At 44.1% G+C, this 71,667-nt stretch overlaps 3 protein-coding genes across 4 annotated transcripts in view; 1 reads left to right on the top strand and 2 right to left on the bottom strand.

The window, feature by feature from the left end:
* Positions 1–4, top strand: part of GPR182 (G protein-coupled receptor 182) — an 8,971-nt gene extending 8,967 nt beyond the window's left edge. Inside the window, exon 2 of the mRNA XM_060253015.1 lies at positions 1–4. This exon is cut by the window's left edge and continues 1,214 nt beyond it. The gene's annotated coding sequence lies outside the window, so the exon portion shown is untranslated.
* A 16,037-nt stretch (positions 5–16,041) lies between these two features.
* LOC132581739 (zinc finger and BTB domain-containing protein 39-like) lies at positions 16,042–18,233 on the bottom strand. The gene is given in 2 exon segments (XM_060253136.1): positions 16,042–17,173; positions 17,176–18,233. Coding segments are annotated over 2 exon segments (2,076 nt in total). The 5' UTR covers positions 18,128–18,233; the 3' UTR covers positions 16,042–16,049.
* Positions 18,234–31,619: 13,386 nt separating this feature from the next.
* Positions 31,620–56,146, bottom strand: TAC3 (tachykinin precursor 3). 2 transcript variants are annotated; one of them, XM_060252439.1, is made up of 6 exons: positions 55,994–56,146; positions 43,656–43,764; positions 41,782–41,811; positions 38,079–38,132; positions 35,399–35,473; positions 31,620–32,041 (listed from the first exon to the last, which is right to left on the bottom strand). In XM_060252439.1, exons 1-5 carry the CDS (start codon positions 56,105–56,107, stop codon positions 35,400–35,402), a joined length of 381 nt encoding a protein of 126 aa, XP_060108422.1. In that variant the 5' UTR covers positions 56,108–56,146; the 3' UTR covers positions 31,620–32,041; position 35,399. The 2 variants fall into 2 exon arrangements, with proteins under 2 accessions (XP_060108422.1, XP_060108421.1); XM_060252438.1 differs by having other exon boundaries at positions 43,656–43,761; positions 55,988–56,146.
* Positions 56,147–71,667: the final 15,521 nt, after the last annotated feature.

Raw genomic sequence — 71,667 nt, forward strand, 5'->3', positions numbered from 1 at the left:
TTCAGATGCTGATTTCCTTATTATCACCAAATCCTTCCTGGGGAGAGCAGGGTCATACTGGGTGACATGTGGAGGAGAATACATGTTGCTTTGTAAAATCTATTTAACATAGCAAACACAGAGAAAGTTGTTTATTATTATTATTATTATTAACCCCAGATAATAAACTGTTCTCCACTGCCCTTACATTTTACAGTTGTTATTCAGAGAAGACACATTTCTGCAAATTGCTCTCATATGTACAAACTTTTGACTGGAAACTGCACTTTGAAAGCCTGAAGCTGTTCCCTCATTAAATAGAGCAGTTCATAGGCATGCACACATTTTAGCCATACTACAATAATCCTCTGAGGTAGGCCAGACGGTAGGGTTGCCAAGTCCAATTCAAGAAATATCTGAGGACTTTGGGGGCGGACCCAGGAGACTTTGGGGGTGGAGTCAGGAGACATTGGGGGTGGAGCCAGGAACAAGGGTGCGACAAGCATAATTGAACTCCAAGGAAGTTTTGGCCTTCACATTTAAAGGGACAGCACACCTTTTTAAATGCCTTTCTTTCATAGGAAATAATGAAGGATAGGGGCACCATTGTTCTCCATAGGGAATAACAGTGTCCAGTAGACATTTCCCTCCCCCCCAATGCTTTTTAAAGCAGGGGGAGGGCCTCCAAACCAGGGAATCCCCTGCCCCCCTCCCTCTCTCTCACACACAAATACTTACTCTCTCACACACAAAAGTTCCTGCAGAACTTTACTTACTCTGAAAACTGAAAGCAAAACAAAGGGAGGGGCCGTTCTCCAACGAAACTTACTGACCCTTTCCCATGAAGCCCTTCCTGTTTCCTGCTCAGCCTTAAAGGTACACATTTTAAAAACGGACCTGTTTGCAGGTTTCTGAACCAGCAGGCGCTCTAAAACTACATGGTGACTGTGGGGGCGGGGCTTCCCCCGCTGGCTAGCTGGCTGGGGGCGGGGGGAAGCCTGTAAAAACGGGGGATCCTCCGCTGGGACCTGGGGATTGGGAAGCCTACCAGACAGAGAGTGAAGGACTCAAGGTCATGCAGCAAGCTTCACAATAGAAGAGGCATTTAACCCTGGCTCTTCCAAATCCTAGTCCAGCATTCTAACCACTGCATCATGCCAGCTCTTTTAGTTCATTCAGGCCAAACCTAGATATGGCAGGGGATAGTCATGTAAGCATGAAAGTGAAGGGAGTAGGATCTCCAGTATAGCAGCTGGACAGGGAGAAAAATGCTGAAAGAAGCAGAGCCATTGATCTGTGAAGGCAGTCTTTATACAGACTAGCAGCAGTTCTCATTTCAGACAGAGGTGTTTCACATTACCTCCTACCACTACTGGAGATCCCAGGGACTGAACCTGGGACCTTATAGCCACAGAAGGGTCAATTTGATCGTCTTCTGGCTGGGTGTCTCATTGGTCACCCTTTCCTGGGCATAGAAAGATCATTTAACTTTACTTGCTTTGGAAGCTTTATGCTGGAACTTACCGGTTTGCTTGCCAAGATGAGGATATATTTTAGGAAACTACAAGTTTATTCTCTTTTATTCCTAACTTAATACCCCATTCTGAACCCAGAGAAAGAGTCTCACAGGGCCAAAGTGCATAGGGATCTATGATCCCCTGTCAGACATGAGGCTGTGACTTGAAAAGTCTCTCATGTTGGGCATAAAGCTGTGCCTTTAAAAGCTACCTTCCTCATTTCCCTACAAAATAATGCCCTTTCCAGGCAGCTTTTAGCCTCAGCAAGGGAAAAGGTAGCTGTGTACCTGGGCTAAAAGCAGTGAGGGAAGAACATTTTTCTATCAGGGAAACAGTATGGGGGTAGAATTAACTTCCCCTTTTGGATAGACTTGCCAGTCCCCAGGTCCCAGCAGGGGATCCCCCAGTTTTGCAGGCTCCTCCCCACCAGCAGCCAGTTGGTTGTCAGGGGAAAGCCCTACCCCAAGAGTCAACATGAGCCTTTAAACTTTGGCAGGCTTGGAAGACGCCTACAACTATTTGTGTTTTGGAACGTGTGTGTGCCTTTAAATCACAGCAGCAGGAAAGCAAGGCCAGGATGAGGAGGCAGAGCCACAAGTGTGTGAAGCTGTGAGAAAGGCAGAGAGCCGATTCCCTCTGTTTTGCATTCGCTTCAGAAGTCAAAATGGATAGGAAAGAGTTAGCTAAAATCTGATTATGGGATGGGGGGAAACTCCACCCCCTAGGCTGCTCTCCGTTCCTGTTCCTGTCTGAAGAAGCTGGTTGAAATACAGCAGATGGTTACATTCAGCAGCTCCCAGTGAGATCACAAAAGTGTGGTCTTCAAACTCTGTTTATCAGGGCTTTTTGGTAGAAAAAGCCCAGCAGGAACTCATTTGCATATTAGGTCACACCCGCTGACATAACCAATTTTTCACATGAGACTTTTTGTAGAAAAAGCCCAGCATGAACTTATTTGCACATTACGCCGCACCCTCTTACACCAAGGCAGCCGGAACTGAGTTCCTGTGCGTTCCTGTTCAAAAAAAAGCCCTGCTGTTTATTTGGCTTCCTTGTGTGTTTCCCTTTAAAAAGCCTTGCTTGGAAATGCTTCCAAAGCCTGACAAGGGGACTTGGGAGGGTTTTACAAATTTCACTTTCATTTAGTGGAAGTGCAGCTGCCAGGGTAGGCAAAAAAAGAGAATGAGGAAATTACAGCTGTATTCAGGGGAACTGCACTGCTGTGTTTTTTTTTTATTTAGGGAATGGTGAAATCTCCTGGCTCCAGCCCCCAAGCCCTCAGATATTTCCTGAGTCGGACCTGGCAACCCTACTTTCAGCAGAGCATAATCCCAATCCTTTACCCCTATCCTCAGCTAAACTACCTGTCAACCACAGCCTCGATCCCTGTTGTCCTTCCACAGATGCTTTTAAGGCTAAATGACATGTTGAGTGATCTGATTGCAGATCCCCAATATCACATCTATTTTGACCCTTAGAGCCCCAATATCACGTCTGCTTGGGCTTTTAAAAATAACACAGTTCTGTGGCATCTTAAAGATTAATGGATCCCTGAGGCTTAAATTGATGCCACTATCAATCAGATTTGGGGGGTGTACAGCCTAATCTAGCTATGCTAGGGTTGCCAGCCTCCAGGTGGGGCCTGGAGTTCTCCCGCTTTTACAACTGATCTCCAGCTGGCAGAGATCAGCTCCCCTGGAGAAAATGGCTGCTCTGAAAGGTGGACTCTATGACATTGTACCATGCTGCAGCCCCTCCCTTCCCCAAACCCTACTATCTCCCAGCTCCACCGCCAAAGTCTCCAGGTATTTTCCAACACAGACCTGGCAACCCTAGTTATACCTGTGGGATTGTCTTTTTGATTGACCCAACTTCTGTGAATACATTTCACTATTTTTTGCCCTGCAAAACATTAGAATGTTCTAGGTCTCAAATGCAGTTAAAGTCACAAAGAATTCAAGAACAGTGAGAAGTGCCATAAAAGGCCCACAGCAAGGATCACACAAGAGTTCTCTGATACCTCCATCTCATGTTTTCCTCCCTTTCCCCTATAAACACTAAAAAGGGGGGCTATGGATGCAGTGAGTTAAAGAGCTTCAACATGGGCTGCAGAAGCCTGTAGTTGAAAGGAAAGGAAAGGCCTGCCTTAACATCCCTAACCCATCAAGAAAAGAAAGACAGTGTCAAGGAAAAATGAGTAGAGCCTAAATAAGCAGTTTTTGAGGATATAAGGAGTGGTGAAGTAGACTAATATAGTCAGAAAGGCTGTTCCATGCCTTGGGAATAGAATAACAGAAAAAGGGTTCTCATGCTTTAATCAAGAGAACTTGCACGTACCTTTAAATCCTACGCACACTTACTTGGCATAATACCTCTTTGAAGCCAGTAGGTTATATTTTTAGGGGGTGGGAATGTGATTGGATTCACACTGCAGACTCCCTGAAGCTGTCTGCTCCTCTATCCTGCTTGCCATAACTGCAGGTGGTTGTTTTTCTCTGTCTGACAAAAAGAAAAGACTTCAGCATTTGGAAAGGGGAGGTGCTGCTGCTACTGTGACCATGATTCATCAGTAGAAGAACAGAGTAATTGGGGATGGAATAGGCAGAAGATTCTTACACCTGACTCATCTCTTACTGCATCTGGGAGGTCTGTTTCCATCACTGGCCAGTTGGAAGAACTCACAGGCAGGGCTTGAAGGCCCAAGCTGCCTCTGTTATTTGTCCCTGGCATCTGGCATTCCTGCCTTTGAACATGAAAGGTATATTTCATTTATTTTCTTAATCTATACCCTGCTTTTCAGTGGGAATATTAAAAATGCCTCCAGAAGCAGTTCACTATAGTGCTGGAGGGCTGGAGGGCAGGAGCTAAATGTACATGAAAATAAGACTCGGGTTTCCAAGCCACCATGTGCCTTTAAATCTTGGCAGGCTTAGAAGCTTGGAAACTGCTTGTGTTTTGGAAGGTGTGCCTTTAAATCTCAGTAGGAGGAGAGACGGATGGGGGTGGGGCGAGCAGGCAGAGTCACATGGCTCTTCCTAATTAGTGTGTGAAACTGTGAGAAAGTAAGAAAGCATAGTCCCTCTGTTTGTTTTGCATTCGTTTCAGAAGTTGTTTGCATAGTAAAATAGTAAAAAGTAAACTTTAACTTGATTATGGGATGGAGGAAAGTTCCACCCCCTAGACTTCTTTGTTCCTTACCTTCATTTTCCTGTGTTAGTCTGAAGAAATTAGTTGAAATACAGAAGACTGTTACATTCAACAACTCCTGTGAGTAAACTGCCCCACTGAGATCACAAAAGTGTGGGCTTACAAACTGTGTTTATTTTGGCTGCTTTGTGAGTGTGTGTGTGTCCCTTAATGAAGCCATGGCAAGGAACTTGTGGAGGTATGACAAATTTCACTTTCATTTAGTGGAAGTGCAGCTGCTGGGGAAGCCTTTGAAGGTTAAAAAAAGAGGATGAGGAAATGAAGACTATTCAGGGGAACTGCACTGCTGTATTTTTATTTATTTATTTATTTTAGGGAAGGTGAAACTCTCCTTGCTCCACCCCCGAAGTCTCCAGGCTCCATTCCAAAGTCCCCAGGTATTTCCTGACTTGGACCTGGCAACCCCAGGGCTGTGCATGCTGATCTCTGCTGGAAGTCTTGCTGGGAAGAAAGGCCTAATGTAGGTAGGTAGGTAGGTAGGTAATTTTATTTATATCCCGCCCTCCCCGCCGGAGCAGGCTCAGGGCGGCTAACAACATCATTCAGTTATACAAAAAACAAAGTTACATTTAACATTAAAATTCTGATAAATTTAAAATTAATTAATTAATTAATAATAAAAGTGCTAATGCTGCTTGTTCTTTTTTATGATGGCGGTAATCATTAGCAACCACTTTCTTCATCAGCGAAAGCCAGTCGAAAGAGGAAAGTTTTGCAGGCCCTGCAGAATTGATCAAGGTCCCGCAGGGCCCGCATTTCCTCTGGAAGTTGGTTCCATAGGTTCGGGGCTACAGAGGAGAAGGCCCGATTGCGGGTGCATTGCAGCTTCACCTCTCTTGGTCCGGGGGTGGTCAACAAGTTTTTTCCAGCTGACCTCAGTGCTCTCTGGGGTTCATATGGGGAAAGAATGTGAGATAGAAAGGGAGGAAGCACTGCCATGGAAGTGGGCCTAGTTAGGGGATGGGGCCTGTGATGGCTCTCCTGGGGCTAGAAATCAATCCTCTGTGTTTTCATTATAGAATTCCCCTCCCACCTCACTGTACCAAGGTTCCCAGTGAGAATTTTAAAAGGTTTGAGGCGATAGAATCTGAGCCTAGTTATAAATGCACCCAAGCTTAGATCAAGAACTGAGGGGTAACAATACGCACAGCACAACATTGTTTTCTAAAAGTGAAGGAAAAAACAACCTACAGAAACTGAGGTAAATACTATTAACAGTCAGTCAGGAGTTGTAGGACGTTAGGCTTCGAACTGTACAGGCCTCAAGAAGACACTCTCTCAGGCGGGTTTATAACATATCAACACAGCACTCTGCTACAACTACATTACACACTATGAGACTCAGCAAAATCTTGCTGGCCTTCTGTAAAACTTCTGTACGCTCAGCCCTCCAGATACCAAAAATCAATCAATGATCTCATCTTCCCTCAGATTTTCATTTCACACTCTTGTCAAACTAACCCTTCTCCCTCAGTCCTCAAAACATAACTTCTGACTCTCAACCTCCATGGGCCAGACTTAGCCTTTTCCAGGCCACAGCTCCTACTAGCTAATCAGAGTGCTGTTCTGCTCGATTCCATTGTTATTTGGGTACAGAGCTTCTTTTGTAGAAAAAGCCCAGCAGGAAGTCATTTGAATAATAGGCCACACCTCCTGACATCCCCATTGTTTCACACAGGGTTTTTTGTAGAAAAAGCCCAGCAGGGACTCGTTTGCATATTAGGCCACACCCCCTGATGCCAAGTAGAGTTGCCAAGTCCAATTCAAGAAATATCTGGGGACTTTGGGGGTGGAGCCAGGAGACTTTGGTGGTGGAGCGGGGAGACATTGGGGCGGAGCCAAGAGCAAGGGTGTGACAAGCATAATTGAACTCCAAAGGGAGTTCAAGCCATCACATTTAAAGGGACTGGACATCTTTTTAAATGCCTTCCTTCCATAGGAAATAATGAAGGATAGGGGCACCTTCTTTTGAGGCTCATAGAATTGGACCCCCTGGTCCAATCTTTTTGAAACTTGGGAGGTATTTTGGGGAGAGGCACTAGATGCTATACTGAAAATTTGGTGCCTCTATCTCAAAAAAACAGCCCCCCCCCTGAGCCCCCGATGCCCGCTGATCAATTCCCCATCATTCCCAATAGGAATCGTTCATGGAGGTGCATGATGGCTGTGGGGGCGGGGCTTCCCCCGCCGGCCAGCTGGCTGGGGGAGGGGGGAAGCCTGTAAAACCAGGGGATCCCCCTCTGGGACCTGGGGATTGGGAAGCCTAATGCCAAGCCACCCGGACCTGCATCCCTGTGCATTCTTGCTCAAAAAAAGCTCTGCTTGGGTACATTTGTCATACTAAGGGCATCCTTCCTAAGCCTCCTCCCCACCCCCCAAAAAACAGAGCTGGCGTATGGTAGCAGAAGCTTCCCTTTACTGCTGCAGTCCCTTAAGGCAACTGACCTTTGCAACAGGGAGAAAGGAAGAATGCTCCCCTGCTGCTGTCCATTCTTCAGCTGATACCTGGAGCCAGAGCTATTATTAAACTATCATGGGTATACAACTTCCTTGAAAGTCTCCAGTGATTTCTGCTCTTCTCCCTGGTAGTACAAGACTCCGTTTCCAATCGGAATTGGGTGTAGTGTTCAGTTTCTCTTCCTGAATCAAGCAGCCTTTGCTAAATGTGTCCCCCCTTGAGAGGTTATCTTTGCACTTCACTGAGCCCTGCAGCAGAACATCTGGAGCAAGCCTCTTCAGCAATGATCCTGATTACAAGAAGGAACCTGCATGCTGCTCTTATGTACACACAGTAGATGCTTGCTGCATTTGCTACAAAGGAAAGGCAGATATTGTGGGGCAGGGTCAGAAGGCACAATCTCACTCAACCTTGATACCTATGCTCTTCTGCAGAGGGCTAATATTGATCAGATTTAATCCTGGTACTGCCTAATGAAACTAACCATGAGCAAGTAGAAGTCTGAAAATCTTGAGGACCTGTTCAAGGAATCCGGGATTCCCTCCAAAGCTTAGAAAGCTCTTTGCTATGGGTCACCATATAGAGACTCTTTTGTGGTACTGCCTATATGTCCAGATAGTAATGTGAAGCCATCTCAAGGCCTATCAACCCTTCCATGGAAACATTACATGATTTGGGCCATGTGATTTCAAGATCTTTTGGCATGAGTTCCAATGAAGTGGGGGAAGAGGATAGTGTGCTGGGTAAAGGACATGTTCCTGGAGGTCAAAGTACTGACAGGAGGAAGTGCTGAGTTGTTCCCAGCACTTCCCTTGTGGCACCATTTTTACTTCTAGGAATTGAGATAGAACATAGATCCAGGCCAAGTTTCATCTCAGAATAATATAAACAGGAGGCTGAAGGAGAGATTAGTACAACTGATGTGGAATTAATAAATCATTGTAGGAAACCAACAGCACACATCCTAGTGCTGAATGAAGACACATACAAATAAGTCTAAATTTAAACAACTACTTTTGGATCACATCTGAGGAAGGAAGCTTCAAACCAAGAAGGCAGATGTTCCTGACGCATAGAATTAACTCCAGTATTCATTTTTTCCACCAATGAATCTACAAACATTTATGGAGAGAAAAATCAGAGGTTTTTACAAGTTATCATATATACCTACCTTTTGCCAAGATACGACAAAGCTTTAACTAGGTAGATGATGATGATGATGATGATGATGATGATGATGATGATGATGATGATGATGATGATGATGATGAAGATAGAGATAGATAGATAGATAGATAGATAGATAGATAGATAGATAGATAGATAGATAGATAGATAGATAGATAGATAGATAGATAGATAGATAGATGAGAGAGAGAGAGAGATGAGAAAGAGAGAGAGAGAGATGGATGATAAAGACAAGTTGGTTCCTGAGACAAAAACCCCAAATCACACCATCCATGGAAGTAAGCTCATTATATGGAGTCCACAAATGGGGGGAGGGGGAAGGTTAATAGTCAGCCATTATTAGGATCCACTTTCCTGTATCTTGAGGCAAACAGAATTGAAGGGTGAGGTCAGTCTCTTATATTGCTTTTGTATAATGTGCATTGCTTATGTATTTTTGAAATTTCAGTTCAAGCAGTGTTCCCTCTAAGATGCAGAATCTTGTGAGCAAAAATTCTACTTTGTGAGCTACTGGCATTAAAGTTGTGAGCTACTGCATAAATTATTGTGCTCTGGGTCCATTTTTCCCGAGCTAAGACAAAAATGTGTGAGCTGGAGGCTAAAAATCTGTGAGCTAGCTCATGCTAACTCAGTTTAGAGGGAACACTAGTCCAAAGTAAGAGATTTCCCTCAAGCCCTCTGTCTTACACAAAACATTCCAGAAGATGAAGTCACAATTTCTATCACTTCACATCAAACCCTGAAGAAAGACTGAACCATCTCAGTGCTTCCCTTCTCCTCAGTGGTAGAGCATATGCCTTGCATGAAGACAATGCCTGGACAGAGTCACTGCCAGTCAGAGCAGACCTTCATAGATCTATGATTTGACTCAGTATAAATCAGCATTATGAGATCTGGTTTTCTGCAGAAATGCACCTAATTGAGCTCTCTTGCAAGGATCCAAAAGCAAGTTAAAACCTTCTGCTTCCAAAAATGGAAGAGCATAATTCAGCGGCAGATCTCATGCTCTGCATGAAGAATTTCTAGGTTCAAACAATTATCACCACTTAGAGGACCCCAGATAGCACAGCTCAGAAAGACCTCTGCTGGTGGAGACCCCAGAGAGCTGCTAATAGACAACATTGGAGAAGAAAGAACTTGATAAAAGGCAGCTTCAGATGTTCAAATCTTTTCAACCACCATCCTAGCTGCAATAAAGCACTGTTTTTAATGTTGGTTTTTCTTTAATTGTGAATCTTAAATGAGGTATACTGCTTAAAAAGTTGATCATGTTGGTTAAACACATAAGAATAGATAAGACATTAATCTCTATGGTTCCACAAGAAACAAGTTTTCAATTATGGGAAAATAAGATCAAAAGCCATCATGTGCTGTCTTGAAAAAAATGCTCATATTCTAAAGTCACTTTAATCTGTGAATAAGAAAACAGTGGCACATCAAACTTTCATGTTTTTCATTTTATTATTCTAAATAAAAAACACACTTTTGTGCCAAAGGATGGAGTATAAAAGAATCCGATGTACAACAATTTTAGACATCTACTTTTTTTTCTTTGAAGAAGGAGAAAAGTTTTACAAAATATACAAACTTTACAGCAAATAGATAGTAAACACTTAAATAACCAAGAGATCAGTGTACCTAACAATTAATTTAACCAAAGGATTAAACAGCAATCACAATTCTCTGTGTTGTTTCTGTTTCATTTGAAGACATCTGCATCTTTGGAGGAAAGGGATGAGGACATGGTTTTGACTTTATGAAAAATAATAGTAAAGCATTGGAATCGCAAACATTTTTTTAATGTTCAGAATGTTCTGTTGTAGAGGGGAATACCCGTTCCATGCCTTGAAACCCTCCCCTGCTTTGATGGTAACGATGGGGAGAAATTCTTCACAAATGTAGCATTTCAAACAGAGTGAGGCTATTCAGTTACAATCCTTTGCCTTTCTACAGTTCTAAGGGTTCCAAAGCACTTTACATTTAGTACACCTCACAACTTTCCCGTGAGGTAGGTATTTTTAAATATCACACACATATCCCCTACCCCATTCTTAAGAGATCTGGGATGAGTGGCTGGGTGTGTTTGAGGCAGACAGGTGATGCTATTTGGCCAAGGCTACACTCAGCAGCAGAAGCAGAAATGGTATCCTGATTTTGTGGCTCCCTACTCTCTAACTACCCAGGTCAATATTTTACAACTGTGTAGCTGCAGAATGCTTTTTGAAGTTTTAATATGCTGGCTGTGTTTGCCTTGGATATCAGCAGGACAGGTTTGATATGGCACTGGAGAACTAGGAGGAAAACAGTTCTAAAACTATGCTCTGAGGATGAGGAAACAGTTCCTATGGAAATCCAACATAGCTTATCTTCCATCACTCCCAATGAAACTTTTATACTATTGAGATTCTGTACAGCAACCAGCACTCTTGGAAATGCAAAACCCTGAACCAGAAGCCTCAAAGGCAGAAACCTAGCTATTATGGACTGCGTAATATCCAGCCCTCAGAGCCCTCTTTTGGCAAATCACAGAGTTGGATAAGAGCAGCTTTTGCAACTATGGATTTGCCTCGTTAGAAGCCTGGTCTTCCATCAACAAAGTGTGCTGCCTGTCAGACTCTTAAACATGCCACCAGGTCTAGATTCAGAAACAGAACCCATCGCCCCATATAATGACTAATGGCCAAGCCCCAAGGCACCCACTTAGATACAAATATAGAACGCTGCTGGCATGTTACACCATAGGGTAGTCTTGTCTACAATATGCTTGAGTCAGCCCCCACCCCCTCCACATTGTATCTCATATGCTGCCTGCCATCCTCTCACCACCCAAAGGAACAGAACAAAGAGAAAAGCTTGGGGCTGTGCAAGACAGCAACTATTTTATCAGCCTGGGATATGAAAACAAGAGGATGTACGTAAGTGCTCTTCCTCCTTGACAAATGTCAGAACAGTATTTATCTTCACAACACTCCTTAGAGGTAGGTGCTATAAGAAGGGAGGCAAAGTGACCTGCCAAAACTGCCCTTCTGGAATTGGTATCAGATATTAGAAGCCAGGAATTCAGGTGTGGGGGGGTGGTAGGGAGCTGTTCAGCTTTTCTTTCTACCCCTTCATAAGACAGAACTAGAGTGCATTCAGTAGATTACCATTTTCCCTTTAAGGGTAGTGTTTTGATATATGGAAACACAGGAGCCTCTTTGTAGGCAAAGGTGGCTTTGAGGACTCCAGGCCTTTTGTCTTTGTGAGGTAGTTTATGTTATGCCTAGGGGCAGATCACAAGCCAGCCGCTACATATATCAACATTCAACTCCCTTCCCCCAGCTGGATTTATTACACACAACTGCACTTCAGGAGAACTTAGTTTGCACCATGCCACATGCTTAATGATAGCTGAGCCCAGTTTTATGCCCTGTGGCCTTTTTCCTGCTCAGCTGCATCCCTCCAGCAAGCACCTGTTTTTTAAAAAAAAAGCCAACAGTGTTGCATCACAAATAAAGACAGGAAAGCTCCAACCTTCCCGAGGGCACAGCAGGATCCTCTTTTGTGCCATCATTGCCACAGGCGACAGATAACCTGGGACTTTCCCAAAAACATTTTGCACTTCCTGCTGACAACGTCCTCCTCCTAGTACAATTCCCAGCACTAGTCGCATGCTCCTGCTGAAAAGGAAGGGGAAAGCCTTGCTCTAGACCAGGGAGGGAGGGAGGAAGGAAGGAAGGAAAATAGATAGGGAGAGGTGGAAAGAAAGCAACTTTAACTTTAAATGCATTCTCCAAGCCACTGGCTGGCTTGGAGAAGAGATTTAAAGAGAAAAATGCCTTCTCCAAGCCAGTCGATGGGCTGGTGGGGGCTTTGAAAGACACACAATATTTGTGAAAGAGCCACATGTGGCTCCCAAGTCGCAGTTTGGCCACTCCTGCTCTAGACAAATATCTATACTCCTTTCCTTTAAAAAAAAGATAAGGAGGAGCCCTGACCTGTATAGCCCAGGCAAGCCCAATCTCATCAGATCTCAGAAGCTAAGCAGGGTCAACTGCAGTTAGTACCTGGATAGGAGACTTCTTTGAAATACCCAGTTGAGAGGCAGGGGCAGGACCTATTCAGCCACCTTTGAATATCCTCCAGGCCACCAGTAGGGGCCAATCACCCAAGGTCGACATGACTTCCAGGTGCACACACACAGACACACACACAAATATACCAAATAAAAACGGGGGGAACAAGAGAGAGACATGATTTAGACTAGAAGCTAAAAGTGCAATAGCCTTCAATGAACGTTTTTTGCCATCAAGACACAGCTGAGGGGTTGCTAAGGGGTCTCTGAGATGTCTTTTGCCACCAAGTCAGAGGTGGTCTACCACTGCCTGCCTGCACATCACAACCCTGGTATTCCTTGGAGGTCTCCCATCCAAATACTAGACAGAGCCAATCCTACTTGGCTTCCAAAAACTGATGGGATCAGGCTAGCCTGGGCTATCTAGGTCAGGGTTGAATGAACTAGAAGGAGGAAAAATAAAAAGTGACAGACAAAATGGCAAGCACAGCTGTTAAGCAGGGTGGGAGGATAGATTTTGCTGGTGATTTCCACTTTTTGGTTACTAAATAAGCCTTACAGCAGAGGAGCAATCAGCCGCCAAAAATATTTAACCAAAATTTATAATAAAACATTTCAGGGGTCACAAAATTGCTCTGGGATGGAGACAGTTATGTTGCTCACCAGTGTGACACACTGTGAGTTTTCTCCAAAGACACACGCACATAACATATAAAGCTAAATTTGAATCCAGTAGCATCTTAAAGGCCAACAAGCTTTCCAGAGTACAAGCTTTCAAGAGTTCAAAGCTCCCTTCATCAGATATCTGACGAATATCTGGTATCTAACAAAGGGATCTTTGACTCTTCAACACTTATACTTCAGAAGTTTTGTTGATCCTTAACTTGCTACTGGACTTGAACCTTGCCCTTCTACAATCGCCCAACACAGCTACCCACTCAAAAGATATCAAGGCGTCACAGATGGCTCTCCATCTGGCTGTGTGGACCCAGTCTCCATCCTGCTTCTCAAAGCGCAAATCTAACACTAGATTAACCATCGTCCTTCCTTTTTACTTGTGCTTTTAGCAAGCTATCTGCCACCCATCCACCCATTTAAACAGCATATGTATGTTTCATAATTTATACATTTATCATTTGTTTTTAATGGAAGTGTGTGTATGTGAAAAGTTGCAAAGCTGCTTTGGGGGTTGAAAGAGTGTGTCTTGGTGGCATCCTACACACTAGCCAAATGATACCATTCACAGCCATTCTTTGCTGAAAAGTTAGGGCTTTACCAGATCATCATTGATTTCATTTTAAAAAAGGTGAAATGACACTTCATTTGGACTGAGGCAACTGTTCAGGGGCACCCCGCTCCTACTGTGCTGTCTCCTAGATGAAAATCCACTCACCCAATACAATTATTTTATTTAGAACATTTTTATGCTGCTTTCCATTCAAATAGGGACCCCATGGTGGAAGCTCAATATAGCTCATCTTCCATCATTATCTGGTATGGTTATTAGCCTGGTATGGAAAAAGCTGCCTGCTATTTCTTCCTCCTACAGGAATTACCCCTTGGGAGGGGCTTCTAGTTCATATCCAAATGGCTCTCCCTTCTGCTTTTAAATGAAATTAAAGATGCTGAGAGATCTGGCTACAGATCTCTGATATTTTGTCTAGCAGGGATCTTACAAAGCTGTTTCAGAGCTGTCTACTAAATTTGTGAGTGTACATCCAAACCAGTCCCACTGCTCTACAAAAGTTATGTCTGCCTTCAGCCCAGTGTGCACTTCTGGCACATTCCATGTGACAAAATCACAATGGATATACTAGCTGGAGGGAATGATCACATTTCCCCTGGAATAAAATTGTACACTTGGGACACTGAAAATGCAGTACTCACAAAAGTGCTATTTTGAGAAAAGACAATTGAATTCCCCTCCACACAACAAATGAGTATAAAGTGTATTTATTGCTTGAGGGGGGGGGGGAGGGAAATAACACCTGGAAAAGCTGTAAACTTTGCACACCTCCTTCTAGAGACATGTCCTTAAGACAACCATTTCTTTTGAATGCTCCTTCAAGGAACACTGCTGGCACAGTCCACACAGCCACATCAAGCATGAGGGTTTAGACACTTGCCTCACCAGTAGAAGCCCATACTAGCATAAGGTACCACTGAAGGAAGTAAGTTACTCAAGAGTTTAATGCCCAAAGAACATTTCTTTCTGAAAAAAGTCTACTAGAGAGTATGCACTATTGACAAAAACAGCTAACCAGACCCAGTGCCAAAGCTAAAAAGCCTCTTAGGGCACTATTCTGGTTTGCCGAAACCAGGGGTGGCCATACTTGCTTAATTTAAGAGCCACATAAAATAAATGTCAGGATGTTTGAGAGCCGCAAGACATGCACATCAGATGTTTGAGAGCTGCATGACAGGGAGGGAGGCATGCAGACAGGCAAATAGATGGAGAGAGGGAGAGGTGGAAAGAAAGCAACTTTAAACTTAACTGGCTGGCTTGGCTTGGAGAAGCGATTTAAAGAGAGAAATGCCTTCTCCAAGCCAGCTGATGGGGTGGTGGGAACTTTGAGAGCCACACACTATGTATGGAAGAGCCATATGCGGCTCCTGAGCTGCAGTTTGGTCACCCCTGGGCCAAACATTCCTCTTCCATCTTTCCCCTGCCCTCCAGCATTTGTGAGTCCCCTTTCTTGTTTTGTTTCCCTTGCTCTATAGCGGAACCTTACAAAATCATGCACTTATTCCATGAGAATGGGCCAAAGGCTAACTGAGGCTGGGTATGAGGCTGCATTGCCAAACAAATAGAAAAACCTAATAAAGTCCATGCCTGCTATTTTGCCTTTAAGGGCAACTTGGTCAACAGAAATCAGCAAATGAAGCTTTTCATATGCTTATGTCCGCAGACCACATGGCCATTAAAAGCATACAAGTAGGCACTGGTTTAAAAAAGAAGTCAACAATAGTGCAAGGGAAATACAAACTTCTCTAGCAAGAAGCTAAGGCTAAACAGTGCTATTCCTATCCATGTTTACTTTGAAGTTCCATTTTATTTAATAGTGCTTACTCCCAGGTAAAAATTCTTAGCGTTACAATTTAAGTATCCTTAACACATGTATCAGATTAGGAGTAAATGCCATTAAACAAAGTGGGATTTGCTTCTGAGTTAACTCACTTAGGGTTACATGGTCAGTTTTTGTAATGTGTATCTTCCCAGTTCTACCAGCAGCAAAGACACACCTCCCTTTTCATCCCACTTTCTCCCAAGCTATCCCTGTCTATTGATGTGTAGCATCAATGTATTTTAGCAGCATAAATCTTTTAGTGATCTCAAATTAGAGACTGGTGGAGAGGGGCATGAGGGGGGGGGAAATCAACCAATGAAAAAATAGTCTATTTCCTAGGTTACAGACGACAAGCATTAGAGTCGGCAGGTGGTAAACACGACAGGTTTCTCAAGAACCATAAAACATCTAGTGTGCTGTTGTTTTCACAGGACAGTGATTTAAGATCCCCCCCCAACAAGGCAAAGGGAAATAAAGTACAATGCTAATGATGCCTGAACATTAAAATAATGTACTAACGCGAGCTACACCATCACTGCAAGCAGAACTTGCTCCCCCTCGTCTCCAGTTCTGCTGCATCAGCTGTCTGTGTTTTTCTCCGTATCTTTGGAATGGATGATATACATGAAAGTTTGTTCAATTGTGAAGTCTGGGGGGAGGCTGCCTTTGTGCACACCTATGTGTTTGCTCATAAGGTTAAGGGTAGAACTGTAGTGGCCACAAACTGTGCACCGGTACATGAGTGCCCCAGAGTGTGTCTTCAGGTGGCACTTGATGGTGGAACGCCCTCGGAAGAACTTGTGGCACACTTTGCACTGATAGGGCTTCTCCCCTGTATGGATCCGTCGGTGATAGTTGAATTCACTTGTGTGGGCAAACCTTTTCCCGCATACCTTGCAGCTATATTTACTGTTTCCAGGCTGGTTCTGAAGAGCCACATCTTCACTTAAGAACTCCTCTGGCAACTTCCTCTTCTGCAGAGCTTGCTGGTGGAGGCGGTCTCCAAAACTGGGCCGAACGAGGTCCAAGCTGTTGCTGCACTTGTGCTGGCTTACATGGTAGCGGTAAGCAGCTTCCAGCTTAAAAGCCTGACCTCAGTAGTGACACCGGAACATGGCTTCCTCCAGGCTTTGGTGTACTGCCATGTGCTTCTCCAGGAGGTGCCTGTACACAAAACTGTTGGCACAAATAGAGCAAGAAAAAACAGAGATACCCAGGTGGGAAAGCGTGTGCCACATCAGGCTGCAGAGATTTAGATGCCGCTGGTCGCACAAGTCACACACTTGGCCTTTCAAGTTCACATGGTCCAAGATGTGGCCCCGAACCATATGAAAATCTTTGGCCAACACCTTGCCACAGGCAGCACAGGCCAGGTCCCCACTAAACAAGTTCACCTTCCCTATCAATGGGTCACTGGGGTGAACAATGATGTTGTTATCAAACACTCCCTCTCGGCGGTGGAGGTTAAGCTGCCACTGAGTGAAAAACTTAGTCTCACACATATCACAAGAAAAAAGGAAGATCCCAATGTGTGACAGGACGTGGGTGACTCTCGAGTTCCTGTCTTGGAAATGGGTCTCACAGACTTTACAGTTGCCAGTCAGGACATCTACGTGGTCTCTCGCATGCTGGCGGATCAGCTGTATGTTAGGCTCTAAAACCTTCTTGCACACCTGACAGGGCATGGCCTTACTGTCCTGGTGTCGTTCTCAAAAGATAGTTCCTCCTCACTGTCATCACTCAGCTCAGTAACTTCTTCTGTGGCCCCTAGCTCCTCAGCAGGATCTTCAAAAGGTAGCTCGTCTTCCCCCAGGTCTTCCAGCTGTAGCTCATCCAGGTGCCCAAAGCCCTGGTCCTTGGAGTGGTCACTATTGCTAGGGCAGGAGTTACTGCCTGTTACTGCGTCAGAGGCAAAAAAACTGCCTTTGCTGTAATCCCCATTGCTCTGGATCTTATAGGGCTGGCAAGGGCTCACAGTGTTTTGTACTGCCATGCTGACACTGCTGAGACCAGCCTGAGTCACCATGCTTACGGCACCAGTAAACTGTGCAGGTGATTCCTGTTCTTCAGTTTTGGGAGTCTGTGGATGCATTAAATTATGACTGGCTTCATTCACAGGATCGTCTTTGTAGCCGCTTGCTGCTTCACCACGTGTGTTAGAATTCCTCTCTGGTCCAAGGTGCTCCCCACTGTTCCGGATTTCATGGTTTGGCTCAGCCAAAGCACCACTTGGCCGACTTTCACCTGAGATGGAGGGCTGTTTGATGACAGCTGAGTTTTCTAAGTCGGGGAAGGTAGAATGGCAGGCCTTGAGCAAATCATCCATGCCCAATTTTTCAGCAACCTCATAAATGACACCCACATTGATCAGGTCCGTGAACAACTCTGAGGTATAGACAAAGCTCAGAATCTTTTCAAAGTTGGCTGGAGTGATGAAATCCACCACATAGGTGCGGGCAGCATCCAGCCCTGAATTGAGGAAGAGGTTCTGGAAATAGCCGGCTGCACACGCCAGCACTGCTTTGTGAGCAGGAAAGGACCAGCTACCCACCACAATGGTAACATCGCACATAGTTTCTGACAACCTGCATTTGTTAAGTTCCTTAAGCATGTTGTTGGGGTGATCAGTGCTGTGTAGTTTAATCCTCATGCCCATCTCGGCAACTGCTGACAAACTTCGTTTCCTGAGCACTTCACGTTCACGGGTTCTTCAGTTGCACAAGGTACCAAGGAGTGCAAGGATCTGAGTCACACTGGGCAAGGGACTCTAGAGGAGTAAAAATATGAAAGGCTAAAGTGAATTCTTATGCTTTTTAAATGAAAAGCAGAACTTCCATAACTTAGGTAACAAGAACAAAGCAACTATACAATGAATGCTCTTTCTCAGAAAAGGGGAATAACACACACTTCAACCCCAAATTAGAAAAACATAATGAAGCACTAAATCATGCATTAAACCAATACACTTAACAGTCTCACACTATTCCTCCCAGACCATTTCTTCCGTCCTCATATGCACTTGTTGGGATTGGCTCTGTATGTTTGATCAAAGACACTGAGGCAATTCCCACAAGTGAGAAAACATGTAAGGGAATAATAGCCGCAAGATTCCTTGCAGCTATTCCTTCCTTACATGTTTAGTTTACCTTTCAGCTTCTTATCACCCTATCTGAAAACCTCCTTTTAAAAATCCATATTTTCATTCAAAGAAATTTTACTGACCCCACCTAACAATGTGCACTAAGGCACAGAAAGTTTAAAAACTAAGGTGGTAGCATGCCAAGGATTCTCAAGTCCCTACCACTCCTTTCCTTCAAATGCAACCTGTTGCATTTTTGTTCATGAGCCTCTGGGAAACTTTTCACCCAGCTGACCAAGAGTTCTACAAACATAAGAAACACGGTGTTCATATTAAAATTCTGTTGTCTGCTTTCCTAACAGAACAAGACACCAGCAAGGACACTGTTCAAGAACTATGGCAGTCTCGCACCCACCCTGAAAAAGAGCATTAAAGAACAATAAATTCAGCCATCAGATTAAGATAGAAGGACACTGAAAAACTGTATGCTAGCTCATCTCTTCATAACCAAAGGAAACAACAAAGCCACCCCCCATGACTTCATTTTGGGGGCAGGGAAAATACAGAAGCATGCACATATGGCGTGGTGGCACCTAATATGGGGTAACCAGACCCTCCAGGACCCTTCATCAAGTGAAACAGGTCTATCATACATCAGTGGCTATTAGCCACAGCATATTGTTGGAACTCTCTGCCTGGGGCAGTGATGCTCTGTATTCTTGATGCTTGGGGGGGCACAGTGAGTGGGCTTCTAGTGTCCTGGTCCCACTGTCAGACCTTCTGATGGCACCTGTTTGTTTTTTGCCACTGTGTGACACACAATGTTGGACTGGATGGGCCACTGACCTGATCCGACATGGTATCTTATGATGGTAGGCATGTTCTTATGATTGTAGACTAGCCTTTTGCCTGTAGTACTAGTTTTCTCCTTGCAGGGAATTACAGTTTTCGGAGAACCTTTGAAAAATGCAGCACTTCACTGGCAGTTTGAAGTGGTAAAAGGGGTTTTTGATAGGAAGCAAACATCCTATTTCTTCAAGATAGGGGCCAAGGTTTTGAAGTCAGGCCACCCTGTTGGGGATTCTGGAAATGTCTGCTTCAAAATCCACAATTGCTAGAATTCAAATTCTGTTCCCCCCTCCCCCCAAAAAAGATAGTGGTTTTTTTCATTCCATAAACGTACACATTTTGGATGCTGTACACATTTCACTTCCCAAATGCTAAGATCTCTTTCACAGTGTGACTTTTTAATATGTGCATTGCTTTAACAATTTATACTGGTGAACCCAGAATTAGATTTGTGCAAGCTCAAGGCAGGAAATTAAAATGGTGCTTAATGAGCAGAATAGCTGATAACTTGCTCCCCTTTGATTATATTTTGTAAATGGCTGCCTGAGGTCTAACCTGGGCTACTGGAGCAGCTGACCTGGGACATGAAAACCAGAAGTGTGCCAGGTATATACAGGTGTGGACAAAAAAGGTTCTGGAGTGAGGCTGGACTCAAAGGAACATGATTCCTTTTTAGTGGCTACTTGTGCATGACTTTAGGAATTGAGATTTGCAGTTAGATATCAGCAGGGCTTTTTTTGAGCAGGAACACACAGGAATGGAGTTCCAGCTGGCTTGGTGTCAGGGGGTGTGGCCTAATATGCAAATGTGTTCCTGCTAAGCTTTTTATTCAAAAAGCCCTCAAAAACAATGGTGACATCAGGGGGTGCAGCCTAGTATGCAAGTGAGTTCCAGCTGGCTTGGTGTTGGGGATGTGGCCTAATATGCAAATATGTTCCTGCTAGGCTTTTTCTACAAAAAGCCCTCTGTAAAACAATGGTGACATCGGGGGGTTGCGGCCTAATATACAAATGAGTTCCTGCTGGGCTTTTTCTACAAAAAAAGCCCTGGATACCAGAAAGCTGAAAATGGCTCTGGTCCCTGACCAAATGTACCTATGAAGGCAAAATTTGTTTCCTATTGCCCATGGAAAGCAAAAGCCTGAGGGAAAAAAATTCCAAGTAAAGGAAGCAATCTTTTTGCACACCAGATTAAATATGGCTGGCACACTGGTTCCAGTGTTAGGAATAAATCCAGAGCGCTGCGGAGTAGCAACTGTGATGAAGAGGAAAGGAGTCAGCATAGAAAAAATGTGCCTCTACACTTATTAAATAGGATTTTCAAAGTTGTTGTTCATAAAGGAGAGTTCATGGTCCATTTGTGTAGGACAGGTTAAGTTTTCAACTTTGGCACACAATCTTTTGTTGGGTATTGGACTGAACAAAGCTGTTTTCACAAGTGGCATATTGGATTTCATTTTTTCCATACCCTATAACTCAAATGTAAAAACCGTCATTGGCTAAAATGTATATCAAATCCATTGTTGCTGTTATAATTTCTAAAATGTCAATAATTTGTTAAAATTGACTGTGGCAAAATAGTATGAACATATGAAGCTGCCTTGTACTGAATCAGACCCTTGGTCCATCAAAATCAGTATTGTCTACCCAGATTGGCAGCGGCTCTCCAGGGTCTCAAGCTGAGGTTTTTCACACCTTTTTGCCTGGACCGTTTTTTGGAGATGCCGGGGATTGAACCTGGGACCTTCTGCTTACCAAGCAGATGCTCTACCACTGAGCCACCATCCCTCCCCAAAGTACCAGAGACAATACTTCCCCCTTTGGCATGCTTGCTAAAGGAGGCAGGTAACAATGGAGAACAGAAAAGGAAGTGTGTCTCAGATTTGCAGAACAGAGTAAAAGAATGTTCCTGGGTCTCTAAAGGTTAAAGAAGTATCCTGTTTCTTACCCTCTTTTCCTTATATATGCAGACTGATTAAGTGCATGTAATATTAAAAAATAAGTCTTAATGAATTCAAGAGGAATTATCCCAATAAGTGTGAATGGGACTGAAGACCATGTAATATTAGTTTTAGAATCATAGAGTAGAAAGGGACCTCCAGGATCATCTAGTCCAACCCCCTGCACAATGCAGGAAATTCACTAATACCTTCCCCCCCATGCACCCCCAGTGACACCTGTGCCACAACCAAAAGATGGTGGGTCGGGGGAAGCCCTCCAGGATCTCTGGCAAAACTGGCCTGGAGAAAAATTGCTGCCTGACCATATAGAGATTAAAAGGTAAGCATCTTTCCTATTTCTGATGAGGTCAAGCAGGCACAATCATTTTGGCCCACAGTAGAAAGATAGTCAATGGTCATATGATAAGATGATCGTATAATATTCTGGATTGTAGGGATTTAAAAAGGGGTTTACCAACTTTAAGAAGCATGGCAATTTATGTTGGTCTCCACACATAAATACTTACTTTGAACTGAAAAAATACCAGAGAAGTTCCTGATACTCTGTTGCAGCAGAGAGAAAGAGGAGTCTTACGGCATCATGAAGACTAACAAGTTCTATATTCAAGCATAAGGTCTCATGGAGTAGAGCCCACTTCATCAGATATGTTAATGAAGTTACAAATAAATGTAAGAATGAAATGAAAAGTGTGGAGACCATTCACAATGGCAGTAACCAGCTCTCTCGCTAGTTTTTCAGATTAACAGGTAATGGCCAAGAGCCCTGACCTGGATAGCCCCAGGCCAGCCTGATCTCATAATATCTTTGAAGCTAAGTAAGTTGGCCTTCATTAGTACTTCAACAGGAGATCACCAAGTAAGTCCAGGGATGTTATGAAGAGGAAGGTGATGGCAACAACAACAACAAAAACACCTCTGTATGTCTCTTGTCTTGATAGGGCTGCCAAATCCAACTCAAGAAATATCTGGGGACTTTAGGAATGAGCCAGGAGCAAGAGTGTGACAAGCATGATTGAACTCTGAAGGGAGTTCTGGCAATCACATTTCAAAGGACTTCTTTTAAATGCCTTTGCTTCATTTGGAAATAATGAAGGATAGGGGCACCTGCTTTGGGGGCTCACAGAATTGGACCCCCTGGTCAAATCTTTTTGAAACTTGGGGGTGTTTTGAGGAGAGTCATTGGATGCTATGCTGCAAATTTGGTGCCTCCACCTCAAAAAACAGCCACCCCCCCGAGCTGCAGATACTCACAAATCAATTCTCCATTATGCCCTATGAGAACTGGTCTTCATAGGGTATAATGGAGTGCCCAGCAGACATTCCCCACCCCCGATTTTGGATAACCCTGAAGTGGGTGGAGGGCCTCTAAACCACGGGATCCCCTGCCCCCAACTGGGGATTGGCAACCCTATTCTTGAAAAAAAATTCAGGGTTGCCATAAGTTGACTGCAACTTGATGACATTTTCCATCACCTATGGCAAAACAACCCCAACTTTTATATGCTGTGTATCTTTTGCAAAGTCTTACTGCAAAGTGGACTTGAGGTCCCTCACTCCAGGCTTATGCTAGAATAAAAGCTTTTTAGAGGCCATTAATTTGTTGGGTCACCATAAATTAGATGCCACTTAATTGCTACAAGACTCTTGTTTATTTTGCTTTGGATAATTTATAAAGCTGCCCATTCCTAAATTCTGGGGGATTTTAAAGGTCCTCAGTAGCATAACAAGCGTGTTTCCATCCACAGATGCTTTGAAATTATACTGCAATACAGCCCTCATTTTGACTGGGGCCCAATTTTGTAGTATAGCAAGTAGTCTGAGAGTTAATTTTGTGCTGGATGCATTATAAACAAGGTCCACGAGATGGCAGACTTCTTTCATTCAATAACTAATATCTGCTCTGTGTAAATTCTTTTCCTATGAAGTTTTGTGTAAGTACTGCAGAAACTCTTGACTTCCAGGGAGGTCTCTTAGATTTTAAGATGTAATGTACCTTGCAAAAGCAAAGACTTCAGATAGGCATGGCCTAGAGGCATTTTTCCTATTAAATTACCCTTGTTGCTTATCCAAACTGAGATTATTCATTCTTTCTGAAGGTAACTGTGTTTGTGCTCCAGCAGAGTACCTGTAAACAAATGCAGTTTCCTGTAGGGACTGATGCTTCTGATTCATTTCTGATCCAGTGCTTCTTTTGTGAAGTTCATCATTATTTTATCATTTGAACTCACTTTATTATTTCAAAGCCACAAACACATTTGCTTTGTTTGCCAGTTTTATTTCAGCGAGGCTGTGTAAGCACTGTTGTGAAAGGGAGAATGGAAACTTTGGGGGGGGGGGAGTTTGTGGGCTCCACAACTTGGAAAAACTTGGAGGGAAACAGATCTTCACATGATAGGGTTGCCAAGCTCTGGGCTGGGAAATATTCACAGACTTTGGGGGTGCAGCCTGGGGTTTGGGGAAGGGAGGAACCCCATTAGGGTACAATGACATATGGAGGCTACCTTCCAAAGCAGCCATTTTCTCCAGGGGAACTGATCTCTGTAGTCTGGAGCAGCGTTGCCTCTAAGCTGAGTTACTGTGAGCTAGCTTACAGTTTTTTAGCCTCTGGCTCACACATTTTTGTCTTTGTTGAAGAAATATGGCCCCAGAGCAAACTAATTTATGCAGTAGCTCACAACGTTAATTAGGCTACTGAATAGATAAGAAGACTGCCAAAACCATTGCTTTTGAAAAACATTATCCTTACAAGTGTGACCCTACAACAAAACGTTGCAGATTCATTTTACCTCTCCTGAGGACAGCTGCAAACAGGGCCAACCTTAGGGCACACAGCACCCCAGGCAGACCTGCCGCCCCCTGCTGCCTTCCAAATGAGCTACCAATGGGTAAGATGATGATGATGATGATGATGATGATGATGATGATGATGATGATGATGATGATGATGATGATGAAGACAGACAGACAGACAGACAGACAGACAGACAGACAGACAGACAGACAGACAGATAGATAGATAGATAGATAGATAGATAGATAGATAGATAGATAGATAGATAGATAGATAGATAGATAGATAGATAGATAATATCATTGTGCTTTGAAAGTAATAAACGCATTTTAAAAAAAAAAACCATGAGTTTGGCTGCAAAGGAGTCCCAAAGGAACAAATCCTGATGATTCATCATGACTGCTGGTGACCCCAAACATAACTGGAAGTAATTAATTAGCCAGAACATGGGGGATGGCAGCAAAGTGAGACCTTTGCTGAAGGGGACTTATTTCAGTGTTGACACATCATAGGATTTTAATTAGGACATTGTGCTGAATTAATCAACAGTTTCAAATGAGCTTCCAGCAAATTGTGAGATAGTAATAATTCAGCAATTGAGAACAGCTCTTATGTGGGTAGTCCCCCAGTGCTTGCAGCTGGAGCAGACAGCCCAACACTATTCGCTTGTGCCAAACAGCAAAGCAGCCATCTTCCAAAACTGTTGTGTGGGATGCTAGCAAAACAAGAAGTTTCTTTCATGGCCAGTGCCATGAATGGCCCTCCATAGTAGTTGAAGCCAGACTATACCTAAAGCCCCTTCCAGTTGAAGAATGATTAATTTATTTAGAATTTTATGGATCTTTTTTGAACAAAGGGCTTTACGAATCTTACTTCCTGACCTGTGAAGGAAGTAAGCTCTTGCAGTGATATCTATTTGGGCTGAACAGTAGAATAATTTTGCTTGATTTCGGGATGTGAAGAGAAATGTTGACATTCCTCTTCATCTGTCACTTAAGCAGAACTGATAATGCTGTGTCCAGATTGTTTGCTCTTAATAGTGCAATCCTAAAAACATTTCCCTAGGAGTAAGCTATTGAATAGACCTGAGTAGGATTGCAAGTGGTCCTGCTTAGAATGCCACTTTTAAGTGGCTTTGCTGTTGGTCTGTATAGATGGACCAGTGGTGATGTTGACCTTACAGCAGCAGAAAGTAGACTGCAATCTATTGGTAAACTGTTGGCGCACCATGTTTCCAGCAAAATACATACATAAAACTTATTGAGTCCTTGGAATCTTATAAAAATGCTGAATCAGGTGGGGTCATCAAGTAAAGCAGCGTTTCCCATTGGCAGAGTTGCGACCCGGTACTGGGCCATGGAAGCCTCAATACCAGGTCACAAGAAAAGCCAGTTAGCCCTGCCCCCAGCAAAGCATGAGCTCTGCTCTGCTTCCTTCCTTCCTAGTCCCTCTGTTGTGCAGAGAAAAGCTAGGCTTGAAGACTGACACAGGCTGCAAAGCCTGAGCTCCGACTTCCTTCCTTCCCCCATCTCTGCATTATGCAGGTAAAAGCTATGCTAGAAGACTGACACAGGCTGCAAAGCCTGAGCTCCGACTTCCTTCCTTCCCCCATCTCTGCATTATGCAGGTAAAAGCTATGCTAGAAGACTGACACAGGCTGCAAAGCCTGCACTCCGTTTTCCTTTGTTCCATCCCCCAGTGTCTCTGTGTTGTGCAGATAAAAGCTAGGCTTGAAGACTGACACAGACTGCAAAACCTGAGCTCCGTTTTCCTTTGTTCCATCTCCCAATGTCTCTGTGTTGTGCAGATAAAAGCTAGGCTTGAAGATTGACACAGGCTGCAAAGTTTGAGCCCTGTTTTGCTTCCTTCCATCCCCCAATGTCTCTGTGTTGTGCAGAGAGGAGCTGGGCTGCCTCTCCTTCCTTCTCCCCCCTCCCAGTGTTTGAAAGAAAAGCTGGAGTCCACTGTCACTTTAGACCCATGAAGTATTCTTCAAGGTATGAGCTTTCATGTGCCTTGCAGTAAGTTCTTTTGGGGAGATTTCCTCTGGAGGCCTGGGTGGCAAAGAAGGGGGGGGGGGTTCAACCAGGAGGGGCAGGGAGTGGGCATTCCAGTAGCGCTTTTTTTAAACCAAATGGCCCCTGGGCAGAATTGGTGCTGGCTGAGGTCATCTGATGGTGAGTAAGGCTTTTTTTCTCCCCCCCCCCCTTCTTTCTTTCTTTCCCTGCAAGAGATACTCTGTCTGTATTCTTGCTGCTGGAGTGGGGGAAGCAACAGTGGGAAGACTTCTAGTGCCCTGGCCCCACTGGTGGACATTCTGGTGCTTTTTTGGGCATTGTGTGAGAGAATTTTGGAATGGGTGGTCCACTGGCCTGATCCAACATGGCTTCTCTTATGTTCTTTCTTTTCTTTTCTCTTTTCTTTTCTTTTCTTTTCTTTTCTTTTCTTTTCTTTTCTTTTCTTTTCTTTTCTTTTCTTTTCTTTTCCTTTCCTTTCCTTTCCTTCCATTTCATTCTTTCCCTTTCTCTTTCTTTATTTCCTTCCATTTTTACTGGATGAAACTTTTCTGTTCATCATACCATTGTTGCAGACATAGGAGTTCTGCCGATGAAAAGTTGGCACCCCCAGTTGTAGCCAGCTGGCCTTTCTATGAGATTTCTGTGTGAGCAAGTGAGAGTGAGAGGTGTGGGGTGGAAAGAGATTATTGGAGATTACTGTGGTATATCTCAACAACACTGGAAGTGATGGTACTATGAGCTTGGCACCATTTTACTAGTCCTGCTTTTAACAGTTGTCTGACACCAAAATTAAACTCCTCCTGTAGATATTAAAAAGGATAAAAGTTCACTGGCGAAATATCTGCACAACAGGTTGCTACAATTCTCTGCTACCTTTCACAGCAATTTCCAAGTGTTTCAGCCAAGGAAAAATATGAAAAATAGCTGTCAAAAGATTTTCTTGAAACCAAGCAAACTTGGTTGTAGCTTGAGGCAGGGTTCCAGTAGTAGCAGCTGAAGGAAGGGCCTACTAAATGTGTCAGCGTATTTTGAGGTAGAGCAGCTGCCAGGGCCCAGTGTGGGTGGTACACAGTGCTGGCAATGGCAACAGCACTCCCAACTGCATACTCCCAGTGCTATTGAAGAAGGCATGTGTAGGTGGTGCAGGCAATTGAACATGGGCATTAGGAATGCTTGCAAGCTGGAGAAGAACACACAAACAGTTAGGTGCATGCAGGTGTGGGGGTGGAAAGAGAGGACCCTGGCAATGTATGAAAAAGTTTCAGACTGCCCACTTTCCACCCCCATTTTGGCTCAGCATGAGTTTCAGAGAGATTTTTTTGAAAACGAAGTTACTTCAGAAGAGGCAGGTTTGGGGGAGTGCCCTGCAAGTGACATCACAGGAAGAGATTAAGTTTTGGTTCAGTGTGCCCTGGAAGTGACATCACTTGGCTCTTGACCTGGAAGTGACACAAGAGGAAATGACATAATTCCTGTCTCCCAGCTCCACCCCCAAAGTTTCCTGGCTCCACCCCTGAATTTTAGTGGGCCACAAAAGAGAAGTGTAAAAATAAGTGGGCCATGGGGAAAAAAAAGTTTGGGAAACCTGAAGTAAAGTATTCCTTAGGCAAGAATCTGTGGAAGTGGAAAGTGCCATTAAGTTGTAGTTGATTTATGGCAACCCCCATAAGGTTTTCAAGGCAAGAGATGAACAGAGATAATTTGCCTTTACTGCCTATGTGTAGCAACCCTGAACTTTCTTGGTAGTCTCTTATCTAAGTACTAATCAGGGCCAACCCTGAAGATGTTCTGAGAACTGGCACAATCAGGCCATCTGAGTTAATGCAAGAATCTGTAATTAGTATTATTTAACACAGATCAATTATGTGTGGATCCTCAGGAGTCAGTATGGTGTAGTGGTTAGAATTTTAAAAGGGACCTGAGTTCAGGCCTTTTGTTGAGCAGGAGTGCAGTTCCAGCTGGCTTGGTGTCAGGGGTGTGGCCCAGTATGCAAATAAGTTCCTGGTGGATTTTTTCTACAAAAAAGACCTGTGTGAAACAATGGTGACATCAGGGGGCATGGCCTAATATGCAAATGAGTTCCTGTGGGGCTTTTTCTAAAAAAAAACAAAAAAGTCCTGCCTAGGTTCAGATCTCTACTCTACCATGGAAGCTCTGTGGGTGACCTTGGGATTTATCATGTTCTATCTCACAGCATGACTGTTGTGAGGATAAAGTGGAGAAGTGGAGTAAAATGTGATTGAGTTGTTTTGGTTCCCCATTAGGGAAGAAAGTGGGGTATAAATAAGTAACATAAATATGAACTTGTGCATTGTGAATTCAAACATAGTGAACCTTAGGGATCTGGATTTTTTTTTTCAAAATAAAGCATGCAAAACTAAACGGATCCCATTCCTAACCTACAGGATGAAAAGATGACAAGTGAATAATAGAGGGAGGTACATTAGGTGTCAAGCAGTGTCTCTCTACAATGACATGAAAATATCAGCAACTTGAATTTAAAAGGGAGAGAAGATAGAAGTAATGGAAGCTGTGTTGCATAAAGAATGAACCCTTAGAAAGAGCTCAGAGGGTTCCAGCCAGCCAGCTTAGCTGATGGCCCCGCAAATGGTTTGTTTCCTTCTTTCTGTCTCTAAAAGAGAACTAGATTCATTGCTTGGAGATTCTCCAGTCTGAAGTTCCGGTGGTAGGGAGTGCCTGAAATGCTGTACAATGTCTTCATAGTGTTTATTACAAAACCCAAAGTTACCCCAAGTGATTCCTTGAATGTTTCATTTGAAAAGTGAGTAGGAAGGGAAAGGAACTGTACTGCAGATTAACCACACCTGATGTCCTAGGCCAGTGGCTGATGGTACCAGCCTTAATTTGATGGTTATGATTAAGGTGAATTGTTTTCAATCACGTGCTAATAAATATTTAAGACAAGCTCACACCTTTCTGACATTCATGAGTTTTCTACACTTCTGTTCTCAGCCGTACATTTGCCTTGCATTGTGTGTATTTTGCCAGTAACCATACAAGAACAAAAAGGTACACAAACAAGTTAAGCATTTTCTTATCCAATAGCAAGCAGACAAATCAGAAACAGCCAATTATGATCAACTGAGGTGTACTGAAGAACAGTAATCAAACAGGAACATGAAGGCAGAATTAATTTTTAAAATTAGACAGGAAAAGAACTATCAGTGATGCACACTTTGATAAGCCTGTTAATCTTATATACGGGCTAAACCTGTCTTCAAGACATGCCTACTAATGGCAGAGCTGCTGTGATGCCACAGAATGCCTACAAACATTCTAATGAGCACAGAATGTTGGAAATTCAGGCCATTTTACACGTAACATAACAACTATCACATAGAAGCTATTTTAAATTATTTAGCGTAATGGTTGCCATTGCAGGATACATTGGATGTCAGAACAATGGGCTACCTAGCCTAGTATGGCTTACTCTTTGGATAGGGATCTTTCCTAGCCCTGCTGCTTGAAATCTTTTCACCAAGAGATGTTATGAATTGAATTTGAACCTGGGGCTTTATGTATGTACAGTATTTATTCTAACACTGAGGGGAGGCCCCTTCAATGCAATAGCACAGGGCAATTTGCAAACAAATGGAAAACATAAAATGGTTTTAGGATGATTTCAAATGGACGTTCAGTCAACCTGATGTGTTGGAGGGATAGTCCTAGAAGTGTAGTTCCCATGAGTGGAAGTCTGGCTGGCCAGTACTAGAACTAGGATGCTGGGCTAGATGGGCCCTTAGTCAGACCCATCAGGGTTCTTCTTTTGTCTCACTGAAGGAAAAACTTCCCATAAGATTGAGAGAAAGGGCTTAACAGCTCTTAGGAATTTGTTTAGTGCCTGTGATTAGTAAAGTAACAGAGAGGTCCTTTTTCTTGTAATCAAGCACACCCATCTGGCGTTAGGAGAAAAAGATTCCAGGACAACAAGAGTTCCACTTCTAGGCAGCCCTAAGTATTTTAGGGCAACAGGAATGGGTGGTCTAGGAGCAATGGTACTAGGAAGAAAGCAAAGGTGAGGGCTGGGGAGCATCAGTGGAAGGAAGACTTAAGAGAAGTTTGGAGACCAAGATTGTCCTGGGGACACTTCAGTCTAACAAATTATACCGTATTTTCCAAACATTTACTGAACTCCAGATAATACTGGATCTCAGTCCATAGAAATGAAGCTATTCTGTCAGAATATCACACAGGTCTACTTGGAAATAAATCTACAAGCATTAGTCCAAGGAAAATTATTTTAGGAATGCAGCCTGAGAGTCCTGAATTAGAGCTCACAGGGCTGAACCATAATGTTTATGTTCATATTTCTCTGATCCGCAGATAACTCACACAAAAAATGATAACCTCTTCCATCAGGCTAAATGCATAACTGAAATCTGAAGATGTGTTCTTGTACCATGCAGGATGCCACTGCTTTCAACTTTCACACAACTGTGAAGAATCCTACTATAAGCTCTTGGAGGATTGGTTACATCAGGGATGTGTGGCCAAATATGCAAAGGAGTTCCTGCTATAAAAAAAGCCCTGCATAAAACTATAGCCTATTAACTCCTGCCAGTGGTTCCTGGTCTCCAGCTTGGCATAGAAAGGCAAGCATTGTCTATTGTTGGAAAATGCTATCAACTTGCTCTTGACTGATGGTGACCATGTAGATTTCCAAAGCAAGAGATGAACAGAGGTGGTTTTCCATTTCCTGCCTGCCTCTGTAAATTGACCCTGGATTTCCTTGCTGGGCTCCCATCCAAGTACTAACTGGGACTGCTTAGCTGCCAAGATCTGGACTACCCTGAGCCATCAAGGCCAGAGCATAGTATCTTAGAATAATAGAATTACAGAATCATAGAGTTGGAAGGGATACACAGTGTCATTTAGTCCAAGCCCCTGCACCATGCAGGAAATTCACAAACACCTCCCCCTAAATTCACAGGATTAGGTAGTAGGTTTAATGCAACCCATACAGCCCTAAACTAAAAGAAGATGGCACTCTCTTCAGTGAATGGGAAAGGAAACTGTATTCCTAAAGGACAGCCTACATTCTTCTACCTCAAGCACATAGCACCAAACCAATTAAAACTACTATGTTCAATTCATATGTTGTCTTGGAGACATATGTAAGGTTGACTTCTACTGAACAATAAACAAACACTTGTTCTATCTACTACAGGATGGTCTGTTCTGACCAGCTCTTCAGTGTCTTCCCAAGCCCTGTTTCATGAGGTCCTTCTAGCTGGAGATGCCAGGGACTGAACTTGGGACTTGATATCAGTAAAACATGAGCTTTTCCCCAGCACAAACAAGGGAAGATACTGAGGTTTAACACTGCATACCATGCAGTTATACCATTTTACATTGTTTTGTTCTGTTTTATTCTGTTCCTTCCATAATCTACATGAAATTGCAAACAAAGAATGAGAGACACACACAATGGCAGGTCCTAAGTAAAAACCCTGTTATTATTGAAGATTTTTGAGGTGTTCTTAATTTGTGCCACAGAAAGGAAGGCGGAGAAGGTGATTTTGTGTGCAGCATGAGAGAGTTATCTGCAAATCCGTTAAGTATGTACATAGAGGGACAAAGCACCATGGGATGAGAGGAGGTTACTTTTCATAATTTCCAAACAGTAAAACACTAGAGAGTTACAATGAGAAACAGGCAGAAAATACTGGGCAGAATCAAGGAAACAGAACATGGCGAGAAATGGCTGGGGTCAAGGAGATCCCCAGGGATACATCAAAAGGATGTGGTTTGGCTTGGCTGAGTGTGCTGTGCTTTGGTGGATGAAATCAGCTTCAGGTGAGTTGTTTGAGGTCCTGCAGACATTGTGCTTGTCCTCTGTTCTGTAGGGGTACCTGTATGAAAGAAGAACATAAGAGAACATACTGTGGCTAATAGCCACTGATGGACCTCTGCTCCATATTTTTATCCAATCCCCTCTTGAAGCTGGCTATGGAACACTACAGTGAGTTGGACTCACAACACCTGCCTCGCTTGGAATCAGGTCTAAGCAGGGGAGAGAATGACATGGGCTAACACCCAAACAGCAGTGTAGATCTCACCAGGAGTGCAGTGAGAAGGGGGGGAGAGGTCATGGGAAAGGGGCCTCACCCCTCGACCCACCAGGCTGCCAACTCTGGATTTGGAAAATACCTGAAGATTTAGGGGTGGAGCCTGGAGAGAGTGGGGTTTGGGAAGGAATCTCTACAGGGTATAATGCTACAGAGTACCCCCTCCAAAGCAGCCATTTTCTCCAGGGGAATGGATGTGGAGCTGTAATTTCAGCAGATCCCCAAGACTCAACTAGAGAATGGCAACCATAATCTCCTAGAGGAGGGAGGGAGAAAGAGATGCCTTTCCTTTCCAGCTGGGCATCGCCTTTTTCACTGTTGGCTGGCCTAGCCCAGGTGGGATGACAGCCCATTGGTGCACCAGGAAAAGTCCTGATGATGTCACTGAGTTTGACACGCAGTGAGGTTTTGCTCCAATAGGGACAGTGGAGCAGTGTCCTTTTCTTTTTTCATCTGTCAGTCAAACTGGAAATACCCTTTCCCTTTCTATGTTCACTGGTTGACATGCATTGGGAATTCTACATTGAAATCTAATTTTCAGATCCTGAGAGTGATGTTTGGGAAAGCAGGATTTAAGTCTCCCATCTCCTTTATTGTTTGACAACTTTAAAGGTAAAGGTAGTCCCCTGTGCAAGCACCAGTCGTTTCCAACTCTGGGGTGACGTTGCTTTCACAACGTGCTCATTGCAGACTTGTTATGGGGTGGTTTGCCATTGCCTTCCCCAGTCATCTACATAACCATAAAAAGGTGAAGGTAGTCCCTTGTGCAAGCACCAAGTCGTTACCAACCCATGAGGTGACATCACATCACGACGTTTTCTTGGCAGACTTTTTGTTATGGGATAGTTTGCCATTGCCTTCCCCAGTCATCTACACTTTCCCCCCAGCAAGCTGGGTACTCATTTTACCGACCTTGGGAGGATGGAGGCTGAGTCAACCTTGAGCCAGTTACCTGAACCTAGCCATAGGAATCCACTATTTACCTAACTGGGGAAGTTTATATGTAGCAATGAGCTATACATATATTAAGGGGCTACATAAAAGTTTTTTCAATAGGGCTAGGGTTGCCAACTCTGAATTGGGAAATTCCCAAATATTTTTGGGCAGAGCCTATGGAGGGTGGGGGTTTGATGAAGGGAGGGGCTTCAGTGGGGTATACTGCCATCCAGTCCATTCTCCAAAGCGGTCATTGTCTCCAGGGGAACTGATATCTGTCATCTAGTGATCAGTTGTACTTCTGAGATCTCCAGGCCCCACCTGGAGGTTGGCAAGTTGCAAATAATGGCTCCATAGGAGCTGCTTCATGTTGAAAAAATGGCATTGAGGGGAGGGGACTGAAGCATTAAGGAACTGTGTCAACATGAAACTTCTAGCATACATCTAGGCAACAGCCGGGGCCAGATTAAGACATTCTGAAGCCCTAAACTATGCCAAATTTAAGAGACCCCCATAGCATTACCCACAGTGTTAATTTATTAATTTTTAGTATTTTTTTTTATATTTGAGTCTTCATATAATCTGAGGCCCTAAATTGTAGTTTACTAAGCCTGTGCATAAATAAAAGGCTGTGTCCATAAATTATATATTGCATAGTTAGGCCTAGATAGTCTTCCCAGCCCTTTAGTAAATTTCCTACAGGCTCAAGAAAGATACAGCAGGAGGAAAGGAAGGTGTCTCTTTCTCCCACCCTTCCCTAGAACAGATCAGGATGATGTATAAGGTTTGACGCTCTCCCCCCCTTAATCTTTACAAGAACCCTGTGAGACAGATTAATCTGAGAGAGAGACTGGCCCAAAACCAGCCAACAGATCTTCGTGGCAGAGTAGGAAGGGGGGTGAACTCAAATCTTCTCAGTCCTACCCTGACACTCTAGCCACTGTACACAATATTGCCTCTCAGTAATAGTGCTGTTAACTCAAACTTGGAGATTTTGGAGGTGGAACCTGAGCAGAGCAGGATTTGGGACATAATGCCAAAGAGTTCATCTTTCAAAGCAGCCATTTTTTCCAGGTGAACTGATCTCTGTGGCCTGGAGATCAGTTGTAATATCCAGCTACCACCTGGAGGTTGGCAGTAAGCTCCTAGACTAGTTCCTTTCAAACTCACATCAGCTACGGACTTCACCATGGAGAAACACCCACCCACTCAGCACATGAAAACATAAACATCTGTTAAATCAAGTTTTCTGTATTTCCCATCCTCTGCCCTGGAAAAGATACTTTGGAGTGGGTTATTCATCCAGACATCTGGGCATAATCCCATGATAAATTATTGTGCTAACCAATCATGGAATAACTCTGCAATTTATATGTGCACACAGAATTGTTTCTGTCTCTTGCAAGTGTCAAGAGACATGTTGAAACTGGTGCTGTCACTCTCTGTAGATCTAAGCGGAGCCAGCAATCTCCCTAAATAGCTTGGTTCATTGTACAAACACTTGTTATTTAAAGACCTGCTCCTTTTGCTCCTGCTCTGGAGAATACATTACAACTGCCTTTGATCCTTTATTGTGCTCTAGTGCCAGATTGCAGAGGCATGTGCTGCCTGCCTCTGACCTACACTGCCAATACTGAAAGTGGCAAGAGAGCCATGCTACCAAATTGATGGTGAAGGCTCAGAGGATAAAGCACTACTTTGCCTTAACCATGAAAGGGGTGGGGATGTATGCAACACACTGTAAAGATGTGGGTATGCTTGAATCTGAGTACCTCTGCATAAGATTGTGTATGACAAGGATGGCCAAACTGCGGTTCGAGAGTCACATGTGGCTATTTCATACATATTGTGTGGCTCTCAAAGCCCTCACCATCCTGTCAGCCAGCCTGGAGAAGGCATTTGTCTCTTTAAATCACGTTGTCAAGCCAGTCAGCAGTTTGGAGAATGCATTTAAAGTTAAAATTGCTTTCTTTCTACTTCTTCATCCTTCATTCCCCATCTATTTGCTTTCCTTCCTCATTTGATATTCATATCTTGTGGCTCTCAAACATCTGACATTTATTCTATGTAGCTCTTACTTTAAGCAAGTTTGGCCACCCCTGGTGTATGAGTTGGCATATGAATGGGAAACATGTGGGAAAAGTTATATAAAATCCCTCTCCCCTCCTTTTATACAGAGTCAGCTTCTGTTCCCTCCACCTTTACCTTATTCTGTGTTTGATGAGTACTTCAGGTCACCAAAGCCAGGGAGCATTCCCTTGTTCCCTTCTGTGGGATCATCTAAAATCAGAGAAAGACAGTTGTCTTTGAACAATAGCATTTCTTTGACATCCCTTCACTGGATGCAGCTGCCTTATACTGAGTCAAACCAGTGGTCCATCAAGCTTCATATTGTCTGCTCTGACTGGCAGCAGCTCAAGGCTGAGAAGAGATTCCCCCCCCCCCATCACCTGCTACCTTTAACTTGAGATGTCAGGGACTGATCTTGGTACATTCTAAATGAGCTGTACCCACAGCTCCTACATTAGCAATGTAAATATATGACATGGCTTTATATCCAGTCAAACTACTGGCTCATCTAGCTCTGTATTGTTCACTACGACTGGCAGGAGCTCTTCAGAGCCGCAGGTAGAGAAAGATCTCTTAAGTGTTTCAGTGGGAGATGCCAGCAACTGAGGCTAGGACTTCCACTGTGAGCTTTGCCACTGAATCACTATTCCTACCTTGTCCCAAAGGCTCTGCTCTGTTTTCCAACCTTTGCATGAATGTAAAATAGCAGACATTAAGGCTGGGATTACACACACTAAATAAACCACTTTCAATGCACTTTCCAACTGGATTCTATAATCTGCAGCAAGAGTGCAGAATCAGCAAAAATTGCTTCTTCCCCTTCTGAAAGCAGACAATGTTTATGTCAACAACATTTCCATTTTAGACAACATAAGTAAACACTCAGGCTTCCTCTAGGTATCTTGGATTTCTTTTTAGGAAACAAAAAAAATCTATGATATGAATTAGATATGGTGCCATCCTCAGTTCTGCCATGACATCACTGTAAGTGGACATCAACAAGATGAAGGTCTCATGAGGACAGGCTGAACTAGTGTGCTTAGCTTGGAGAGAAAATACTTTAGAAGAAGAAGAGGGGGAGGAGATTGGATTTATACCCTGCCCTTTACTCAGAGTCTCAGAGCAGTTTACAATCTCCTTTCCTTTCCTCTCCCTACAACAGACACCCTGTGAGGTAGGTGGGGCTGAAAGAGCTCTTTCAAGAACTGTTCTTGAGCAGGGCCGGCACATGGGAGTCGGGGAACTAGGCAATTGCCTAGGATGCCAGCTCCCAGCAGGGGTGAGGGTGGGCATCCCCTCCCCGCTCACACCCCACACTCTCTGGCTCAATATTTTCTTGGCTCTGATAGATCGGAGGAGCTCCCCCAAACCCTCAGAGCTGAGAAAGAGCAGCGTTTCCCTTCCCCAGCATCCTCCAAGGGCACTGGGGAAGTGAAGGGCCAAGTGTTCTTTCGGCTCTGAAGATTGAGTGGGGGGGGGGGGCATTTGCATGGAGGCCTCCTCAAGGGGAGCCCGCTGTGCAAATGGGGTCATCTGGCCCCACTCAGCTTTCCTGTGCTGTGGAAAAGTCGAGTGGGGGCAGCGTTTGCACAGAGGGCTCTGGGAGGAGGGGCGTTTGCACAGAGGAGCCCTCCATACAAATGGGCCCCGATTTGGGTCGGCGCTACAGGCCCTCCCCCTCTGGAGGGTGGGGCTTTGCCTGGGGTGGCAAAAACCTCCATACCAGCCCTGCTCTTGAGAGAGAATTTGTGACTGACCCAAGGTCACACCAGCAGTTGCATGTGGAAAAGTGGGAATCAAACCCAGTTCTCCCAGATCAGAGTCCACGCTCTTGACCACTACACCAAACTGGCTTTCTTTAGGGGGGCAGAGGGAGGAGGAACAAGTTGAAGTCAGGTTTTATTTCTTGCATTCCCATCTGTTTGACAGTAAAATGATATGCCAGTGAGTGAGGTCGTCTAGCAAGTAACAGAAATAGGCCTTTGGAAACCTTGCTTCGACATCAACAGGCACTCCTCTCATGCTCTGCTTGCATGCACTGAAACATTTTCCTGCCCCATTTTCAAAACCATGTCCAGGACTTTCCCATGAGTTGTGGCTGTTTGCCCCATTTTACTTTCCACTGTTATAGGGTTTACTTCTATGTGCTTGGTCAGATTAAACCAAGAATATCAGCCCTCAGCCACCTGGAATTTATTTCCAGTGCAATCCTAAACAGTTACACCATTTTCAGTCTACTAAAGTCTTACAATTGTGCTGTATATTACTTATTAAGGTAACTCTTCTAAAACCAAGACCATGCGTTTTGAAAATTAACCAAATAGCCTATATTCTACCAAAACCCAAACTGCTTAATCTGCATACATTATATAAATGAAGCATATTTTCATAACTGCTCTTATTTTGCATAATTCTGCACATTTTTCTTATACTTTTGCGTCATTCATTCTGCTGGTTATGGAGAGGGGCAAAGGAGCTGCAGAAACACTAACACATTGCCCCCAGTAACTAGGAATCTTACTCTGTAACTCCTTGGGCTTCTGAGTTTCACTTAGCATTACCCACACACTTATATATTTCACAGCCATGAGGACTAACAACTAGGTTGTTGGGGGGTTTAGGAAATGAATGTTAAGAGTCTCAGGAAACTGCATTCTGCACCTAATGCTGTGCACTGAGATCTGCTGCACTTAACAGATGCAGCGAAGGATAGAGAAGCCAGACTGTAATACCCAGTTCTATGACCTCATTAGAATGTCATTCTATGTTTCTCAGGGGAAAAAGATTCTTGGCTCACAGCTAGGCAGCTACCTACCAAACTTTGTGGTCCTTTTGCCCATGAGTCCGACAAAGAAGTCATGCATGTCCCCTATAGAGATGAGAGAAGCGTTAGCCAAATACAATCAGACAAATGCAATGAACAAAATGCAAGTTTGAGGATTCCAGATGAAAAACCGCCCTGTTCTAATGACTGTTTTCTGGACTGCTGGGCCAGTGGTTTGTGCACTTGTGACCCTTACAGGTTGGTCACAACAAGCCCAGGAAGGAGAACAAAGTGATCTGGGAAAGACAGCCCAATAGCAACTTAAGGGTTTGTGAGATATTAAATGGTCACAAAATACCATTTATTGCTCAGCAGTGCTATATATTTATAAATGAAAAGAACAGAATATCAACTTATTCAGTGGTAACCGATGTGAGATCCCTACAATTTAATGTTAGGGAGAGGAGAAAGTAGCAGGGAGTTACTTTGCAAGGAAGTTCCCGAAAGTACACTTCTAAATATTTGACCACCACTAGGATAGAAGGCTGATTTGAGGTCTGGGTTTACAATTGTCATCAGCCCTTGAGAAAAATGTTCTGTCCCTTTAATAGAGGATTAACAAGTGAAAATGGGCAGCTGAAGCTTTTCATTTGATGGAGGCAAATAATATCACCTGGCAAATAACATCCCACTTAGAAGCATCTGTTAAATGGACAGGACAAGCAGCTGGCAAACCTGTTCCAGACCCACAGGATCATCTTGACATGCTATCCTCTGCCACACGTCTCCCTGTCTTTCTGCCTCCATTGCACTCACTGTAGCACCATCTGGAATTCTGGCTTCACTGGGATTATTGGCCTAGCCAGGCCCCTGCCACAAACACTGGGGAATGGAAACCCACTAAAGCAGTGTTTCCCATTTGCAGGGTCGTGACCTGGTGCCAGGCCATGGAAGCCTCACTACCGGGTCACAAGAAAAGCCAAAGGTAGCCCTGCCCCTAGCAAAACTAGCCCCGCCCCATCTCTGTGTTGCGCAGAGAGGTGCTGGGCTTCCTCTCCTTCCTTCTCCCCCGCTCCCAGTGTTTGAAAGAAAAGCTAGCATCCACTGGCACTTTAGATCCATGAAGTGTTCGTCAAGATATGAGTTTTCTTGTGCCTTGAAGTATGTTCTTTTGGGAAGATTTCCCTGGGAGGCCTAGGCAGCAAGGAAGAATGTATGTGTGTTTTTCAGCCGGGAGGGGCGGGATGGGCATTCTAGTAGTTTTACCAAACGACCCCTGGGCAGAATTTTTGCTGGCTGGGGTCATCTGATTGTGAGGAAGGCTTTTTTTCTTCGACTTCCTTCCTTCCTTCCTTCCTTCCTTCCTTCCTTCCTTCCTTCCTTCCTTCCTTCCTTCCTTCCTTCCTTTCTTTTCCTGCAAGTGATGCTCTGTCTATATTCTTGATGCTGGGGGAGGGGAGCAACAGTGGAAGAGCTTCTAGTGCCCTGGCCCCACTGGTGGACATTCTGGTGCTTTTTGGACATTGTATGAGGGAATTTTGGACTGGATAGTCCACTGACCTGATCCAACATGGCTCCTCTTATGTTTACGTTCTTTCTTTCCATGTCTTTCTTTTCCTATCCTTCCATTTCATTCTTTCCCCTTCTTTCTTTCCCTTTCTCTTTCTTTCTTTCCCTCCATTTTTACTGGATGAAACTTTTCTGTTCATCATACTGTTGTTGCAGACAAAGGAGCTCTGCCAATGAAAAGTTGTCATCCCCAGTTGTAGCCAGGTGGCCTTCTGTGAGATTTCTGTGTGAGTGAGTGAGAGTAAGAGGTGTGGGGCGAAAAGAGATTATTGGAGATTACTGTGGTATATCTCAACAGCACTGGAAGAGATGGTACTATGAACTTGGCACCATTTTACTTGTCCTGGTTTTAACAGTTGTCTGACACCAAAAATAAACTCCTCCTGTAGATATTAAAAAGGATGCAAGTAGTTCACTGGCTAAGTATCTGTACAACAGGTTGCTTTTAAAGGCATGGGAAACACAGCCAGTAAAAAGCTGCAAGCCCCTCATAAATATCCTTTTTGGGATAACTGCAGAAAAGCTTGTATGAACTTTATATAACTTGAAATTAATTCATTAATTGCAGTACAATTCTCTGCTACCTTTCACAGCAATTTCCCAGTGTTTCAGTCAAGAAAAAGTATGAAAAATAGCTGTCAAAAGATTTTCTTGAAACCAAGCAAGCTTGGTTGTAGCTTGAGGAAGGGTTCCAGTAGTAGCAGCTGAAGGAAGGGCCTATTAAATGTGTCAGCATATTTTGAGATAGAGCAGCTGCCAGGGCCCAGTGTGGGTGGTACACAGTGCTGGCATTCCTGATGGCAATGGCAACAGCACTCCCAACTGCATACACTGGCCAGTGCTATTGAGGAAGGGATGTGTAGGTGGTGCAGACAATTGAACATGGGCGTCAGGGATGCTTGCAAACTGGAGAAGAATACACAAAAAGATAAGTGCATGCAGGTGTGGGGGTGAAAAGAGAGGACTGCTCACTTTCCACCCTCATTTTGGCTCAGCGTGAATTTCAGAGAGATTTTTCTAAAAATGAATTTATTTCTGAAAAAGAGGCAGGTTGGGGGAGTGCCCTGGAAGTGACATCACAGGAAAAGGTGGAATTTTGGTTCAGTGTGCCCCGGAAGTAACATCACTTGGTCCTTGACACCACAGGAAATGACATAATTCCTGTCTCCCAGCTCCACCCCCAAAGTCTCCTTGCTCCACCCCCAGATTTTAGTGGGTCATGAAGAAGAAGTGTAAAAATAACCGGGCCACGGGAAAGAAAAGTTTGGGAAGCCCTGCACTAGACAGGGATGGCCAGGGATGGAAACACAGGCCCACTTTTGGAAGTTTAAAAGCAACAGTGAAGTGACCTTTTTCTTCTTCCCTCCTCAAGGACACAACTTCTTTCAGCCTTTCATGGGGAGATGCTTTTTCAAATGCATTATGCTTTGTGAAGGAGTGACAACATGTCTTTTTACCTAGGATTGCCAGCAGCTAGTGATCCACAGGACCCTAGGGAGTAGGGACATGGGAGGGCAATATCAGAGTGACAGGGTCATATCACTTCCAGGTTTCCCCCAGAATTGATGTAACACTTTTATGCCAATGGCTATTTTTTTAATTTCTCCTACTTGCTGACAGAGCAACCCTACCTTAAGAGATGCTCACAAAAACTTGCTTCAACCAGTTCTGGTATAATGTTTCTGGTTACAGGTTGGAAGGCTGCGGAGCTTAATAAAGCCAACTAAATTAATTGGGGGACACAGCTTGGGGAAGGGAGAAGTGGTAGGCATGCTGTGACGTCAGTACCAGGAAGCCACATTAAAGGTGCATCCACACTACACTAAATGATGCATTTTGCTACTGGATTGCTGCTATTCTTGCACAGTAAAAATCCAGTTGCAAAATATATTATTTAATGTAGTGTGAATGCACCCTAAGAATTCCCCTTATCTCTACTGAAAAGAACATAGAGATTAGGGGACACTAGGTATAAACTTGCATTCTTCTTCTTCTACAATATCATGGAAGCTGTGATGTTGTGTCCCTCCACCATTTTTTTCTCCTGCTGCTCAATTAATTACTATAGTCCTTTTGACACTTTTGTAGAGTGTCAAAATTGAGGGTAGGGACAGGAGATTGCCTGCTTCATATACGCAAGTGGTAAGTATAAAAGACGGGAAGCTAAAAAGGAGAACCAACTTACGTTTTTGGGAAGAGGCAAGTGCCTGGGGACCTAGAAAAAGAGAAAACAGAATCAAGAAAATATTGGGAGAAACAATAATCTCTGGCCTTTCTGGCCAATGCTTCTATACTATGGAAAGAGATATATGTACTGTACTCAAATAGCATCCTTTATTAAATCTTATATGGCTTGTGACCTCATTACTTTGAGATGGCTTCTCTCTTGTCTCCCCACCCCCCCTAGGTATTCAGAAAAGTTGGGATGCACTAACAGTCAAAAGACACCTTTGATTTGTTAGATTGTTTATTTTACTGCAGAGATTGTGTGACATTGCTAGAGTACCCCTCTCTCTTCTCAGCTTGCATTTTTATCCTGTGTTGAGTTTGTAAATGGGCTTTATTTGGGTTGCACTTCAGATTTGGCTTAACAGCTAATCAGATCCATGTGATTACAAAAAGGATTTTCTGAGGTTTTTGATTTTACTGAGGCTTTTGTAAAATGCATTGTCTTCTGTATGCTTAGAAGCATCCTTATTTGTTACTACAAAATCCTTCCTTGCTGATAGGCACAGCCAAGGAAATATGACCTGAGGGATCCATGACTAGGGCAACAGTCCTACTGAGAGTAAATCTCACTGATCTCAATGATACTTATTATCAAGGGGGCATGGATAGGATCAAACTCTAGGAACTTGCATGGGTTTTTTTCCAAATATTATTAATAGCCATAGGGGGCACCAATTTAGATTGAGGACAAGGGGGGGCTTAACTGTCTGCCCGCCATTTTTCTCAGTTTTCACCTCTGTCTCTACCCCAGAATTGCTCCATGCCCCACGGGGGAAATTATACATGATTTTTTTTATTCACCTGTACGATAAACAGCAACCCCACTGGGGGCAGCTTGCATTGAGAAATGGCACTGAACAAATGGCTTGTTGTACCTGCCCTTCAGCACTGATCTGAACTGAGACCCTCCTGTATAGCCTTGGTAACTCCATCTTTGTTATATGCTGGTACATAGTTGCCCTCAGTTTTGTGGGAGGACAGTGTTCAGTCACCCCCAAGAGAACTTTTCTCTCTCTCATGCTTGTTAGCAGCCCTTCTCTTCAAAGTTTGAGTTGTTTCCTCACCACAGGATGCCAGGTGCAAGATGACCTGGTTCATCCCAGTGTTTGGGATAGCTTCATGAATGATTTTTGACTGGTAGCCAGCATTTAAGGTATAAGATGCTTAGTTTTAGTTATGCATGTGTGTTTTGGATTCTAGCAAGTTTCACTGTGCACATGCACATTCAAGGCCCAGCAGATAGGAGCTTAGCCTGTATTTTCTGTAAGTCTGCTGCTTTATTAAAAACTTCTTATAAGCAAACCTGGATCTGGCATACCATTTCCTTGAGATTTCTGTCAATCTGGAGCTCCTGACTACTGCTCCATTATACCTCCACAGCAGCAATGAGCAATTTTTTAAAAAGGCAACCCTAATCACAATTTAAAAAAAAAGCGCACAGGCAACCCTGATGCCCATCTAGTTTAGCCCTAAATCCAAGGATTATTGACATGTGCAATGTAAGAAATGCTCTGCATCTTCCTTTCTGCTGCCTGTGTATTTTGCTCTGTTCTGAGAAATGTCCTTGGACGTCACAGTAAATCTCTCCTTCGTCAATCTGTGGCCAGTTCACCAGTTCTATTCCACCTCACACCTGAATTGGCTTGCTCTGTATTGCAATGAGGGCAAACTCTTATAAGGCAGACTTGGCATCGTGCCTTTACAGTGAGAGGCCCAGAAATTACTTATTTTCAAACACCACTAGCAATCAGGGCATCTTGAATTGCTTCCACCCTTACATTTATCCTCTCTCTTACATACAAGCCCTTTAATGCTTTAGGGGAAACTTACTGATTTCTTCTTTGCCTGTCAGTCTGAGCAGTGCCTCATAAGAAATCCCTTGGCCATCATACAATCGCCGAAGCAAGGATGGGGATAGCTTATAGGGCTCTAAGCTCTTCTATTGGAAACAGAGGAGAGGACTATTAGCAATACAAAAAGACTCAAGCCAATCTGTCAAGAAATAGCAGAATAGGCAAATATTCCCCAAATAAATGATTCACATTTTCCTTTTCATTAATCCAGGTGCAGACATATTCAGCACCAATAAAAAGGAAATATTAAAAAATATTACTTTCTTAAATTTGAACAGCATATGAAACAAAAATAATGGTTCTTCTCTGTAATAGCCACAAGCATGATTTTACCCATCACAGATGGACAGGGTGAAAGTAAGAGTAGGATTCAGTCCAGGGAGAGTTTCAGTAAGGGGTCCAAAAGGCTGCATGGCTTCAACAGAATGAAAGATGGAGAAAAACTAGTACCTGAACTTTCACAACCACATGTGCAAAGACAATAAAAAGTCTCTGGTCATCCATGTGTCTTCTCTCCCAGTCTCCTCACCCTCCCAAGTTTCTGTCCATCTCTCTCTATGCTGCATTTTGAGTTATCCCTGACTTTTCTTTCTACTGCTTATAACAAAGCTAGTGTTCAAAACACACAAAGGTGCCTTCTTCTGGGTCAGACCATTGCTCTGTCTAAGTATTCTCTACTCTTGACAGGCAGTGGCTTTCCCAGGCCTCAGGCAGGGGTCTCTCACATCACCCACTACCTGATCCTTTTAACTAGAGAGGCCAGAGATTGAACTTGAGAGACCTGCATGCAAGGATAATGCTCTACCTCTGAGCCACCATTCCAAAACATTTTGCATAGCACAAAAGTGTATTCAGATGCATAACTAATCAGATGCTAGAGTTAGGTTCTCAGGTTGTAGACTTTCACCTGTGCAGTACAAAGAGAAGAGGATTAAGCAAAGTTTTCTTGCTTCATTGATATCTTACTGCAGAGGGCACCCAAGGAACAAGAGAATATTGACAGAGCTCTGATAAGCCCAAAAGTCATGCTCAGACTGGAGGCTGGTCTGGTCATGCATTACTAATGTGACAGATGCAGGTGGATTTGCAACTAACAATTCCATATTCTGAGACTCTCATGGAAGCAGAAGTGACAGCTTTAAAGAGCAATGCTCCATTTTCCCCTCCTGACACATCAAGTGCATCAACATATCCAGTCCTGCGATTCCCTCTGGTCCCTCTCAGTCTTCATCCAGTGTGGTCTTCCTGACTACAGAGTTCCCAAAAGACCAGAAGGAGAGAAGGCAATCAAAAGGATTCAAAAGCCAAGAGCAAGAGGAGTCTGGATGTGCATTTGTTTAAATACACATATGAAAATAGTGAATGAACATATGAAGCTGCCTTATACTGAATCAGACCCTTGGTCCATCAAAGTCAGTATTGTCTACTCAGACTGGCAGCGGCTCTCCAGGATCTCAAGATGAGGTTTTTCTCACCTTTTTGCCTGGACCCTTTTTTTGGAGATGCCAGGGATTGAACCTGGGACCTCCTGCTTACCAAGCAGATGCTCTACCACTGAGACACCGTCCCTCCCCTAATCTCATTCATTTCTTCAATAGAAACAGGTGGTAGAAAACAAACCCAAGAGGAAACATCTAATTTACAGTGATTTTCATGTGTCCAGCAATGCACATCCTGATGTGGAGGGAACTTCTTTTCTGTGTCAGACTCAGTATCTCTCCTCTGAGCACATAACTCCGCTCCAAAACTCAGTACAAGCAATCCAATGGAAAACACTAGAGTTTCAGGCCAAAGATGGCCTGGGTCTCCCATTGAAATAAGGGCAAAATAATGGAATGGACAATGAATGGGAAACAAGAGTAATTAAGAATAAAATACTATGAAATACATAGTTTTCTTTTAAAATGGGAAGAAGTGGAAGAAAGGAAACAAAAACAGAAATATCCATGCACACCCCTGCAGAGAAATCATGACAGAATCCCATCAACAGACCCAGCAGGAAGGGGGAAAACCCAACTGAATGCAGATATAATGTCCCAACCAGTAATCACTTGGAAACTCACTCTCTTCCTGACTTTATAAATGAACAAGAGAAAAAAGTTGCCAATATCATAGCACCTATCAGTGGCATAACTAGGCACTTGAGGCACCGAGACAAGGCCTATTATTGCCCATCCCCCAATCCTTTTGTGCATATAGAAAGCAAATACACAGTTTTGAAACTGCATCCACTCTTAACAGCATCTCTCATTTTCCACTCCTTGCTCCAGCAAGTTTTCAGTTTAAAAAGGCATTATTTCAAAATTGGGTTCAGATCTAACTTAATGTGCATAAATATTCATAGTGCTCTAGTTCTTCAAATTTACCCAACACCCATGATCTAAGCCCATGTCAGCAAGTGGATCTATTATCCTATCAACAATTTATTTTCCTTGCACCTTCTTAATGGATAAGACAACAAAACCTTTTTGGCCATTCTTAATGGTTAAGATAGAAAGACCTTTTACAGTATTTACTCAAATGCAAGACTACGGTTTTTTTCCCAGGTATGCCATCAGAGAAAAGCGGGGAGAGTCTTAATTTTGCAAATAATTTACAGTTATGTCCAATAATTTAAAAAACTTTTTTTGAACATTTTTAGAGTGGGTTCTCTTACATTCAGTCATCTTCCTTCTGAGTAAATATAGTAATCATTCCTGATTCATAGTGGAGTTTTGACCCACAGTGATGATAAAGAGCCACTGCAAGATGGAGAGTTGCAGACATGCTACCCAGTCGATGCTGCTCCAATCAAGAAGGGGGATTGCATGAATAAGCCTATTGCAGAAGAAAGAGACAGCAACAGTGCACAGTAGCCTGTGGGACATACCTCCAGGGTCTCAGGGGACAGCCACCCAACACTTTGCTCCTGTCTTCTATTCAGGCATGGCCTTCCCCCAAGTTTTTTGTTTGTTTTTTAATTTGGAAAATAGGGCCTTCCCCCAAGTGGGAAGGCAGAAGTCAGGGCTTCAAGATTTCAGGAAGATGGAAGGAACTGCTAAAAAAAGGAACCTGTCCACGGATTTTCTGCTTTTTTTCAGACAGAGGAAAGAGTAGAAAGTTGAATGGATGTGCTTCCCTTTTCAGCCCTTTCCTCCCCAGCTTTCCCCCTGGGTTTGGGATGACGGAGGGAGGGACAAGATGCTTCTCTTAATTAGCTGCTATGTAGAGGAGAGTGTTCTTTAGCTTTGGAAGAAATGGACAGGCAGATGAGGTGCCTCCCACTGTGCCTATGGCCAAAGTGTTGCTGTAAACTGACTGCGAATTCCTCTTTCCTTCGTATACTAACCATAATAACTACAGCTAGAGCACATGAATGATGGAATGAAAACAGTTAATTGTTCTTATATTTGGTTATGTTATGTAAATAGAGTCTCTGAGAAACGGAACCATCAAGGTTGCTTTTGCTTAGTTAGATTAACATTTAATTAGATTCACTGGCTATCCCATATATTGTTAGGAAATGGTCTTTATACCAGAGTACCACATTGAGGACAAAAGCCGTTGTGTCTTTTACATTATCTCACCTAGTAACATTTTTGCACAGAGCCAAAGTTCAAAGAGGCCCCTCATATTTCAGTGCCCCACTTTTGGGTGTAATATTTGAAATGTAATATTGTACCCACACGGAACTGAATGTTGCCAAATAAACACATTTTGGTATGGGAAATTTAGTTCTGCTTTGTTTTGGAGGCCTGAAAAATCACATTAGAGGTGTCCAAGGACAAGAGTTTTTGGACCATGTCAAATAGCAGTAATTCCTTTTCTCAGTTGTTTTGCAAAATCAGCAGTTCCAACTGCAAACTGGAGCTCACTTGGTTTGCAAAGATGCCTCTGTGACTGCAACAGCTTCATTCGCGGGTGACTAATGTTTGTGTCAGTGAGGGGGGTGGGAGCAATTTATAAAGTCACAATGGAAGGGCCAAGTACAGAATACTGAGAATTTCAATAGCAAGCTTATTATCTGGTCTCATAGTTCTGGAAAGAATAGCTGGAGAGCCAGAACCTGGAAACAAAAGATCAGAAATGAGAGTGGGGCTCAGCTGGGCTTCTAGTGTTCAGTGGGTGGTGGGTGGAGGATTGGGGGGGGGGGGGCGTGACTGCCTTTGCAGCTGCTTGTCCCATCTTTTGCCCCTTGTGCCCTTTGCCAAGCTCGGAAACTATTTGAAAAGAAAATCAAGGCAGTGCTGTCAAATGTCTTCCATGGCAAGAGCTGCTTTGAGTCTTTCCACCCAGATGATGTCATTTCCTGTACCAAGACAGTACAACTGCCATTGACAGCGGTGAAGGCAGTCCCATCAAACCTTGTGGGACTCCCAACTATTTATGTATTCAATATTATTTATTTAATCCATCTGTATACTACCTTCATCCCCAATGAGGACCCAAACTGTCTTACACCATTCTCCTCTTCTCTATTTTATCCTCACAGCAACCCTGAGGGTAGGTTAGGTTGAGTGTGACTGGCACAAGTCATCCAATGTGCTTCCGTGACATGAGCAGAGATTTGAACCCCAGTTTCCCAAATACTAGTCCAACCTTCTTAACTACAATACCACACTGGCTCATTAACTGCCATTTAAGCCTCTTTCCTGTGAGGCAGCAACAGCTCTGACCTTTCCTATTCCTGTCCTGCCTGCTATAATCTGCTCTATTCCCAGACTGCTTTGAGAAGCCTGGGCTTCCTGTTGTGGTAAATAGTGGACAAGAGCATCATACATAAGTTTGCCAGCTCTAGGTTGGGAAATATCTGAAAACCGGGGGGGGGGGGGGGGGGGCAGGTGAGGGGATTCAAAGGAGGGTGGGGTTTGGGAGGGGCAGGACTTCAACGGGGTATAACGCTGGGATTAGCTGGTATAGTTAGTCCATTTCCCACTAGTTAGCAGAGAGTGTAAATAAAGCTACAAAATGCAGGAGTGTCACTTTATTAGGTTACTCAGCTTACAAAGCCACACAAGTTTAAAAGAGAATTTTCCTCCCTGAGCTACCAATCCTACTAAACAGTCATCCTTCAAATCGGCTCTTCCACTGACTCCTCAGGTAGGACACCACCCATCTTCTTCTGGATGCTCTAGGGTCAGAAACTAGCAGGATATGCAATGCCCCCCTCCCAAGAAATCTACCTGTCTCCTTTTGGAGAGGAGTTTTTATTCCACTAAGCCTTAAGCAGCTATGTTGGAATCCTCAGTGGAGTTTTTAAAAGGTAAAGGTAGTCCCCTGTGCAAGCACCAGTCATTTCTGACTCTGGGGTGAAGTCACATCACAACATTTTCATGGCAGACTTTTTATGGGATGGTTTGCCATTGCCTTCTCCAGTCATCTATGCTTTACCCCTGGCAAGCTGGGTACTCATTTTACCGACTTCAGAAGGATGAAAGGCTGAGTCAACCTTGAGCCAGCTACCTGAACCCAGCTTCTGCCAGGATCAAACTCAGGTTGTGAGCAGAGCTTGGGCTGCAGTACTGTAGCTTACCACTCTGCACCACGGGGCTCCTTCAGTGGAGTTACACACTTCTAAACTCCACTGAAGTCTATGAGCTGCAAAAGGTGATGCTCTGCTTCAGATGGTGCTCCTAGGTTCCTAAATCATGGGCTGCTATTGATGCTATTTAATTTTTTTATTTCTTTGGTGATGTATAAATTGTTTTGTAAACTGATCTGGGGAACATTTGTGTGAGAAAGTGGTATATAAATACTGTAAGTAGCTGAAATCTCTGAAGGATAAAAGGATTTCCCTGGTTGTTCTTCTCTACTTCGTGTCTCCTTTTCGTGACAGAGAGCCGGCAGTAAGCAGCAGATAACGAGCGAGATGGCATTCTAACACCCGCAAATTCTAAACTAATCCATCCCTCCCGCATGCAAATTCTATTGTAATTCCCCATAATCAGAGCAGATTTCCAGCTGAAAAAACATTGCCAATTACACCTCCTTGTAGAATATGCGCTGAAAAAGAACAAGAAGAGGTAGGTGTCTGTGTGGGGGGTGCTCTAATCTAATCTGGTTAAAACTGCTGCTGAAAGTGAAGTAATTTCATAAGATAAAAAAGCAAAAAGATCAGGAGCATCCAAAACCAAAGAATTACTTTGTACAAGCCTTAAAACAGATAATTTGAGGCATTTTGGGGGCAGTGGGAGCGTGACTGGATCTACAGGAGAGGGTGGAATTGGATTTCTTGGAGCTCTTTATCCTCCACGGATCTCATTCAGAGGGGATTTAACAAAAGCAACCACTTAAGTCTCCAGCCAGGACTGGTCCATAAAAGCAATTTGCACCACAGAAAGCTCCTTTTTAGCAAAGATAGGGAGAAAAATTCTGCCTCCTCTTCTATTAAACCACCCTTTTTCATACCTATGAAAGGATACCCTTCTGCCTCAGATAAAACTCCCACTCCCCACAGCTTCTTCAGTTGGTCTTGGAATATGGAATTATGGTTACAGTTTGAGTGAACAAAAAATCAGACTTCCGGAATCGAAAAGAATATTCCAGATTTTTGTTTTAAAGTCTTTTGACAAGGGAGGAGGGGGTGGCAGCCTCACATGGTTCAATGAATTGGGACATTTATTTATCATTTATTTATTTGCAAACAAGAGATTTAGGATGAGGACATGGTGTGACAAATGGGTTTCTTCTCATGGCCATATCCCACCTTAGGCTGAAGGAAGTTCCTCCGGTTCTTCTAACAAGTGGCTCTTCCATGGGAGGAAGAGCCACGCAAGTTGGAGGAAGGTCCTTAGGCGGGAGGAAAGTCTAACTTCAAACTTTATTCAGAGGAGAGCTAGGATACATTGGCCATGAGGCACTGTGTGGGGCTAAATTAATTTGTCATCCACATTCCTAGTACTATCAATAGGATGAAACAGACCGTGGTCTGCAAAACTCTGTGTTAGAACAAACCCATCCGCTGCAGAATGTCCTGCTGCAGATCAAAGTGGCAACTCCAGTGGAATTATTTTCCTTGGATCTTTCCCTAATGAACATAAGCTTCCCAGGTTGCGAAGTTTGGGCAAACTCACCCTTATCTGCCTATGAAAGGGGGCAGAAACAACTCTCCTTGGATAGTGCACTGCATCTTTGAACAGAACAGCTAAAAAACAAGCCCACTGTGGTTTGTAGCTAGGAAATCTCTTCTATGGCACTCTTTAGTTATTATGACCACACAACAAGGTGACCACATGTATCAAGACAATTGCACTATGCACACAGTTGTGTGTAAGGTGGGATTGCACATAGCATAATTGTCTCAGGGCATCTCTATCTTATACGAACAGGATTGTGTGCACAATTGGTATATGCTATTAGAAAACCCACATTTTTGAGGGTGCCTTTGTACATACCAAAACTGGAAAATGCACATGTTGTGCCATTCATGCAAAATGGTGACCATGCTCATTGACAGTATTACACTATCTGTGATCTGCCCTTGCAGTGCAGCATCTGAAAAGGACCTCCAGGTCATGACCTTAGCAAGACACCTAATCTCATGGTACGTTGTCCACACAGACTGCTTGAAACCATTTGTCTAAAATTCAGAAGCCAACCCTTGCCTACAAGGATGGATGTATCCAAGAGCCTATCACCTCATCCACTGGGTCACTGAAGCTCTCAGTAGTTAGGAGAAGTGCTCTCTAATAACAAGCAATCATTGCAGTCAGACCAACATTTTCTTCTCTGCAGGATACACAGGTTTCAGGACCTGGAAATTATTTTGTGCAAGGACTGAGAATTACTACCCTGTACAAAACCTCACATCACATAGCAGTGAGAGAGAAGCAGCTTAATTTTGGCAGAGTGAGGATATAGGTGGCATCAAGGGATCAGAAACGTGATGTGATATGAACACAGGTATTTGTCTTCTGTTTCTGATTTCTGTTTTCCTCCTCCATCTTTCTCAGGTTTACAGTTCACATAGTTGTGAACCTATTCTGAAAATGCATGGACAGTTTCTGAGAAAGGTACTGATATTCAATCAGTGTCCAGGGCAGCTTCAGTATCTTGAAAACCAAGGAGATACACCTATCCCCCTGTTGTCTGTATAACAGGTAGGATAGCCAACTCTGGTTTGGAAAATTCCTGTAGATTTGGGGGTGGAGCCTGGGAAGGGCAAGGCTTGGGGAGGGGAGGGACCTCAAACAGTTATAATGCTGCAAGTCTACCTTCCAAAGCAGCCGTTGTTTCGAGAACTGATCTCTGTAGTCAGGATATCAGTACTAATTCTGAAAGATCTCCAGGCCCCACCTGGAAGTTGGCAACTTGACCTAGTATCCTGTCCTCTACAGTGGCCAAACAGATGCTTCTCAAAGGGCGGGCCAAGGCAGAATATGTCTGTTCCAAAATCCACTCTGTCAGAATATGAAATATTAATTTTCATTACCGTTTTATTAAAATCTGCTCCATGTTCTGTCATAATGGGTGACATGCAACAGGTGTTCAGTGCAGAGCCTTCTTTGTTGTGGCACCATGGTTACGGAACTTCCTTTCTCACACCCAAGGAAGCTCACCCATGCCTGTGTCTCTCCACTTTTAAGGAATAGACTAAAACATTGAATTTTCAGCAGGACATTTTTGTGACTGCGGATTGTTCTTTGAAAATAGTTTTACCATTCTAATTGAATAGTTTTATTGCATTTTAGATTTCTGGTTCTAAATTGTGCACTGACTATAAGCAAAACTGTCTAAAGGAAGTTTCTACGTTTTAAAGACTTGAATCTAGACTGGGAAGACTGCAGGGTGGCCAATGCTGGCTTGGAAAATTCTCAGAGATTTTGGTGTAATGCAAGGCCCAGGTGTTCCAGTGGGGACTGATGCCCCACATCCACTCACCTGCTTGCTGCCCACCTGCTTGCTTGTGAGCCCTCTCACCACCCTCACTCCCAGCCACACACATTGCCCAGTTCTGCTGGGAAGGGAGCGCAGGAGATGAAGGGCAGCCACACTCCCACCACAGTCAGGGACCAATGTGTGAGCACTGAGAATGCTGAAAAGTGAGCAGATCTAGGGGAATAGGGTTGCCAACTCCAGAATGGGAACTACCTGTAGATTTGTGGGAGATGGGTGGAACCTAGGAATGGTGGGATTTCAGGAGGGCAGGGATTTCGATGAAGGTACAATGCTTTAAAAGGAGTCCACCTGCCAAAGAAGCCATTTTCCCCCAAGGGAACTAATCTCTGTTGCCTGTAGAACAGTTGTAATCCCAGAAGATCTCTGGCCCCACCTGGAGGTTGGCACCCTATAGGGAAGGATGCACAGGTAGGCAGGGGAAGTGGGAGTAGAGGGCATGGCAGTTGGCAGAACAGGGGAGGGGGCAAGGCACATTGCCCAGGGCCAAGGAAAACTTGGAACCAGCCCTTTGGCAATGCCTGAGGAAGGCAGAGTTTCAGGATGGACAGGAGCTCAGCAGGGATGTGATGTCACAGACTCCCACGCTGTGGAAGTTATCATTCCCTCTAGGGAAATGATTGCTGCAGTCCGGAAAAGTTGTAATTCAGAGAGACTAACACCATGCCCCACCTTGAGGCTGGTAACTCTAGGAGACTGAACTTGAACCCCCATTCAACTGTGAAGCATGCTGGGTAACCTTGGGCTTATCTCACAGAAACACTGCGTGACTTAAATTAGGAAAAAAATATCAAGTACACTGCTCTCAGAGTTCCTTAGTTTACCAATGTGATACTGCAGATACCGCAAATAAATGCATTTTAAAAGTCAGGAACACTCAAACTGGGGAAGCTGTTTGGAAGGAAGAAAAAGACTGCAGATTTATACCCAGCCCTTCTCTCTAAATCAGAGACTCAGGGTGGCTTACAATCTCTTATATCTTCCCCACCCACAACAGACACCCTGTGAGGTGGGTGGGGCTGAGAGGGCTCTCACAGCAGCTACCCTTTCAAGGACAACTCCTGCAATAGCAATGGCCAGGGCTTTTTGTGTAGAAAAAGCCCAACAGGAACTCATTTGCATATTAGGCCACACCCCTGGCACCAAGCCAGCCAGAACTGCATTCCTCTGCGTTCCTGCTCAAAAAAAAAGCCCTGGCTATGCTAACCCAAGGCCATAACACAGCAAATAACTTCTGCAGTTACCTTTCATTGACAGGATCCTCCTATTAGTTCACATTCCCTAAGTTATAATATCAGCAGATGCAAATTAGTAAAGAAATACTTCAGTGGTCAAACAAAAACCTTCAGAGTGCAAGGTGGCCAAGCCTCAACACATCCACAAAACTAAGATTCTTAAAATCTTTTTTTTTTTTGTTTACAACAAAGAAGAAGAACACAAAAGCACATATTGTGAGGGCTGTAAGCAACAAAAGATTTTCATCACAAAAACATGCCACATTCAGTTGTATCTGGCTCACCAACTCTCTCCTTCCTCACACTCAGCCAATCTGGACACGTTGATCTGTGCTTTTGTAACCTCACAGTTGCAATGTGGTGATGGGCTCTGCCAACAACCTGGGGTGGGGGGGGGAATGCCCTGTCCCTTTAATAGAGGCTTCATGGAATGTCACTTATCAGGCGATGTTTTTGACTTACTTGCCATGGATAGCTTCATCTGCCCAATTCCACACAATAAGCCACGATTAAAGGAACAAGATATTTTGCTCATGGTTGTTGCGAACCTTGCCTAGTGTTGGGCTGCTCTTGAAGATACCATGGGAAACTGTAGCTGGTTCAGAACACAAAATCCCAATTGTCATCAGGAGCTAGACTGGCAGCCAATGGGAACGTCCGCCACTTTGAAACACCTTCATTGGTTGCCAGTTTGTTCCCAAGTTCAAGTCAAGGGTGCTGGGTATGACCTTTAAAGTCCTTCATGGCTTGGAGACTCACATATTTGAAGGACCGTCTCCTCCCATATATTAGGGTTGCCAGGTCTTACCTGGCTCTTGGCAGGGAATGTCCCTCGCATGTGCTTCATGCGCACAGTGCAATGACAGCACCCAGAAGTGACGTCATTGCGCTGGGCACATCTCACAGGGGACACTCTAGCATTTGGGTTAAAAACTCATTTTTACCCAAATGCTAAAGCATCCCCCATGTGACGTGCCCATCATGATGATGTCACTTCTGGGTGACATCATCATGATGGGCACATCAGGCACCCATGGAGCTCTTTGAGGGTGGGGTTCCTGCCACTGGCCAACTCCGTGCCGGCAGGTTGGGAAAACTCTGCCCCAGCAGGAGGCTGGGAGGCCTACATATGTTCCTGTGCACCAAGTATGGTCTTAAGGCTGCTCCCTGCTGGCTGCTCCCCCACTCAGTGTGGCTTCCTTCACATCAACCACAGCCCAGGCATTCTCCATTGCTGCTCTCACCCTGTGCAATGGAATCCCTGAAGACAGGAAGCTTTAGAAAGCACTGCATGTAGGGTTGCCAACCTCCAGGTGGGGCTTGGATATCTCCCACAATTAGAACTAATCTCCACAGAGATCAGTTCCTCTGGAGAAAACAGCAGCTTCACAGAGTGGAGGTCTTTCCCCTCTCCAAACCCCACCCTCCGTAGGCTCCACCCCAAATTCTCAAGGGATTTCCCAATGTAGCGTTGGCAACCCCTAGTTTCAAGGTTTGTGTTCCAGGGCTTTTGATGGGGGTTGAACAGTACAGCAGGCATCTTTTATGGGGCAGGGAGGCATTTGAGATTTTGATTTGGTTTTAATCTGTAATGTGTTGATGAGTCACCTTGAACCAAGAAAAAAAAAAGACAGGGCATAGTTTTTCCAGTTTTTCAAGTCTTCAGACCACTGTCAATCCATGGCCACATTTTCTAATATTCTAAAACAGTGAGGACTAGCAACATTCAGTACAATTTTTTATCAATTTAGACTCGTGGTATGCCACAGAAAGTCAGGGAGAAATAATGCAGTTTTGCACAGTATTCCAAAATCAAGATACCTCATTTGCAGAAAAGTGGAAGGAAAACAGCATTCAAAAGGAACCTCTACACACAGAAAAGAATTAGAATAAAGAACCTGTTTTCCTTTCTTTTCTTTTTTCTGTTGGAAATTTAAAATGGAGAAGTGGTTCAAAACCCATTATGTTTTTTTTAAAACTGGCTTTTTCTCAGGTAAAGCAAAGCTCTGTGTCAGTCTTGGTTTGAGGCAACAGAGTTCTTCTTGTTAAGATGCCTGATTCATCTCCTAGGATTCAAGTACCTAAAATCCCCATCTGAACAACATGATGTACAAAAGTCAAGCAGACTCTCACCCAGCACAGGAGTCCATCCATTCACCCGCAATCTGTCACCCGCTCTCTGCAATGCCAGTCTTGTCACCCTCACCTTTGTCTGGAGTCCACTGGGCATCTGTTGCTCTTGAGACCCAAGGCAGTAAGCCTGGCACAGCTTTGCCACTACTAAGGAGAGCAGCACTATGAAAACAAGGGGACCCTTCATGTCCTTTTTCCTGAGGAAGGGGCAGCTTGTGAAGAGAAACAATCTAATAAAGAGATGGTAGAAGGTTCAGAAAGAGAAAAAGAGGAAGAAAAAGAGACAGGTCAGTGTGGAGAAGGAAAATTGCCAAGCATGGACAGGTCCGGAAGCATCAACCAAAATCTGAGATTTCATCCAAAATCTTTAACATTCAGACATGCAGGATCTGATAAGAGAAAGTTAGCCTGGCTGGAAGAAAACTGCTGAAAGAAATAAAGAAGAACACAGTAAAGCATTGGAAGTAGGGTTGCCAAGTCTAACTCAGAAGATATCTGGGGACTTTGGGGTTGGAGCTAGGAGACTTTCACATTCCTTAAAATAAATAAGTAAAACTACAGCAGTGCAGTTCCCCTGAATACAGTCTTCATTTCCTCACCACCAAGCAGCTGCACATCCAGTGTACACTCTCTCACACACACACTCACACACACAGCAGCCACAATAAACAGGTCCAGAAGCATCGACCAAAATCTGAGATTTTATCCAAAATCTTTAGCTTTCAGACATGCAGGATCTGATAGAGAAAGTTAGCCCGGCTGGAAGAAAACTGCTGAAAGAAATAAAAAAGAACACAGTAAGGCATTAGAAGTAGGGTTGCCAAGTCTAACTCAGAAAATATCTGGGGACTTTGGAGGTGGAACTAGGAGACTTTCACATTCCTTAAAATAAATAAGTAAAAATACGGCAGTGCAGCTCCCCTGAATACAGTCTTCATTTCCTCATCCCCAAGCAGCTTCATGTCCAGTGTACACTGTCTCACACACACACACACAGCAGCCACAATAAACAGTTTGCCATCCCACATTTGTATGGTCTCACAGGGGCAATTTACTTACAAGTTGCTGAAATTCCAAGTTCTTCAGACTAACACAAGGAAACCAAACCTTTACTATGCAAACAACTTCTGAAAAGATCGTAAAACAAATGGAGGCTCAGGGATGCTTTCCCTTCCTTTCTTACAGTTTCACAGATCACTGGGAGCAGCCATGTTGTTCTGCGGGCTCACCCCACCCCCATTTAGCCTGGCTCCTACAGATTTAAAGGCACACACACCATCTAAAAAGCAAGCCTTTCCAAGCATCTTCTTAAGCCTTCTGAAGTGGAAAAGCACATGGTGGCTGTTGGGGTGGGGCTTCTCCCCACCAGCCAGCTGACTGGGGGTGGGAAGGAGCCTGCAAAACTGGGGGATCCCCCACTGGGACCTGGGGATTGGCAAACCAAATTGGAAGCCTATTTGAGATTCTCAGAAAAAAAACAAAGGACGACTCATTCACATAGTTTATCAGATTTAACTCTAGTGGCTTCTCAGAGCCAAGGCTCCCTTCGTCAGACAAGGAAGGGAGCTTTGGCTGTCAACAGTTTGTGTTGGTCTCTAAGGTACTACTGGACTACTGCTAACCATTCTACTGCAGACTAAAATGGCTGTCCTCTGAAACATGTATTTGTGCCTTCCTGTACGTATCAAAGAGGACTGATTGTCTACAAAACAGATATGTTCTCCTGCCCCTGTGAAATCTGCAAGTGAGGAGCTTCTGGTGCCCCCTCTACACTGATAACATCACTGAGTCACATGGGGGGGGGGGGCAACCAATTCATCACCCCAGGAAGGCCAGCACCCGAGGCAATCATCTAATTTGCCTAGTGGCAGGGACGGCCTTGATTACAAAATCTAAGCAAAGATGACAGTGAAATAAGTGTGCATATTACAAACAATGATTCCTTTTCCGTAAGAATGACACAGAACCTCTCGTCTGTCTCCAGTCCCAGATTTTCAGGTGATCCAGAGCTTACCTTCAGAACTGAGCTGTTTTCTCTCAAAGTACAAATACTAATAAAAGCTTCTGTCTTAAATAAATCTTTGATAAAAGACCAGGTGACTATCCTAATGAGAAATGTTCACAAGAACATTCGTTACTCCTCAAACACATTCCTGGGGAGGAGAGACTCCTAGCTTTCTCTTCATACAGCACCCAGGTGCTATGAATCATAACTGGCATTCTGAATTTATATTCTATTACTGTCATTGCTGATGAGATTCAAGATTAATTAATATTCCCCAAATGCATTTAGAAAGCTAATATTGTTCAGAATATTTTTAAAAGTTAACTGTTTCATTTCTAACAGAAACGCATGAATGCTGGGGAATTCAATTTCACCTCTGCCAAACTCCCCCAGGTAGTCTTAGGCAATTCACTTGGTCTCAGATCCATTCCTAGGCTACCCCCCTTATGTAATATGGGGAAATGAATTTCAGCTGTCCTTCCAGGCAGCTAGTTGAACACAGTGGCGAAAAGAAAGAGCTACAGTCCCTAGTTCAAATCTCATCTCTGCTATGATCTTATCAGGTGATCTTAAATAAGTCACTCTCTCTTTGTCCTCAGCAATGGGGCACTGTAATAATATTTCATAACACTGTCCAACTTTACAAAGCTGCCACAAGGCTTGTAAACAAGATAATGTCCCTGCAATGTTTTGAACACTGAAACTGCTATTTTTATTTATGATTGTTATGATGGTATTGTTGTTGGAAATACTGAGGAAACTATTGGGACTGTTTCAAACACTCAAAAAAAAACCCCAGCCTAACCTAACTGGTAAGAATTATTACTAAATCTCTTTGCAAAGACCATTATCTAAATTCATGGTTGTACTTCACAGGGTTTGTGACTAGTGCAGAAAGATCCTGAGGCTCATTCAGCTGTGTTGAGCCGAGCAGAGTTGTCTCGCATCACATGATGCTAATGACAACAAAAGATGGAGGATCCCTTGAAATAAGTGACCCAGCAGGATCATTGTCCATTTTTAGGATTCTCATGGAGTTATTTGTTGGGGTGGAGTGAGAATGGTATTTCTTTCTTGGGGCTGACCTGGGTGTGATTCAGATTTAGATTATTACAGTCCATGACCAGATTCAACACAAAACATTATCAGGTATACTAGTATACAGGGCTTTTTTTTTTTTTTTTAGCAGGAACACACAAGAACACAGTTCCAGTTGGCTTGGCATCAGGGGGTTTGGCCTAATATGCAAATGAGTTCCTGCTGGGCTTTTTCTACAAAAAAGCCCTGCTAATATACAAGTTAAGAGTCCCAGTTAAAATGTAATAATAAAATGTATCAAAAACTAGATAAAATTACATTGTTGAGAGAGAAATAATATATAAAATGCATAAGTAACAGCACAGATAACCATTTTCAAATGTGAACCTAGAAATCTAAAAAACCAGGAACTATATAATAAACCTCCTGAAGAATCTGAATCAGAGCACAAAAAGGCAGGACCAAAATTTATTGACCACTTTGATCGCCTGAGCACAGAATCTAGCTGTTAATTTAAATGTGCATTTAGCCACTTGCAAGACCTTTCTTACATATGCAAATTCAACTCAGTTTGATGGGGAAAGTTGGGGAAAAGTCAATACATGCTGGGGCGGGGAGGGAGGAATACTCATTAAGTGAAGTGCAGCCTAAATCAGACATGAGGTGGGAAATTTGTGATGTAGATCTTCAGTGCAATCCTAAACAGAATCATACCCTTCTAAATCATCTGAAGTTAGTATCTTAGAAGTATAACTCTGTTTAGGATTGCGCTGTTAGTTCAAAATGGGGTGTGGAAATGGTGCTTGGGAAGATGTTCTACCCTTCCCTCCCTCCATTTTCTCAATCTTAACTGCCCCCATTTTCCCAACATGCTATTTGCTCCATGGGGAAATACATAAAGACACCACAGTGTCTACAGATGTTTCTGTACAAGGCAAACAGCAGCTGGAAGGGAAACATTTATATCTGGAAAACAGCACAGGGAAAGGATTGAATCTCTCCTGTCTCAGTGCTATGTGAAGGTTGTCAACTCCAGCTTGGGAGATTCCTGGAGATTTAGGGGCAGTGCCTAAGGAGGAGCAGGATTTGAGGAGAAGCAGGAGCTCAGTGGGGCTTTGATGCCATAGACTCTATCCACAGAGGTCTGAGAGGAGCAGAACAGAGCAGAGCAGCTCTGATAGCTGAGACAGCTGGAGAAGTTGCTGAGAATTTCTGAGTTTTGAAAGACTTCATTCTGAGGTTTGTGGGACTGCCTAAAATTCTGAGTTGTGATAGCTGGGGGACTGCTGTTTGTTTGGTTAAGTGGGCGAAAGTGAAAGTGATTGAGAGTGATTGCTGCTGATTGCTTAGGAGTGCCTCTGCTCCACCCTCTTTGCATTTTAAGCTGTGCCTTGCCAAAGGCGCGAGCCTTTGGTGCAAGCCGAAAGGCGAGAGCTAAAGGGCTCTTGGCCTGTGGCTCTTCACCTAGGGGCTCTCTAAGGACCAGAAACCCAGATCCCTGATTTCCTTGTTCTCCCAATAAGGTAAGTTGACCCTCCAAAAGGGGAGCCACTTAAACAAACAGCATTTAAAGAGGATTGTATATTTTAAAATATATATATATATATATATATATATATATATATATATATATATATCATGAAGATAGAATGCCAGCAGGGGGGGTGGGGGCTTTCCAGTGTTTTGCACTGAGTGTCACATGTACGACTATCTGCCCAAAGGACAGAAGTCTTGGGTGTGTGTTCGATGCAAGGAGCTCCTCGTCCTCAGGGAACGAGTTCATACCCTTGAGGCCGAGGTGACTGCCCTGGAGAAGCAGAGACGGTCAGTTAGGCACTTGGGGAAGACTCTCGGGGGCGTATTAGATGAGCCCCGCTCTGAACGTAGCAGCCCCATTGCTGCCAGAGAGCGTGAGGGTTGAGAGAGAACAGGGCACCGTGCTGAGGATAAGGGGAATGCGCCCTCAGAAGGGATCTCTTCTTCGGTTGGTGAGCGGGAATCCTTTTGCACCAAGAAACCATCCCTGGGCAGAGGGAGAGGGGGGGGGGGTTGGTAGTTGGTGATTCAATCCTTAGGCAAGTAGACAGCTGGGTGGCGAAACCGCGTACTGACCGTATGGTGACTTGCCTGCCTGGTGCGAAGGTAGCGGACATTACGCGTGTAGTAGATAGGCTGATAGACAGTGCTGGGGAGGAGCCTGTGGTCATGGTGCATGTTGGCACCAACGATGTGGGGAAATGCAGTCGTGAGGTCCTGGAGGAAAAATTTAAGCTGCTAGGTGGGAGACTTAAGGCCAGGACCTCCAAGATAGCCTTCTTAGAAGTGCTACCTGTTCCACGTGCAGGGCAGGAGAGACAGGCACAAATTAGAAGTCTCAATGTGTGGATGAGACGATGGTGTAAGGAGGAAGGGTTTAAGTTTGTTAGGCACTTGGATGATTTCTGGAACAAGCGGGAGCTGTACAAAAGAGACGGTCTCCACTTGTCCCCGGATGGAACCAGGCTGCTGGCACTTAAAATCAAAAAGGTGGCAGAGCAGTTTTTAAACTAAATCTTGGGGGAAAGCCGACAGGAGATGAAATGTCTCTGGTTCGGGAGGACTAATCTCAAAGAGATGAAGGGTTGGCTGCTATTTTTCTACCGGGTAACGGATCAAAGTTGTCCACTGTGATGGTGCAAACAGTATGGACTGTCTGCCAGAGTCTCGAGGCGGCAGGAGGAAGGTGGCGGGCCCAGCTTGCCTGGGAAATTATAGATGTTTGTATGCAAAGGCTAGAAGTGTTCGAAGTAAAATTGGTGAATTGGAATGTTTAGTGTTGGGAGAAAACATAGACATTGTGGGAATTTCAGAAACTTGGTGGAATTAGGAGAATCAGTGGGACACAGTGATTCTTGGATATAAGTTATATCGGAAGGATAGGGAGGGAAGGGTTGGAGGTGGGGTGGCTCTGTATGTCAGAGAGGATATACGGTCCAGTAAGAGGTCAGAGAATTAGATTCCCTTTTAGAAATGCTTTGGGTTGAAATAGAGGGCCCAAAAAAAAATTTAACTATGGGAGTTTGTTATCGCCCACCAAATCAAAAGAGAGAGGATGATTATAATATGATGGAAGGCTTAAAGATAGCGGCTAAATGTAAAAACTGTGTTGTAATAGGTGATTTTAACTACCCGCAGATTGATTGGGTCAATATGTGTTCTGGTTGAGAGAAAGAGATTGAGTTTCTTGATGCTCTCAATGACTGTGCTATGGAGCAGATGGTCTCAGAACCTACAAGGGGTGGGGCGATCCTGGATTTGGTCCTAAGTAATGCCCAAGACTTGGTGAGAGATGTAAAAGTGATTGCGCCACTTGGGAGCAGTGACCATAACGTTATTGATTTTACCGTTTGTATAAATAGGGAGTTGCCCAAAAAGATCGCCACAACCATGTTTAACTTTAAAAGGGGTAAATTTTCTGAGATGAGGAGGCATGTGAGGAGGAAACTGAAAGGAAAGGTAAATACAGTCAAAACCCTTGGGGAAACTTGGAGACTATTTAAAACTATAATCCTAGAAGCTCAGATAAAATACATACCACAAGTTAGGAAAGGCACAAACAGGCATAAGAAAAGGCCTGCATGGTTAACAAACAAAGTAATGGAAGCTGTAAAAGGTAAGAAGGACTCCTTTAAGCGATGGAAAACCAGTCCAAGTGAGATTAGTAAAAGGGAACACAGGCTGTGGCAAATCAAATGCAAGACTGTGATCAGGCAGGCAAAAAGGGACTATGAGGAGCATATTGCAAAAAACATAAAGACCAACAATAAAAATTTCTTCAAATATATTAGAAGCAGGAAACCAGCCAGGGAGGCAGTGGGGCCCTTGGATGACCATGGGGTAAAAGGATTACTGAAGGAGGATAGGGAAATGGCTGAGAAGCTGAATGCATTTTTTGCCTCCGTCTTCACTGTGGAAGATGAGAACTTTTTGCCTGCCCCAGAACCACTAATTTTGGAAGGGGTGTTGAAAGACCTGAGTCAGATTGAGGTGACAAAAGAGGAGGTCCTACAACTGATAGACAAATTAAAAGCTAATAAGTCACCAGGTCCGGATGGCATACATCCGAGAGTTCTGAAAGAACTCAAAGTTGAACTTGTGGACCTTCTAAGAAAAATCTGTAATCTTTCATTGAAATCTGCCTCCGTCCCTGAGGACTGGAAGGTAGCAAATGTCACCCCCATCTTTAAAAAGGGTTCCAGAGGAGATCCAGGAAATTACAGGCCAGTCAGTCTGACTTCAATACCGGGAAAGTTAGTAGAAACCATTATCAAGGACAGAATAAGTAGGCACACTGATGAACACGGGTTATTGAGGAAGACTCAGCATGGGTTCTGTAAGGGAAGATCTTGCCTCTCTAACCTGTTACAGTTCTTTGAGGGGGTGAACAAACATGTGGACAAAGGAGACCCAATAGCTGTTGTTTACCTTGACTTCCAGAAAGCTTTGGTAAAGTTCCTCATCAAAGGCTCCTTAGAAAGCTTGAGAGTCATGGAGTAAAAGGACAGGTCCTCTTGTGGATCAAAAACTGGCTGAGTAATAGGAAGCAGAGAGTGAGTATAAATGGGCAGTCTTCGCAGTGGAGGACGGTAAGCAGTGGGGTGCCGCAGGGCTCGCTACTGGGCCCCATGCTCTTTAACTTGTTCATAAATTATTTAGAGTTGGGAGTAAGCAGTGAAGTGGCCAAGTTTGCGGATAACACTAAATTGTTCAGGGTGGTGATAACCAGAGAGGATTGTGAGGAACTCCAAAGGGATCTGTTGAGGCTGGGTGAGTGGGCATCAATGTGGCAGATGCGGTTTAATGTGGCCAAGTGCAAAGTAATGCACATTGGGGCCAAGAATCCCAGCTACAAATACAAGTTGATGGGATGTGAACTGGCAAAGACTGACCAAGAGAGAGATCTTGGGGTTGTGGTAGATAACTCACTGAAAATGTCAAGGCAGTGTGCGTTTGCAATAAAAAAGGCCAACGCCATGCTGGGAATTATTAGGAAGGGAATTGAAAACAAATCAGCCAGTATCATAATGCCCCTGTATAAATCAATGGTGCGGTCTCATTTGGAGTACTGTGTGCAGTTCTGGTCGCCGCACCTCAAAAAGGATATTATAGCATTGGAGAAAGTCCAGAAAAGTGCAACTAGAATGATTAAAGGGCTGGAACACTTTCCCTATGAAGAAAGGTTGAAACGCTTGGGACTCTTTAGCTTGGAGAAACATCGACTGCGGGGTGACATGATAGAGGTTTACAAGATAATGCATGGGATGGAGAAAGTAGAGAAAGAAGTACTTTTCTCCCTTTCTCACAATACAAGAACCCGTGGGCATTCGATGAAATTGCTGAGCAAACAGGTTAAAACGGATAAAAGGAAGTACTTCACCCAAAGGGTGATTAACATGTGGAATTCACTGCCACAGGAGGTGGTGGCGGCCACAAGCATAGCCACCTTCAGGAGGGGTTTAGATAAAAATATGGGGCAGAGGTCCATCAGTGGCTATTAGCCACAGTGTGTGTGTGTGTGTGTGTGTGTGTGTGTATATAATTTTTTTTTGCCACTATGTGACACAGTGTTGGACTGGATGGGCCATTGGCCTGATCCAACATGGCTTCTCTTATGTTCTTATGTTCAAAGTGCCATTTCTTCCCAAGGAATTGATCTCAGTTGGCAGGAGCTCAAGATCAGTTGTAATTCCAGATCTTTACGGCCCACCTGGAGGTTAGCAACCTAATGCTGTGGTCTGAATCCACCACAACTGAGTGTCACCCTAGTGGTTCATTTGAACAAAAAGCATTTTCCAATCAGTTTCCCACTTCACATCTCCAACTTGGTCCTTATTCCTTGGGTTTCATTATTTAAAGATGCGCAAGCACCATTCCTACAAACCTTGAAACTTTAAACAGAGGTTTACTAGCTGCATGGAGCAAGAATCTAAATGAATATTTCACTCATTTATAACTTCCGAAGACCAAGTTCCCCATGAATCCTCTTCAATACTGGCCTTTCAGCGACAACTAAAAAGATGTTTTTTAAAAACAACATTGTCTGGGAGCTATTTGGCTTTGCTTTAAAATTGCTACATAGATACGGGTATTTTTTAAATCTGCTGGTTGCTCTTGTCACTTTGTTCCGTTTATGCAGCAGTTAAGTATTCTTGCAGTTTTCAATTTTTTAATTGTATGCTACTTGGTATGCTGTAGACAGAGAATGCAGCTAAAATGCTTTAAATAAATAAAAACAAGAGTTGTTTTCCAGTGTGGTTTCTCCCATCTCTTATTTTCCCTGTCACATTTCCACCTTCAAAACTTTTAAACCAGATCTGCCAAGTGTGTCTGGAGTTACACAGTAGCTAGAAAATCAGTCTAAAGCAGCAATACTCACTTGATAGCACCGTTCCCCAATATGACAGGTGCCCCATGTTTCAGGAGAGTGGGGCTTGTGGTTGGCAGGTGATCCCCACCTTGAAACAGCTGCTGCCAGAGGAACAGGAAAGCTGGGAACCTCCCTGAGGTACAGGCCTCATGCCAGGGATGGCTGCAAATTTGATGGCTCTTTTCGTTTATGGTCATTATGAATGTGGCTCTCCATGAGCCACAGAGTGAGTACCACTGGTCTAGAGGTTCTTAGATCCTCCATCTTCAAATTCATATGTTCCAAGTTCTGGTTTTGCTCTTTCTAATCCCTGAACTTCGTGGATTTAGAGATGGTTGTTTATAATGAATGTCCAAAATAAGGAGCCTGTCAGCATTTGCTCACAGGTGAATGTTGACAATCTCAGATGAATTTTCTGAATCTTCAGAAACTTTGAGATCCACCCTTGAAAGCTGACAGTCACCCAAATTAGACTGTCATCATTTACTGCTTCATGTCCTACAGAGAATGTCATAAACTGGTACCGGCTGACATTTCCCACTTCAGCAGAATTTGTCAAAGTTCACATACAAATTCTATGATTCACAAGGTTTTGGACATCACAGTAAAATAACCATGCATACATAAATTTTGATACTATTTCTTGAGAAAAAAAAATATGTTGGAATTGTTATAGATATAGATCCCAGTTCTGTAAATTTGGAGGAAATGAATGTGATGGGAAACAGAACACTGCAGAGAAGTAATACAATACTTTACATAAAAAAAAAAAGCTGAAATACATCAGACAATATTCTGGGCATGCCCATCTCATAGTGAGACAGGGGAAAAAACATATGTGAAAAATGGCTGACCCAAGGCCATTCCAGAAGCTGGAAATGGAGGAGTGGGAAGAGTCCCTAAGCAATACTGTGCTAGAGTTTCTAAAAGCTTGTCATGATGGGACAGATCCAGTGACGATTTCTATTAATTGAAGAAATGTCTATCAATGGAATGGGAGTTTCTCACTTCCTCTGTCCCACCGCAGCCATAAATGCTCACCAAAATGCCGCTGTGGGGGGGAGTTAAAGGGGAGCCTCAAGAACTGCATGCGGGGGCAAGTCAGAGGTCTGCAATGGAAAGGGAGGACTGACAAAATTGCTTCCCCTTTTCCATTAGTGGAAATTTGGCTCTGGATCCAATCCCATAGAATCACAGAGTTGGAAGTACCCTCAGGGTCATCTAGTCCAACCCCCTGCACAATGCAGGAAATTCACAAATACCTCCCCCTAAAATCACTGGATCACAGAAGTCTGTTACAAACAGTCACCTTTTTACGGCATCCAGAACATATATATATATATACACACACACACACACACACATGAATGAGATGCACTGTTGTCAAATAAACTTTTGTCATTCTGTTATTCTTATCAACAAGTAATTCAGTTGTGAGGTTCACTGCCAGTGGATGTTGTGACACCCTTTAGGAGAGATGGCTTTAAAGGGGGCTTAGACAAATTCTTGGAGGGGAGGTCCAGCAATGAATTACTAGCCATGATGACTAAATGAAACCTCCGCATTCAGAGGCAGTAAGCCTCTGAATACACGTGCAAGCAGGCAACATCGGGGGGGGGGGGGGGCTCAGACTGCGGCAACTGGGTGGCCACTGTATGAAACAGGACACTTAGACAGGAATCACACACACTAAATAATGCAGTTTCAATCCACTTTCAATGCACTTTCCAACTGGATTAACTGTGTGAACTGGCAAAATCCAGTTTGAACTGCATTATTTAGCATGTGTGAGCACAACCTTAGTCTAGATCAGGGGTGTCAAACTCATTTGTTATGAGGGCCAGATCTGATGTACATGAGACCTTGTTGGGCCAGGGGCCATGTCAGGCTGGGCCATATGTATACCTATTTAAGATTAGATAGCAGAGATGTAAACTTTATAAAGGACACAGACACAATTAAAAAAACCCTTAAAATAAAACATGCTTAAAGCATTAGCACTCGTTGGTCTTAAAGGTACTTTCTTTGTATCTCTCCTATGAAATCCAGGAAACTGAGCAAAGGAAACTCTGACTCTTTCCTTCCTTCTCCAGGAAACCAGGAGGGGGAGACGCCTCAGCCAATAAAAGGAAATGAGGATTAGCTCAGTAGCTCTGCTGTGTGACTGAGAGAGCCTGGCAAACCAAATTTTGCCTCCCACCCTTTCCTTCCCAAAGGAGGAGCCTCGGACAGTTGAAAAAATAAAGGTTTTGCTCTGTAGTTTCAGTATGATTGAGTGAGCCTTGCAAAGCAAGCTGTTATGCAGAAGGAAGCAAGAGAGAGGGAGAAGGAAACAGATAACCAGTTGCTCAGGGGCCTGATAGGAGCCCTCTGGGGCCCCAGGGCTACATGTTTGACACCCATGGTCTAGATAGACCATTGATATAATCCAGTATAGATCATATTTTTTGTTGTATTGGTATGGAAAACTAATAGTTGGTACACAATCTTTCTCACATACAGGGTCCCCGCTTGCTTCTACTTAATATTCAGGCTTATCCTTCTATACACTTATTCACTTTGCTGAAATGTGCACTTCAAGTGACCATTCAGGCACTTAACCAACACACTGTAGAATCTAGATCTGAGTCCAGTAACACCTTAGTGACCAAGAAGATTTTAAGAGTATAAGCCTTCCAACACCAGGGGTATGACTCTCAAAAGCTCATGCCCCCCCAAATTTTATTAATTGAAGTTGCTACTGGATTCAAATCTAGCTCTTCTGCTACAGCTATAGCTATCTTCCTGAAACCGTAGAGTCTGAAGCTCTACCTGAAGAAAAAGTTTGGTGGTGTTTGGAAGTTGGCCTAGCCATGGACAGATGATAACATAATGACTGATCGATGGGTGGTTGATATGTTATAACCTGGAACATAAATGCATACTTTCATTTTATTTCACCAAGAATAAACTTTTAAGAAAAGATGCTCCAACAAACACCAAGCTGAAGTTTACATGCAATATGTATGGGCTTGGTTTGTTGTCAAGGACTTTCCACTGAAAGGATAAACACCTTTGTACCAAATTCACTGCTCCACACTTACCACAAGATTGTGTGGCAGTGGAAAGTGCCATCATCATACCCGATTTATGGAAACCCCTCCTGGAGTTTTCAAGGCAAGAGACTTAAAAGAGGTGGTTTGCCATTGCCTGCCTCTGTGTAGCAAGTCTTGATACCTTGGTGGTCTCCAATCCAAGTACTCACCAGGGATGACTTGGCTTAGCTTCTGAGATTTGGTGAGATCAGGCTAGCCTAGGCCACCCAGGTCAGGGTGACCCCTACCAAATAACCGTCACATATTCTAGGAGTAAGCATTTTCTATCAAAATCTCCCAACAGGGAGCTGTTCCTATTGGCAGCAGAGGATATGACTTGAAATAATGGGTTTAAATTAAGGGCAGGAAGGTATCAGCTGGATATTAGGGAACTTTTTTTACACTAAAGAGTTGTTCAACAGGAGAATCCAGCTACCTAGGGAGGTGGTGAGCTCCCCCTCACTGGCAGTCCTTAAGCAGTGGCTGGACAAACACTTGTCAGGGATGGTCTAGGCTGATCCTGCACTGAGCAGGGGGTTGGAGAATCAGGGTAGACAAACTGCAGCTTGGGAGCCACATGTGGCTCTTTCACACATATTGTGTGTCTCCTGGAAAAGGAGGAACTTAATGCAGGCTTACTCTCAAATAAGTGTGCTTACAATCGGGGCCTTAGTTAGCCTCTGAGTGCAGACCCATAGTAGTCGACTATTTCTGCCATGTGTGAAGTGGGGAAGGAGCGGGAAATTGTAAGCCTGTCTCAGCAAATGGGTCTTTCTCTCCCTATCAGTCTCTTCATATCGAGCACATCTCTCTGTATAGACCCAGCACTTCTGCCTTTATCCAGGTTTGTTCCTAAAAGATTCCTATAACACTACTGGGATGGAGCGAGCACTAGTGGCTGACCGGAGTCGCATGTGAATCTATTACTCAGTGTGTGTGTGGGGGGGTGTTTCCTCCTATCTTGGGGACATTGGAAAGGAAAGGTCCCCTGTGCAAGCACCAGTCGTTTCCAACTCTGGGGTGACGTTGCTTTCACAACGTTTTAATGGCAGGCTTTTTACAGGGTGGTTTGCCATTGCCTTCCCAAGTCATCTACACTTCTCCCCCCAGCAAGCTGGGTACTCATTTTACCAACCTCAGAAGGATGGAAGGCTGAGTCAACCTCAAGCCGGCTACCTGAAAACTCAGCCTCCACCGGGGATCGAACTCAGGTCGTGAGCAGAGCTTAGGACTGCAGTACTGCAGCTTTAACACTTTGCGCCATGAGGCTCTTCCTCATCTTGGGGATATTACCGATTCTTAATCCAGCCTTGAGCATCTGCTCCAGGCTGTATTCTTGCTAACAGTCATGCCCACAATTTCTGAACATGCATTTCTGCACACCACCTTGTATGTACTCTGCACATGTGGCATATGAATGTGTACTTCTTGGCAATCCATTCAACACGACTCTCCACCCTGACAGAGATTCAAACCCCTTTCACTGCCAAAAGTCTTCCTATCACAGAAACCAAAATACAACAGCCTGCTTCCCCTGTCACCGATCTACTCTACTCCATGCTTTAGAAAAGAAAATCATCTTGAATACATGCCCTTTGGTAAGTAAGACAGCATGATGCGCCAAATGTTAATCATATGCTGAGCCGACCCCCCCTCCAAAAAAAAACTCCTTCTCTCTGCCCCCAACGGGTAGAACTATGGGCTTTTTGGCCCTTTGCCTTGGATAGCTCCATTCCAGGCAGGAGTTCAACAGGTGGAGGTTCGCCCGAGGAACTTCGGACCTGTCCACTTGGAGACTTGACGTCCCTTCTTTCTCTCATGCAGCCCACCCTCCCCTTCTTTCCCCAGCTCTCCAAGTTGCTGCTGCTACCCGGCCAAGAGGCTGACCCACCTGCGGGAGAAGGGCGCCTCACTCCCTCTCGTCTTCCGCCCAGCAGCAGCAGCAGCAGCCCCTGCGGATGGCCCCGGCGGCGGGTTAAGGCCAGGGCTGGCGGGCGCGCCTCGAGCGGGAAGGAACTCCGGCCGTGGAGAGAGTCACTCGCCGCCCGCCCGCGCCACTTTAATAGGGGGCGGCTGCGTAGGATCCGCTGTCGCCCCTGCCCTGCGGAGGGAGGGAATCGTAGGGGGCGGGCAGTCTCTCCCTCACCCCTCCTTCCGGACCGCGCGACAAGATCCCGCCAGACGCACCAGGCGGGAAAAGGCGGACGACACGCGCGTCACACACGGGAAACACGCACGGCACATGTCTGCCCAGCCCTCCGCCAACAGCCGCGACTTTCCACAGCCCCCCTTGCCCAGGTGAAGCACGACTGACTCGAGTGGTAACAGGCTTACATGGCGAAATCGATCCAAACGTGCGCGAAGAGTTCCGTGACCGGCGCTCCCAACAGTTTTCCAAGAAACTGTGAATTCAATTTCTCGAGTGCGGTGCTAAGAAAAAGAGCGCGGGCAGCCCTCGATGGATGTGGAATTCTCCCACCTCTTGTCTGGCGGCTCTCCCCTCCAATTTCAGGTGCGCTACTTCAAGCGCCTTTGAGCCTCTTTGCGGCAACTGGGATGCGTCAGAGGAGGGCAGGAAAACACTCTCCAGTGTGCCCGTATTGTGTGTGTTTTGTTTTTTAATCCATGAATAGCCATGGAGGAAGATGGACTCCCGATCACTTGTGAACCCTCCAGCGTTGTTTCTGGCAGTTTTGAAAGGATGCTTTACATACGAATGAATGGGAGGGCGGTGGGATTTTGACCTTCCCCACCCCTTAGCGTTGGGGTTGTATTGGAGGCTGTAGACTGTTCACTTAAACAAGTGGAAGTTTTCTTTAGTACTATTGGAGGTATGCACAGAGCTACTGAGATGAACAGAGAGAGACCAGGAGTACAAAACCTGGTGGCAAGTGATGTGTGCTGTGGCTTGGGCCTAACAGCCAGTCTGTTCTAATCAAGCATTTGTGTATGTTCTTCTCAATGTGTGGAAATCCAGAGGGGATTTTCTGGGAGCATGTAGAGATTCTTGGCACCCCTTGGCAGGCTCGTAGCCAGAAAATTTTAGGTGGGGGGGGCAGGGAATAAAATTTTAGGCAGAGGGACCCTGGGGCCCAAAATGACGTCACACACTTTAAAAAATAAATTAAAAAGGAGAGTGGCGGCAGCAGCAAGGGCAGTGCGAGAAGCGAGGCTGCAAAAGCAGCAACGGTGGTGAAAGCAGAGCAGCGGGGAGAGTGGGGGTG

The sequence above is a fragment of the Heteronotia binoei genome, chromosome 13 (assembly GCF_032191835.1).
Source record: "Heteronotia binoei isolate CCM8104 ecotype False Entrance Well chromosome 13, APGP_CSIRO_Hbin_v1, whole genome shotgun sequence".
NCBI lineage: Eukaryota > Metazoa > Chordata > Lepidosauria > Squamata > Gekkonidae > Heteronotia > Heteronotia binoei.

What these genes read in the sequence shown, in the direction of transcription:
- TAC3 (XM_060252438.1), bottom strand. Translation starts at nt 56,107, where the DNA reads ATGAAGGGTCCCCTTGTTTTCATAGTGCTGCTCTCCTTAGTAGTGGCA. An exon ending in GACTCCAGACAAAGGTGAGG is followed by an intron (nt 43,762 to 55,987) that starts GTGACAAGACTG and finishes TTCCAATAGAAG; the next exon opens with AGCTTAGAGCCCTATAAGCT. An exon ending in GACAGGCAAAGAAGAAATCA is followed by an intron (nt 41,812 to 43,655) that starts GTAAGTTTCCCC and finishes CTCTTTTTCTAG; the next exon opens with GTCCCCAGGCACTTGCCTCT.